The sequence below is a fragment of the Cryptomeria japonica genome, chromosome 2 (genome assembly GCF_030272615.1).
Source record: "Cryptomeria japonica chromosome 2, Sugi_1.0, whole genome shotgun sequence".
Lineage (NCBI taxonomy): Eukaryota > Viridiplantae > Streptophyta > Pinopsida > Cupressales > Cupressaceae > Cryptomeria > Cryptomeria japonica.
Window position 1 is genome coordinate 448424577 of NC_081406.1, and position 72089 is coordinate 448496665.

The following is a 72089-nucleotide window of genomic DNA, read 5'->3' on the forward strand; positions in this document are numbered from 1 at the left end:
TGTTTAGAACTTCTTGCAAGGTAAGTGGAAACGTATGTAGATTCATTGTGGACTCAGGGTCAACTAATAATCTTTCTTCAATAGAGATGGTTAGCAAACTTGGATTGAAGAAACTTCCTCACTCCTATCACTACAAAGTCTCTTGGTTAAACAAAGAGCAGCAAGCCTTGGTAAGTGAACAAATTTGGGTTGATTTTCAAATAGGTGAATATAGAGACAAGATTTTGTGTGATGTTGTAGATGTGGATGCTTGCCATTTACTCCTTGGGAGACCATGGCAATATGATGCAAACTCAAGGCATAATGGGAAGAAAAATGTCTACAAGTTGACAAAAGATGGTGTGCAATACACTATGACCCCACTACCGGATGATGGTAAGGACAATCATGTTGTGACTATTGTCATGTTAGTAGGTAGGGAGGAGTTTATGCAGACAATCAAAGAGAAGGATTCCCCATGCTTTGCCATAGTGGTGAAGCCAAGAGAAGAAATGAGAAAGAAAGAAGAAGACAAGGTGCAAGAAAGGACTGCAGGTCCTAGAGAAGTGAAAGAGTTGCTGGAAAGATACAAGGGTATAGTTGCAAGAAGCAAACAAGAGACCCTGCCACCTTTTAAAGATTTAAGTCATTGTATTGACCTCATACCAGGCTCTACATTGCCCAACAAAGAAGTATATAAATTGACCACTTATCAGAATGAAGGACTTGCAAGGCAAGTACATGAGTTACTAGACAAAGGATTCATAAGGATGAGTATTAGCCATGAACAAGATCACAATCAGGTATAGGTTCCCTATGCCTCGGACAGAATACTTGATGGACTGTCTAGCAGGAGCCAAGTACTATTCTAAGGTGGGTTTGAAAAGTGGCTACCATCAAATCATGATAAGAGAGGGAGATGAGTGGAAGACTGCCTTCAAAATAAATGAAGGACTTTATGAATGGTTGGTTATGCCATTTGGCCTCTCAAATGCTCCTAGTACATTCATGAGACTCATGAATGAAGTCGTGAAACCTTTTATCAGTCATTTTTTTGTTGTGTACTTAGATGATATCTTGATTTTTAGCAAGAATAGGGATGAGCATCTAATACATTTGGATTTGGTGTTGAAAAGGTTGAATGAAGAGCAGATAAAGATCAATTTAAGAAAATGTGTCTTCTTGCAGGAGAAGTTAGTATTTCTTGGTTTTGTGATCTCCAAGAGCAGCCTCAAGATGGATCCATCCAAGGTGGAAGCAATCCTCAATTGGCCTACACCTAGAATTGTAAGTGAGGTAAAGAGTTTTCATGGTCTTGCAAGATTCTATAGGAAGTTTATTAAGAATTTTAGTGGTGTATGTGCACCTATGATTGACACTATAAAGGGGGGTAGAAAATGTTAGTTTGCATGGACTAGTCAAGCAGATAAGTCCTTTGAGTATTTGAAAAGAAGGGTAGCAGAGCAACCTATATTGGTTCTACCTAATTTCCATAAGGTTTTCACCATAGAAAATGATGCTAGTAACAAGACAGTAGGAGGAGTCTTAAGTCAAGAAGATAGACCACTAGCCTTCTTTAGTGAAAAATTAAATGAAGCCAAACCAAAGTACTCAACCTATGATTTGGAGATGTTTGCAATAGTCCAGTCTCTGAAGAAATGAAGGCATTATTTGTTGCTAAAAGAGTTTGTAGTTTATACTGATAACCATGCTCTGAGTTTCTTGAATAGATAGGACAAGTTGAATCACCAGCATATGAAGTGGATGGAATACCTTCAAGCATTCACTTTCACCATCAAGCACAAGAAAGGAGTAGCAATTAAAGTAGTTGATGCCCTTAGCAGGAGGAACTTGACAGTGAAGGAGATTTAGTTGGAGAGCATGGGCTTCAGTTCCATGAAGGATGTGTACCAAGGAGATGAGGATTTCAAAGAAGCATACCAAGTGTGTAAGGAAATGGGTGACAAGTACCATAAGGAGTTCTCAGATTTCATTTTACAGGAAGGTCTAATTTTCAAGGGAATCCAGCTTTGCATCCCTAAAGGCTCCATGAGAGAAAACATTGTGAAAGAGAATCATTGTGGGGGATTGGCAAGTCATTTCGGGATTGACACGACCCTTGAGTTGGTTAGAAGATTCTACTTCTGGCCAAGGATGCAGACTGAAATCAAAAAGTATGTGGAAGGTTTTATGATTTGTCAAAAGGCCAAGGGTAGCAGTTCAAATGCAGGTTTGTATACTCCTTTGCCCATATCAAATAAGCCATGGGATTTGGTCAGTATGCACTATGTATTAGGACTCCCAAAGACCAAACAGGGTTATGACAACATCTATGTAGTTGTTGATAGGTTTTCAAAAATGGCTCACTTTCTACCTTGTAAAACCACACATGATGCATCTCACATAGCAGGTATTTTCTTCAAGAAGGTTGTAAGGTTGCATGGTTTGCCACTGTCAATCATCTTAGATAGAGATTCTAAGTTTATTGGGCATTTTTCGCGAACACTGTGGAGAAGGTTCAGTACCAATTTGTCATTTGCATCAGCCTATCATCCCCAATCTGATGGACAGACTAAGGTCATCAATAGGTCACTTGGAAAGCTATTAAGGTGTTTAACTAAGGATCAAGGAGCTACATGGGATTCAATACTTTTCCAAGAAGAATTTGCATATAATGACTCAGTGAATTGGAGCACTGGTCACATTCCCTTTGAAATGGTGTATGGGTCACACCATAGAGGTGTATTGGAGTTGAGAGATGTGAAGGAATTGGAAAGAAGAAATGCACAAGCAGAGGACTCTGCAGAAGTGATGAGAGACATACACCACCAAGTAAAGGATAGGTTGGAACAAACCCATATACAAGCATGCAGCAGATAGGAAAAGAAGAGATTTGCAGTGTAAGGTTTGAGATATGGTGATGATATATCTCAAGAAGGAGAGACTCCCTAAGGAGAGATACACCAAGTTGATGATGAAGAAGATAGGTCCTTTCAAAATCATTCAAAAGTGTGGTAGCAATGCCTACAAGATTGATCTTCCTTCGGATATTAGCCTTTCTAACACTTTCAATGTTTCAGATATATATATGCATATAAAGGCCCTGTTACTGATGTGTTTGATGCAGGTCAAGATGATTCCAGCAGGGAAGAGATGTTACAAGACCTACCTAAGCAGCCTAAGCTTGAAGTTGAGCATGTACTTAACAAGAGGGTGAGTAAGAAAACAAGGAGGCATACCTACTCTAAGTACCTAGTCCAATGGAACTACAAACCCTTAGAAGATGCAACCTGGATGACAGAGTAGGCTTTGGAGAAGATTGGATGCAAGGTTTCAGATTTGCCAACTCAAGAGACTTGAGTTTTTTCTAGCCTCGGGAGTATGGTGCAAGAAACACTCTTGGTCTTTGGAATTAATTTGTTGTTTGAGTGTTGGATAGGTGGTGTTAGACCCTAGGATGATGTGTTGGATCAGTTTGGATCCTTTGGATGTAAAAAAGAACCCACTTCTAAGGCCAATTGTCTCTAAGGTCATTTATAAACCTAGAGAACAAATTAGGCTATGGGGTTAATGTAGTGTAGGAGGCATGTTGATAGGTTGTCTTGAGTTTTTTTAGGCCTAGGATAGGTCTCCTAGGTCCATTGGGGACTTGTGCACTTCAAAAGTGTCAAAATTGCAAAATTGTCAAAAGTGGCTAAGCAACTTGTCAAAGTTGCTAAGCAACATTTTCCCATCGATTGGAGAAAAAGGTTCCAACGGCCATAACCACTTGATAACAATTGTAGCCGTTGGGAGAAGGCCTGTTTAGGCTTCTGAGATCATCCATGTTGATTTTGGATGAGGTGTGTAAAGATTTGGTGGTTTGAGTAACAATAAAACTTAGATTTTACCCAATTTTCATTGTTTTCTCTACTGTACGATCTGACAAGGGATTTACTTGCATGGAATTTTGAATTGGTTAGATTGTGGTGTGAGTGCAGGTTCGAATGCAAGTGGTCTGACTCTAATTGGTAGAGTTTGGAACGAGTTGTCCGCAGTTTACCAAAATCTCTCATTCCAAACCCCAGTTCATAGGATTTCACCAAATATGTGGCCCTAACTTGCAAATTCCTTTGTGTAATTCAACGGCCTCTTGTAAAATGCAAGTTAGGGGTGTGTACACTAAGATTTCAAAAGGGTGGAATCTGGGAGTGAGGTTTGGTTTGGTTACCACCAAAACCTAGGCTAAACAAGACAATGAGTTTACTCTAGCCTATAAGAGCCTACAAGAAGGAATATGTAGACAGCAACCAAGGGAGTGTTTGGTGACCAGTATAATGGTGGATTTTGTCTATTAGTGGCCAAGGGAACATGTCCAAGTGGTGATTTTGGTTCCGCAAACCCATCTTCAAGTAGGTGCTTTGGAAAACAGGCCTATTAGGTCTATAAACTCAGTAGGTGCTTAGGGGTGTTGGAGTAGAGTCAAACCTCAATCTCTTGGGATTTGATGTAAAGCCCAAAATGGTATTCAAATCTGTAATTTGTTCCTGGAGTGTTTTGGGATAATTTTGAATGATTTGGGAATACCGATCTGGCAGGGCTACTAGGATTAGGCCTAGATAGGGGTTCCTTGACCTAGGTGCAAAAAGGAGACTTCCAAACTTGGTTGGAAGGCTAGGGTGATTGATCTTAGTTGTTAAACACTCCTGACCCTCTTTAGAAAGTGCATTAGATGACTGGTTGCATTGGTGTGTGTTGAACCCTAGTTGTGGGGTTGTAATAGGCCTTAGACAAGGCATAGAGGGGTGGTTTTGGGTCTTCTTACCTTCTAGTTGCCCACTCTACATCAGGCCTTAGACAAGGCATAGAGGGGTGGTTTTGGGTCTTCTTACCTTCTAGTTTGCAACTAGAAGGTAAGAAGACCCAAAACCACCCCTCTATGCCTTGTTTAAGGCCTATTACAACCCCACAACTAGGGTTCTACACACACTAACGCAACCAGTCACCTACTGCACTTTCTAAGGAGTTTTTGGACTATTTATAAAACTAAGATCACTCACCCTATCCTTCCAACTAAGTTTGGAAGTCTCCTTTTTGCACCCGAGTCAAGGATCCCCTATCTAGGCCTAATCCTAGTAGCCCTGCCAGACCGGTATTTCCCAAATCATTCAAAATTTTCCTAGAACACTTCAGGAACAAATTACAGATTTGAATACCCATTTGGGCTTTACATCCAATCCCAAAAGATTGAGACTCAACTTTGCTCTAGCACCCCTAAGTACCTACTGAGTTTACAGACCTAATAGGCCTAATTAGGCATGTTTTCCAAAGAAACTACTTGAAGATGTGGTTGCGGAACCAAACTCACCACTTGGACATGTTCCCTTGGCCTCTAATAGACCAAATCCACCATTAGACCGGTCACCAAACACTCCCTAGGTGACTGTCTGCATATTCCTTCTTGTAGGCTAGACTAAACACATTGTCTTGTTTAGCCTAGGTTTTGGTGGTAACCACACCAACCCTCACTCCCAGATTCCACACTTTTGAAATCTCAGTGTACACACCCCTAACTTGCATTTTCCAAGAGGACGTTGAAGTCCACCAAGCAATTTGCAAGTTAGGGCCACATCTTTTGTGAAACCCTATGAACCGAGGTTTGGAATGACAATTTTTCGTAAACTCCCCACAACTCGCTCCAAACTCTACCAATTGGAGTCAAACCACTTGCATTCAAACCCATACTCCACAATCCAACCAATTCAAAATTACATGCATGTAAATCCTCTGTCAGACCGTATAGTACGGAAAACAATGGAAATTGGTTAAAATTTGAGTTTTGTTGTTACTCAAACCACCAAATCTTTACACACCTCATCCCACATCAACATGGATGATCTCAGAAGCCTAAATAGGCCTTCCCCAATGACTACAACTTTTTTCAAGTGGTTATGACCGTTGGAACCTTTTTCTCCAATCGGTGGGAAAATGTTGCTTAGCAACTTTTGACAATTTTGCAATGTTGACAGTTTTGAAGTGCACAAGTCCGCAATGGACCTAGTAGACCTATCCTAGGCCTAAAACAACTCAAGATAACCTATCAACATACCGCCTACACTACATGAACCCCATGGCCTAATTTGGTCTCCAGGTTTATAAATGACCTTAAAGCCAATTGGCCTTACAAGTGGGTTCTTTATTACATCCAAAGGATCCAAACTGATCCAAGACATCATCTTAGGGTCTAAGACCACCTATCCAACACTCAAACAACAAATGAAATCCAAAGACCAAGAGGGTTCCTTGCACCATAATTGGTAGAGTTTGGATCGAGTTGTGGGCAGCTTACCAAAAACTGTCATTCCAAACCCCAGTTCATACGGTTTCACACAAGATGTGGCCCTAACTTGCAAATTCCTTTGTGGAATTCAACGGCCTCTTGGTAAATGCAAGTTAGGGGTGTGTACACTAGATTTAAAAAGGGTGGAATCTGGGAGTGAGGGTTGGTGTGGTTACCACCAAAACCTAAGCTAAACAAGACAATGTGTTTAGTCTAGCCTACAAGGAGGAATGAACAAATAGTCACCTAGGGAGTGTTTGGTGACCGGTCTAATGGTGGATTTGGTCTATTAGTGGCCAACGGAACATGTCCAAGTGGTGATTTTGGTTCTGCAACCCCATCTTTAAGTCGTTGCTTTGGAAAACATGCCTAATTAAGCCTATTAGGTCTGTAAACATAGTAGGTGCTTAGAGGTGCTGGAGCAGATTCAAACATCAATCTCTTGGGATTAAATGTAAAGCCCAAAAGGGTATTCAAATCTGTAATTTGTTCCTGGAATGTTTTGGGAGAATTTTTAATTATTTGGGAAATACCAGTCTGGTAGGGCTACTACGATTAGGCCTAGATAGGGGTTCCTTGACCCGAGTCCAAAGAGGAGACTTCCAAACTTGGTTGGAAGGCTAGGGTGAGTGATCTTAGTTGTTAAATAGTCCAAACCCTCCTTAGAAAGTGCAGTAGGTGACTGGTTGCATTGGTGTGTGTTGAACCCTAGTTGTGGAGTTGTCATAGGCCTTAGACAAGGCATAGAGGGGTGATTTTGGGTCTTCTTACCTTCTAGTTGCCCACTCCGCATCAGGTAGTATCAGAGCCATAAAGGTTCTTGAGGGTGGAAGAAGAAGATTGACAAGATATTAGAAGGAGAAGACACTAGTGATGGGAGAAGGATGACCAACGTTGAATTGGCCAAGCTGTTAAGGGAGCAGGCAGCAACAAAAAAAGATGAGAAAAGAATTGGATAGGTTGAAGGGTAAGATGGACAAGCAGCAAGGAGACTCTAATGATGAAGAAGAAGCGAATGATGATGATTCCCTTTTCCAGGAAAGAGAGAGGATACCTACAGATCAAAGAATTTTCCTTGAAGCCCTTGAGAGAGTAGGTAGCCGAGATGACAAAGCAAGCCTACCTATTTTCACTGGGAAGATGAACCCAGGGAAGTCATGGATTGGTTCGAAGCCTTAGAGAACCACTTTGAGTGTGAAGATGTGCCTGAGAACCAAAAGATGAAGACTGCTAAGTCTAAGATGAAGGGATCCACCCTTAGTTGGTGGAACTTTTTGCAAAATGAGAGAGTAGAAGAAGGGAAGAACCCCATCTCATCTTGGAAGAGGATGGTTTCATAGGTGAAAAACCAATTTGTACCTGAGGATTATGAAGTGACAATGCACAAGAAGTTGCATAGCCTGAGACAAAAGGATTTGGATGCGAGTGGATACACAAAGGAGTTTCAAAAATTGTTCTTAAGAGCAAAGGTACCAGAGAATGAGAAGCAAAAGTTGGCAAGATACATGAATAGCCTCAAGTATGCCATTCAAGATGAACTAAGTCTCTTTAATCCTGAGAGAATTCATAAATGCTATCAAATGGCATTAAGAATTGAAGAAAAGTTGAGAAGAAAGGGAGATCAACAAGGTAGAGGAAGAGGAGGAAACTTTAGAAGAAGAGGCAGATTTGGTGGAAGAGGAGTGTCTCCTAAGCCAAAAGGAGAGTCAAGTAATCAGGAATAAGAAGGAGAATGAAATCACAGGGGTAGTTTTAGAGGAAGAAGACCAAATGGTCGAGGTAGATTTGGAGGTAGAGGAACCAATGTTTTCACCAAAAGATGCTCCACATCTAATCAAGTTGGCCACCAATCTTTAAGATGTCCGGAAAAGCAAGGTTCTAATAGTCAAGGTGGAGAAAGAAGAATTCATTTTGCACAAGAGGACACCCAAAGTGTGAACTCACCTTCAAGACATGCACATCCGGAGCAAGGGGAGTGTCTAATTTTCAAAAGGACCCTCTTGAAGGTACTAACCGTCAAGGAGCCACCATAGAGGAAGGCACTGTTAAGAACTACTTGCAAGGTAGGTGGAAAGGTATGTAGAGTCATTGTGGATTCAGGGTCAACTGATAATCTTGCTTCAACAGAGATGGTTAGCAAACTTGGATTGAAGAAAATTCCTCACCCATGCCCGTACAAAGTCTCCTGGTTGAGCAAAGAGCAGCAAGCTTTGGTAAGTGAACAAGTTTGGGTTGACTTTCAAATAGGTGAATATAGAGACAAGATTTTGTGTGATGTTGGAGAGATGGATGTTTGTCATTTACTCCTTGCCAAACAATGGCAATATGATGTAGACTCAAGGCATAATGGGAAGAAAAATGTCTACAAGTTGACCAAAGATGGTGTGCAATACATTATGACCCCACTACCGGATGATGGTAAGGACAACCATGTTGTGACTAGTGTCATGTTAGTAGGTAAGGAGGAGTTTATGCAGGCAATCAAAGAGAAGGATACCCCATGCTTTTCCATAGTGGTGAAGTGAAGAGAATAAGTAAGAAAGAAAGCAGAAGACAAGGTGCAAGAAAGGATTGCAGGTCCTAAAGAGGTGAAAGAGCTATTGGAAAGATACAAGGATATAGTTCCAGGAAAGCAAACCAGAGACGCTGCCACCTTTCAGAGATGTGCATCACTGCATTGACCTCACACCAGGCTCTACATTTCCCAACAAAGAAGCATATAAATTGACCCCTGATCAGAATAAAGAACTTGTAAGGCAAGTACATGAGTTGTTAGAGAAAGGATTCATAAGGAAGAGTATTAGCCCTTGTGTTGTCCCTGCAGTATTGGCCCCAAAGAAGGAAGGTACATGGAGATTATGTACAGATTCAAGAGCCATCAACAAGATCACAATCAGGTATACGTTCCCTATGCCTCTGATAGAAGACTTGATGGACTGTCTAGCAAGAGCCAAGTACTATTCTAAGGTGGATATGAAGAGCCACTACCATCAAATCAGGATAAGAGAGGGAGATGAGTGGAAGACAACCTTCAAAACAAATGAAGGGCTTTATGAATGGTTGGTTATGCCATTTGGCCTCTCAAATGCTCCTAGTACATTCATGAGACTCATTAATGAAGTCTTGAAACCCTTTATCAATCAGTTTGTTGTTGTGTACTTAGATTATATGTTTATTTTTAGCAAGAATAGGGATGAGCATATAATACATTTGGATTTGGTGTTGAAAAGGTTGAATGAAGAGCAGTTGAAGATCAATTTACAAAAATGTGTAATCTTGCAGGAGGAGTTCGTATTTCTTAGTTTTGTGATCTCCAAGAGAAGCCTCAAGATGGATCCATCCAAGGTGGAAGCAATCCTCAATTGGCCTACACCTAAAAATGCAAGTGAGGTAAAGAGTTTTCATGGTCTTGAAAGCTTCTATAGAAAGTTTATTAAGAATTTTAGTGGTGTTTGTGCACCTATGACTGACACTATAAAGAGGGGTAAAATGTTAGTTTGAATGGACTAGTGAAGCAGATAAGTCCTTTGAGTATTTGAAAAGAAGGGTAGCAGAGCAACCTATATTGGTTCTACCTGATTTCCATAAGGTTTTCACCACAGAATGTGATGCTACTAACAAGGTAGTAGGAGGAGTCTTGAGTCAAGAAGGTAGACCAGTAGCCTTCTTTACTGAAAAATTGAATGAAGCCAAACAAAAGTACTCAACCTATGATTTGGAGATGTATGCAATAGTCCAGTCTCTGAGGAAATGGAGGCATTATTTGTTGCCAAAAGCGTTTGTAGTCTATACTGATAACCATGCTCTGAGTTTCTTGAATAGACAGGACAAGTTGAATCACTCGCATATGAAGTGGATGGAATACCTTCAAGCATTCACTTTCACCATCAAGCACAAGAAAGGAGTGGCAAATAAGGTAGTTGATGCCCTTAGCGGGAGGAACTTGACAATGAAGGAGATTTAGTTGGAGAGCATAGGCATGAATTCCATGAAGGATATGTACCAAGGAGATGAGGATTTCAAAGAAGCATACCAAGTATGTAAGGAAATGGGTGACAAGTACCATAAGGAGTTCTGAGACTTCATTTTGCATGAAGGTCTACTTTTCAAAGGAAGTCGGCTTTGCATTCCTAAAGGCTCCATGAGAGAAAACATTGTGAAAGAGAAGCATTGTGGGCGATTGGCAAGTCATTTTAGGATTGACACGATCCTTGAGTTGGTTAGAAGATTCTACTTTTGGCCTAGGATGAAGAATGAGACCAGAAAGTATGTGGAAGGTTGTATGATTTGTCATAAGGCCAAGGGTAGCAGTTCAAATGCAGCTTTGTATACTCCTTTCCCCATACCAAACAAGCCATGGGCTTCGATCAACATGGACTTTGTATTAGGACTCCCAAAGACTTTGCAGAAGTGATGAGAGACATACACCAACAAGTAAAGGGTAGGATGGAACAAACCTCAGACAGATACAAGCATGCAACAGATAGGAAAAGGAGAGATTTGCAGTTTAAGGTTGGAGATATGGTGATGATTCATCTCAAGAAGGAGAGACTCCCTAAGGAGAGATACACCAAGTTGATGATGAAGAAGATAGGTCCTTTCAAAATCATTCAAAAGTGTGGCAGCAATGCCTACAAGATTTAGCTTCCTCCGGATATTGGCCTTTCTAACACTTTCAATGTTTCAAATATATATGCATATAAAGGTCCTATTACTGATGTGTGTGATGTAGGTCAAGATGATTCCAGCAGGGAAGAGATGTTACAAGACCTACCTAAGCAGCCTAAGCTTGAAGTTGAGCATGTACATGACAAGAGGGTGACTAAGAAAACAAGGAGGCATACCTACTATGAGTACCTAGTCCAATGGAAGGACAAACCCTTAGAAGATGCAACCTGGATGATAGAGCAGGCTTTGGAGAAGATTGGATGCAAGGTTCCAGATTTGCCAACTCAAGAGACTAGAGTTTTTTCTAGCCCCGAGAGTATGGTGCAGGGCACCCTCTTGGTCTTTGGATTTCATTTGTTGTTTGAGTATTCGACAGGTAGTCTTAGATCCTAGGATGATGTGTTGGATCAGTTTGGATCCTTTGGATGTAATAAAGAACCCACTTGTAAGACCAATTGGCTCTAAGGTCATTTATAAACCTAGAGACCAAATTAGGCCATGGGGTCCATGTAGTGTAGGAGGCATGTTGATAGGTTGTCTTGATTTGTTTTAGGCCTAGGATAGGTCTACTAGGTCCATTGGGGACTTGTGCACTTCAAAAGTGTCAAAATTGTAAAATTGTCAAAAGTTGCTAAGCAACATTTTCCCACCAATTGGAGAAAAAGGTTCCAACAGCCATAACCACTTGAAAACAGTTGTAGTCATTGGGGGAATGCCTATTTAGGCTTCTAAGATCATCCATGTTGATGTTGGATGAGGTGTGTAAAGATTTGGTCGTTTGAGTTAGAATAAAACTCAGGTTTTACCCAATTTTCATTGCTTTCCATACTGCAAGATTTGATAGAGGATTTCATCGCATGGAATTTTGAATTGGTTGGATTGTGGTGTGAGTTCACATTCAAATGCAAGTGGTGTGACTCCAATTGTTAGAGTTTGGAGCAAGTTGTGGGCGGTTTACCAAAAACTGTCATTCCAAACCCCAGTTCATAGGGTTTCACCAAAGATGTGGCCCTAACTTGCAAATTCATATGTGGAATTCAATGGCCTCTTGGAAAATGCAATTTAGGGGTGTGTACACTGAAATTTCAAAATGGTGGAATATGGGAGTGAGGGTTGGTGTGGTTACCATCAAAACCTAGGCTAAACAAGACAATGTGTATAGTCTAGCCTACAAGGAGGAATGAACAAACAGTCACCTAGGGAGTGTTTGGTGACCGGTCTAATGGTGGATTTAGTCTATAAGTGGCCAAGGGAACATGTCCAAGTGGTGAGTTTGGTTCTCCAACCCCATCTTCAAGTAGTTGTGTTGGAAAACAGGCCTAATTAGGCCTATTAGGTCTGTAAACTCAGTAGGTGCTTAGGGGTGCTGGAGAAGAGTCAATTCTCAATCTCTTGGGATTGGATGTAAAGCCCAGAAGGGTATTCAAATCTGTAATTTGTTCCTAGAGTATTTTGGGAGAATTTTGAATGATTTGAGAAATACCGGTCTGGCACAACTACTAGGATTAGGCCTAGATAGGGGTTTGACCCGAGTGCAATAAGGAGACTTCCAAACTTGGTTGGAAGGCTAGGGTGAGTGATCTTAGTTGTTAAACATTCCAAACCCTCCTTAGAGAGTGCAGCAGGTGGTTGCTTGCATTGGTGTGTGTAGAACCCTAGTTGTGGGGTTGTTATAGGCCTTAGACAAGGCATAGAGGGGTGGTTTTGGGTCTTCTTACCTTCTAGTTGCCCACTCTGCATCAATGAACCATTAGAACATCGTATGGTCCTAATGGTTCATATAGTATCCTAAGGACTCCTATGGTGTCATTGGGGGTCATATTGGGTCCTAAGAAGTCACACATGGTTTAGAACCTCGTATGACCCCTTAGAACACCATATGAACCATCAAGACATCGTATGGCCCTAATGGTTTATATAATGTCCTGAGGGGTCATGTGGTGTCGTTAGGGGTCATATTGGGTCCTAAGGGGTCAGACATGGTGTTAGAACATTATAGGACTGGTTAGGACACCATATGAACCATTACAACATCCAATGGTCCTAATGGTTCATATAGTGTTCTAAGGGGTCATATGGTGTCATTAGGGGTCACATGTGGTGTTAGAACATTGTATGACCCCTTAGGACACCATATGAACCATTACAACATCATATGGTCCTTACGGTTCATATAATGTCCTAAGGGGTCATATGGTGTTGTTAGGGGTCATATGGGGTCCTAAGGGGTCACACATGGTGTTAGAATACTGTATGACCCCTTATGACATCATATTGTCCTAAGGGTTCATATGGTAGCTTCAGGGGTCATGTTGTGTACTAGGATGTTAAAAGGGGTCATAGAAGTTTTAATTTTTCTAATGTTTTAATTTATTATCTAAGTTTTCTAATGTTTTTTAAGTTTTAATTCATTATTTATTTTTTCTAACTATTTAATTTATTATCTAAGTTTTCTAACATTTTTCTAAGTTTTAATTTTGTTAACGTTTTTCTAAGTCTTAATTTAGTACCTAAGTTTTCCAAAAAAATTCTAACGTTTTTTCTGAAATGCTGAGAAAAATAATAAATATACAATTTTTTTATTTTTTTATTTTTTTGATCGGTAATACGTTGAAGCCGCAGTATTTTGAATTATTATTATTATGTTTGATTAGATTGGCCTTAGACCTTCCCCGTTTTTATGGAAGGCCAAGAGTCACAGCTTAGAATTCATTTTAGATGTCCTTATTGGGAATTGAACTTGGGTCTCCACAGTGAGAACCCAATGTTTTAACCAGTTAAGCTAAACCCTTTGGACAATAATAAATATACAATTATTTAATTAAAAAAAACAAATTAACAAACGAAAACTATTTTATTTATTATTTTTTTAAATAAATTTAGTTAAAAAAAATTATATTATTAAACAACAAAAAAGGGTAATTTTGTGCACCAGGAACAACGTAGGTCGAATGACGACTACTGAGGAGCATTGACTGGTGTTGACGGGACTCGTTGACGAAATATCCATGTAGAGTTTGCTCAAACTGCCTCAATGGAGCCCAAATGACAAGTTGAAAATGACAATTCAACTGTCATTTTTTGTTTATATCGATAGTTAAAAAAAATCGGTTGCCAAGGGTTCGCTCGAAGGGGGGTTCGGGCGAACCCTTTTTTGAATTAGGGTTCGCTCGAACTGTACCCCTATCAGTAGGTTTGCTCGAAGCCATAGGGGTAGTTCGAACGAACATAAGTAGTTCGTACGAACCTGTGTAAAAAAAAATTCCCACACCAGCGAATTTCCTTTGCAAGTAAAAATGGGAACCATTAATGTGGTTTCACCCTGAAGATATTAAGAAAGTGAAGAATCTTAGGAAATAGAACTGATTGATTGATTGATTGAATTGTTGATGTGAGGAAATGATGGAATTATAGATGAGATAAAGAGATTGGAAAAGATATAACCATGACTTCTAGTGCCTTTATTTTTAGCGCAACAAAGTTCATCATTGAGCCTTATTATGTATCAATGGAGCTTTGTACACCAAGGTATAAGGAACTAAGGTGTGAATGATAGCCCATTGCAGTAACAAACACATTGCAGACAATGAGTGAACCCCTCCATTTTGAGTGTAGCGCCAAGGGTCGAGGTATGTGCGATAGTCACAAGCATAGCTATCCTTGACTTTATTGTTGCATAGGATACTTGTCGAATGAACATACCAACACAGACACCCACTAGAAGTATTGCCCCAAAACTTCATCGGTTCACACCACAAACAGCAAACAAAGAAAAAATCCATACCCATTACAGCTCCTCTAGTCACTTGTGGACATCCTTGAGTAGCATAGTAACATGATTTGTCACTAAACAATAAAAGATAAAGACTAACTTGGACAAAATTCATTAGCCATACTGAATCGTGCCTTTTTTTGATTGCTTGATGTGATCGCTGATAATCTCTGGTTTCAGAAAGTTTGGACCTCGTTTAAGATTGACATGTCTGGTTTCGAGTGTATTATTTTATGTTTAAGAAAAGATAATGATCACTTGATAAGGATAGTTGATACAATTGATAAGAAATTTTGATCAGTTGATTGCAGATTTTAATAACATACTTTTATACTTTGTGAACTTCGTGCGAAGTGTTTGTTGGATATCTGCTAGGGTGTTTGATTTTTGCGAGACATTTTATTGCAAATTTTGGATTATTTTTCAATATTTTAGTTTGTTTTCGAAAGAGCTTTTTCGATATTTAGGGTTTTTTTTTTTTCAGGATAACTTTTGAATGTTTTTGCTAGATTTTTTAGGATCATTTTTTAATGTTTTTGGTATTTGTTTCTTTAAGACTATTTTCTAATTTTTATGATTTTTCAAGACTTTTTATGCTTTTTAGGATTTTTTTCAAGACTTTTTATGCTTTTTATGAATTTTTTTCAAGTTTTTTCTGCATTTTAGGATTTTTCAGGACTTTTTCTACTTTTTAGGTTTTTTGGGGGACTTATTATGTTTTTTAGGATTTTTTCAAAAAAAATTAATTTTTAGGATTTTTTCAACTATGCCCCCAATATGCAAATCTGTTATGACATGATGATCTAATGTATGTGGAGACAATGAAATTTTGACATGCAATTATTGCTAATGCAAGATGTAAGATGAAGATGCATTTCCTATTTGAACAAAGATAATTGTATGTGTCTTTCATTCTGAAATGCACTATTTGAATTAAAGGTATGAAACGTTTCAGAGATAGGAGTTCAATATGTTCTCAGAACACCTTGGATCACCCAACTTAACACGATAGGTGAGTAAAATTTATAAATGGAGGCATGGAAAACTTCCCCACCGATTCTCGAGACTTTTATCTTCTCTTGCTCATGTGTGTGCAATTGAATTTATGCTGACTCTTATAACCATTACAAACCCTTAGAATGCTATGTGACTAGCTACATGAGTCATTCTGACGTCGAAAGCATCCTGGATAAAGTCTCTCTATCAGTCAGACGTTTAGAGCCTCGACGAGGTTATACAATGGAATTTCTCGAATATTGCTCCATTGCCAATAGGCATCCATAGCCCTGATGGAGTTACTCACATATTCTCATAGTCGAGCTTTTATTGTGCGTGTATGCATGATATTTTAGTTATAATCTTTTCTCTTTTGCCTTGATATTTTGATATGAAATTCTAGCATAGCACTTTTTTTCTTTTATTTTCTTGCCTTGTAAGTAATGAAACCTACTTGGATATGACGATTACAACGGCGTTGAAGTAGAATCTTAGATTTTTCACTAGCCACATGACCAACTGGGTATTTGTAATGACTTAGAGCAAACGATTAATGTGTGAGATATAGCAGTTGGTAGATTTTGGGTAACAAGACTCAACGGTGAAACTTTTACCCAACCATGAATAAAGCTCAATCACACGGTAACATTGAAGATGAATGACCTGAGACCTCCTAGAAACTTCATGTACCAGTATCTAAGAAATGGGACAACCTTCGTTCCTTTCAATGCAGATAGGTAAATGACTCAAACAATCGCCTTGCTTTATTGATGTAACTATATGCGCAAGCAAAGATTATATGCTATAAAGAGTGTGAATGTGATGCAATTAAGAAAGAAACTATATGAGATGCAATGCTTTAAAGAAAATGATATGCAAGTGTAGAAAGAAAAGTCTAAATTAACCCAACCCTTAGATGTAATACCGTTTAAGGTGCATGTTGCTCATAGGATCGAGGAGTGGATCTCCCTCCATTGTAGATAAAAAAGAGGCGTCATGTCCGACGACTCTTGTTATTACAAATGGACTTAGCCAGTTAGGTTAAAGTTTCCCTGGTTTTTCTTGTTCTACTAGGTTCTTTTGATTCTCCTTAAGGACAATATCCCCCACTTCAAAGCAACATGGTCTTACTCTTTTGTTATAGCTTTGTCTCAATCTATTTTGGTAACCTTGTAAATGATTCGGAACGCTTTATCATTTTTCATCCAATAGTTCTAGTTCTTGCAAACGTGCACCTCTATAGTCTTCCTCTGATATGATGTGTTTTAGGGAGACTCTCAACGATGGCAATTCTACCTCAATGGGCAAAATGTCTTTTCAACCATATACCAAAGAGTATGGTGTAGCACCAGAAGTTGTGCATACACCTGTTCGATAAGCCCAAAGTGTTGGATTTAGTTGAAGGTGTTAGTCTCGTCCGACTTTGTTGACAACTTTCTTTAGGATTTTCAATATCGTTTTGTTTGTTGCCTCAGCTTGACCATTGCTTTGGAGATAGTAAGGAGTTACAAAACATTGTTGGATGTGGAAATGGTCGCAAAGTTCACTCACTTCATGGTTCTTGAAAGGTTGCCCATTGTCTGTAATGATGCATGTGGTTACTCGATATCTACAGATGATATAGTTCAAAATGAATTTAGCTATCTATTTGCCTTTGTGTTAGTCATAGGGATTGCCTCAACCCATTTAGTAAAGTATTAAGTAGCTGTGAGTATGAACTTGTGTTCATTGGAGGAGGTAGGGTTTATCTTCCCAACAAAATCCAATTCCCACTATGAGAATGGCCATGGTGATGTAATCAGTTGAAGATCTTGGGCAGGTGCATGGATCAGGTCTCTATGTATCTGATATTGTCTCCATTTTTGGACATACTTGTAAGTGTCTTTCTCCATCGTTGGCCAATAGTATCATGTTCTCAATAGTTTCTTGGCTAATGCAGGACCAGAAGAGTGAGCACCGCAGATCCCATCATGAACTTCCTTTAAAGTTGTTTGTGATTCTTCAGAACTGAGACAGTGAAGCAAAGTGTCATCTAAACCTTTTATGTATAGAGTATCAACAATGATTGTGTGCTTTGATGCCTGACGTATACGAGATTTGCGTTGATTGTGGGAGAGATAAGGAGACATATATTTAGATCATGTAGCATATACGTTTCTATACCAGGGTGATTCAGGTCCTACTATCGTACAGACATATTCAGAAGAGGGAATTTCATAGGTTGGTATCATGATGTAAAGATGTATAACGTTCTAATTTCGATAATAAAATGAAATACTCTTTATTCTTAAATAAACTCATAAATCCTCTAATAAGTCTATTTACTTCAACTATACTATCCTTAGCTCTACATGATCAATGCATTGATATCACAAAAACACAAATTTCTACAAACCGAGATAATGATTCTTTATTCAATAAGGAAATATAAATAGTATTTCTACATATGGTCATTCATAGTATTCCATTCATTCTATGCATCATTCAAATCTACATTCAATACTTAGGTCTTCCAAATACCTTAAGTTCAAATAACAAGTTTAATACAAAGTAAAGGATGAGACGTGTCCATTTATCTTCAATCCAAAGCTATCTTCAATGCAATCTTTTAGAAATGAAGATGACAACAAGATTCAGGTGCTTTTTCCACCCAACCTTGAAGCTTACACTTCCTCAGAATTCTTAATCTATTGAGAATACCCGACCTTGCACGAATTGCTTAGCAAGAGAAATTCGATAGACAAGATGGAATCTGGTGCGTGCCTAGAATGATACATGCATTTTCTATTATTCTATTTAAGAAATAAGCAAGATCATAACAAGGATATGGTAGAAAACATAAATAAATAAATCCATCTTTTTCAATGGTCAAAAAGTTACTCGACCGAGTATAATGCCATGCATAGCAATAAAATATAGTTTGGAAAAGCAAACTATTCTCTCTATAATTGAACATTCGACACCTGTCCCGGAAGGTAATTTTCCCTGAAAACACATGCAAACATATTCTAACTTTTCTAGCTTCCTATCTTTTTCCCTCATGATACCAGAAATATAATAAAAGACAATCTTTTGTTTCACACATAATTTTGAAAATAATTTTTAAACAAAAAGGTATAACAGATGTATGCATATTTAGCATTTAACCGAATATAAATGCAAGGATATAATCTGAGTACACATTCTTTTATTTCTCATAAAATTTCAAATAGAATAATTATCAATAACTAACACTTCGTTTTCTAGGGTTTATGTCATTGATTATCTAGTTTCTATGTTTTCTATAATGAATAATACAATAAAAATTTCATAATGCACCTACATCTATATGACTTTCCAAAATGATATTTGATATAACTAACATTATTTTTATAAACAAAAATCTAATCCATATCTCTAATTCTTCTCTACATTATCGTTCTAAAACAAACTATTCTCAAAATAAATCGAACTCTACTCTTCCAGATGGATCTTAATACATTGCTCGAATAAGAGCCTACCTGTGGATTTCGAAGCAAAATCGAATTTGATATAACTAAGATGATCGATGCTAATTCTCCTTCCAAAATCTACTAGTTGTGTTACTTTCTTTGTGTTCTTTCTAAATTTTCTAATATTCTTTTTTCCTCTATATTTCCAATTATGTTGTTGTGTGTTTCACCAAAACTATAGTCTTATTTACATTGTTTTTCTAGCTACAATTTCTCCTAGTTTCGGGCTCATATTAACCATATTGACTATGTCATGTGCTAAATACTTAGCACATCATAGTTAATTCAGCAAGTGGCAACCAATATTTACCACATATGCATGGCAATTCTAACAACTTTGAACTCTATGAGTTCGGCTAGCAATACTCAATCAATCATAAACATCGACTATAACTTGCAATAAAGCATGCATAGTTACATAGGTTATCGACCCTACCAACATGGTTTACATGCTATGTGGGTAGTCGATGACTCCCACTAATATAAATGCACTTGTTATGTTATAATAACATGCTTATTGATAAGTCTACCACCATTAACATACATACATATACATTATTTCATCCATTCACTCATATCTGCACAAGAAAAACAGATAAATCTACAAACAATAGTCATATTGACTCTAATACTTTAAAAGAACATAATTCTTGTCATATCATTTTGCAAATCAGTCATAAAATTTCTAATTCAATTCAATCATGAGATCTAGTTATGCAACAGATACACATTTATTCTAAAGTGATGTGTGAGATTCCATCTATTCTACCGAGGTCCATGAGCTAAGACAACTCTACCTGAACCAAGTTCTCGCCTTCATCCACGTTCACCTGTCTTGTATTCACTTGCACTCGATTGTTTATTAGCAATGACAATCCAAAATTTCATAATAAAGATAATTTAAATCATTCATTTGCATTTAAATTTCCATCATAATCCATATCAAATCTCAATTTAAATTCCATTTTCATTTCTATTTCATCCATCTATTCATAAAATATAAATCATTTCCATAATTTAATAATTGCAAGTAATTATAGATAAAACGGTTCATGACACATGAGTTGTTCCACTATAAACTCAAACTGAGTTCCATTGTTAGGCATATCCAATAGAGATCCTACCATTGCCATTGCATCAACAACCTTGTTTTGCATTCTTGGGATTTGCTCAAATGTTCCATTGGTGAAATGTTGCTTGTATTCTTCCACCAATTGTTTATAAGGTGTCAGCTTGTCATCCTTTATATTATAATCATCATTCACCTGATTGATGATAAGTTGTTAGTCTCCATAGACTTGTAACTCCATTATCTTTCATTGCACGGCGGTACCAAGTCCTTTTATTAGAGCTTCATATTCAGCTATATTGTTGGTACATGGAAAGCTAATTCTAAATGATTTTGGGATGGAGTCTCATTGAGGAGTAATGAAGAGGATTCCTGCTCTTGCCCCATAATTTGTACATGATCCATCAAAATATAATTTCCAGCTTGTGGATGTCGAGAGTGAAAACACTGATTCATCAAGAAAGTCTACTACCAATGGATGGTTATATTGTATAGGTGGCTCTGCCAATTGGTCTTCTATGATCTAACCTTTGATTGCTTTTCTATCAACATACTCTATGTCGAATTCACTCAAGATCATGACCCACTTTGCCAATCTTCCAATTAATGTTGCTCTGCCCAACAGGTATTTGAGAGGATCAAAATGTACAATGAGTTGGACTTTATGACTCAACATGTAGTGCCTAAGCTTCTGGGATGTGAAGTCCACTGCTAAACATGCTTGTTTTATAGGTGTATAGTTGAGTTCATATCCTATGAGTGTCCCAATGATGTAGTAGATAGCTCTATCTTTACCTTGTTCATAATGTTGTGCTAAGAGGGCACCCAAAGAGGAATTTGTTGCAAATATGTACAATAGCAAAGGTTTACCTCGTGTTGGTGGAACCAAAATTGGTGTTGACAAAAGATATTCTTTTAATTCTTCAAATGTCTCCTAACATTGTTTTGTCTATTTGAAGGTTACACCTTTCTTTAGAAGGTGTTGAAATGGTTGGCACTTGTCTACCAATTGTGCAGTGAAGTGCCTTATGGACTGTAATCTCCCTTGCAAACTTCTCAATTGTTTAAGTGTGGAGGGTGAAGGCATTTCGAGGATAGCCTTCACCTTTTCGGGATCTATTTGAATGCCTCTATTAGATACAATGAATCCCAAGAGTTTACCAAATGTTACGCCGAACACACACTTCTTTGGGTTGAGCCGAACTTTATATTGTTCAAGTCTGTCAAAGAGTTTGGCTAAGACATTCAGATGATCATCTTTGGTTTTTGATTTGGCCAACAGGTTGTCCACATAATCTTCCATGATATCATGTATCATGTCATGAAACAAGGTGGTCATTGCTCTCTGATAAGTGGCGTCGGTGTTCTTGAGACCGAATGACGTCACATTCCAACAGTATGTTCCCCAAGTTTAAGTGAAAGTTGTTTTATGTTGGTCTTCTAGTGCAACCTTGATTTGGTTATAAACAAAAAAATCGTCCATGAGTGATAGCATTTCATGTCCAGCTGTTAGATCTATAATCATATCTATATTAGGAAGTGGAGAATCATCTTTGGGATAAGCTTTGTTTAGATCCCTAAAGTCGGTGCAGATTCTTATGCCTCTAATGGGTTTGGTCACTAGTACTAAGTTTGAAATCCATTCTGGATAGCCTATGGGTCTGATAAAACCCAAATCTAAAAACTTTTGCAGTTCAACTTTGACTAACAAGGCTATTTGAGGATGCATCTTCCTGAGCTTCTACTTGTATGGTTTAACACTTGGTAGCAATGGCAAATGATGTAATAAGGTAATAAGGATAATCACAAAATCCTTAACTAATCAAGATAATCCTAAACCTAAAGCAATGAAATGAATACATAAATGAAGAAATTAAACAATTAAATAATTGAAAAACCTCCCTCAATTGCATTGTAGCTTCCATTGTTCTTCTCAACTTTGTGGTACAATGGCTCTCAGATATCACGCTAGTAACCTACAAATGGCACAAAGATTTTGAAGTTCGTGATTGTTGAGAGAAGAAAAATGATCTTATATTTATAGATTTTTGGAACAGATTGGGTGGGAAATAGAATTGAAGTGTTGATTGATAGTTGAACTGATTTGATTGATCAGAAATTTTGATTGATTTGTTAAGTGGATTGATTGAAGAGTTAACTGAATTGACTGACTAGATGACTCAATTGATTAACCAATTGATTGGATTGATTGATTAGAATATTGAATTGATTGAGGAGAAGACTGAAATGATGGGTTGGTCAGAAAAGTTGATTGGGAGTGAAAAGGGGAGATTGAAGAGTTGATTGAATTAACTGACTATTTAACTGATTTGATGAATTAGTTAACAATTACTTAATTAATTAGACAACTAATTAGTGTGCGATTGATGGGACATTTTTAGGTGTCTACAGTTGGTTTCTAACAGGGTTAGCCTATCATCAAGGTTCTATTTGTGAGGAGTTTCAGAAGCTTAGAGCTAGTTTGCTATTTTTTTAGAAAGAGCTCCTTTTTTAAGGAGGAGATTGACAATTCACCTGTTGACCTGCCTTGCAAAAGGCATTATGATCCTTTAAAAATGATCAGAGACGATTTCCTATTTTTTCTTTTTTTAAGGAGAATCTGTATTATTTAGGGAGGAGACTGGCAGTGGCCTACTTCTTTCAGACATTACCTTAGGACCAGTTGCAACACCAGTTTCCAGTGGCGAGGATGGATGATGGTTTCACAAAACAAAATGGAATATTAAAGTAATAACTTTAATATTTTAATTGAATTAAATAAAGTGCTTATTTAATAATGGTGCTTTATAATATTTTAATGAATTAACATAATAAAGGGGCCACCATGAGGGTACGACACCTAGGGGACATAAAAAGTTGTTTTTAAAAACAACTTAATAAAATAAAGAGGACTTCATGAGGGGGTTTGACCAGCCTGAGGAGAAAGGAGATGGAATAATAAATTAAGAATGTTCCATATAAAGTTTAAGATGCCAACCTAAAAAGTTTGATGAGTGTTTGGAGGAAATAAAGCAACATTGGAGGCTTCATTTTGACATTTTTTTGGCATCATTTTCGTAGGAGGAGACTTGGTTTTCAGAGCTCTGACATCCAGGGCAGAAATTGCAAGTTGTAAGGACAAAAACCCTTACATTTCAGAGGCCTACAGTAGTGAAAGATCTCCCAAGGGTCTGATTTATTATTTCATTCAAGAAATCAGCAGAAGGAACTCACATTCAGGTTGAAGCAGCTGATAGAGCAGGGATTCATTGTTAATTTTCAAATCAAGGAGCAAATCTGAGCTACGAAACCCGGGGACGCGTCCCCTACCTGAAAACCCCCGTCCCAGTCTCGGGGACGTTTCGGGGACTTGGGGACGGCCAGGGGACGTCCCCCCCCGTCCCCAAATTGTCAAAATTTTGAGGGGACGTCCCCGAAACGGGGGGACGGCTTCCCTAGCTGTGGGGGACGTCCGTACGTCCCGGGGACGGCTGGGGACGGATTGGGGACGTCCCAACCGTCCCGGGGACGGCCAGATGTCCCCCACATCTAGGGCTAGGGAAAAATATTAAAATAAAAAAAGTCGTATTTTCAAATTTTTTTTAATGATGTTTTTTGCGTAATTGAGGGAGTGAAATATCTCATGAAGGGTTTTTTGCCAATAGAAAAATAACACCCGATGCCTATATAAAATAATAAAAGTATTTTTGGCCTCGCGGGGCGCTGCCCCTCGACCCCGCCCTGTATCGCGACAGGGAGCGCGCAAGGGGCGCTACCCCTTGACCCCGCAAGGGGCGATGCCCCTTGACCCCAAGTTGGGGGCGCTGCCCCCAAACCCCCGTCAAAAAATATAGGGGGGAACTGCGCTGATGGAAGTAGTGAAAATTTAACCTCTGAGTCTGATTAGGCTCCATTATGTATTTTATTTCTTTAATATCTATTATTATATGCATATTGACAATGTGAATGAATTGAAATTCTGAATTATGAGTGCATATTGAGTATTGAGTCTATTGATAATGTTGTATGTTCGATGTTTGCATTCTAAAATGTTTTTATAGTATCATACACATGCTATATCCATGTTTTCATATGAATATAATGTATAGATGCATGCTTTATCCATGTTTTCATATGAACATTTAGAATTTTCCTATATATTTTAAATTTTCCCTATATTTTATACAGCCGTCCCCTTTGCCGTCCCCCCCCGTCCCCAAATTTGGCAAAAAAATTTGCTGTCCCGGAAACTCGTCCCCCCGTCCCCCCGTCCCGGAAACTTGGGGTAACGTAGGATCTGAGCTATTTGTCTTCATTCATCACCCCTCCTTCACACCTACAGCTAGCCGTACCTGTCCAACTGCTTTATGCAGCCTTTTTTCAGCTGGGACATGAGGTTTCAGGCCTTTCAAGCAGCCGATCAGACTTCGAAATTAATCTGATAATGCAGATCAGACATAGGGGAGTCCACTTTGGAGTAATCAACCTCAATCGTTGCAAATTGGTTGTCCCAGATTGATAATCAGACCTATACTTGATTATTGGAATATGTAACTAGCAAAATTTTCTCAATAAAGTTCATAAATTCCTTCATTAGTTGTATGTACTTGCTGCTCTGTAACTTTCCAGCATTTATTTATTGTTGTATTTACTCCAATTGCAAAACTCAAGCAAAAACTCAAAAAAAAATGAGAAAATTGCAAAACGACAAAAAAATCAGAAAACTCCACAAAACACCAAAAAAACAGAAAATCAGAAAAAACAATGCAAAAATAGTCGCTAAAAAAAATCAGAAACGGGGTGGTTCATTACACAATATAAGGCTCTGCCTTACCATAATATCAAAGCAGGCATATAAAATGAGAGCTGCAGCCCTGGTAGGCAAGTTTTGCTTTAAAAAAAGCAAAATGCCTGCGATATGCTAGGCAATATGCTAAGCTGATCAAAGTTCCAGCTAATTAAAATGAAAGAGGATCAGACTACTTCAAAATTCTACCTGCACGGTAAGGATCTAACTAAGTTACCGAAATTTTATGGTATCTGTGGGAAAAACAAATCAGCATTCAATTGGATAAAATAACAGCCTGGAAGCTATTTTAGATGAGCAGCAACCATTACAATAGAGCAGTCAAATTTCAACAGTGATCAAATGCAAACGTATGATTTTACAACCACAAGTTCAGCCTGAAAAATAAAAATCATTTATACTTCCAAGGGTGTAACTAATTCGTTAGTGTTGGTAAATTCATTTGATAATTCTCAACAAACAACTTATTTTCTGATAATGAAACATCTAATCATGGGGCAATACTTTGTCTACTCAAGGTTCCAAATTCCAGATGGATTCCAAGAAATGCTTGTTCCTCAATCTCACCTTCTCAAAATGCACATCTCTTAAGATTGCAATACAAGAAAATATATGAGAATTATGATGCCTGCTTTTAACAAGAATGCAACTCTTCTAATATTCCTTAGTTGACTTCAATCTGCGCAGTTTCTGGATTATCTTTCATTGAAAGTGTCAACCTACAAATTCCGATTACTTAACTGGTCCATTAAATAATCAGTTGCTGCCATTGCCTCAGATGCTGCACCAATGGAACCTTCGTAACTGCAGGAAAATGCAGACAAAAATGGACCATCAAATAAATTCAATATATAATGAAGATAACAAATATTACGAGCTCTTTAAGAGTAGCCATACATACTTCACAGGATCTTTATTACAAATACACAATCATTTTCAAGCAAGATATCAATTTTTTTTTAAATACAAGGAACCTTTTTCAAAATCCCCAATTTTAGTTACCCATATAGATTATAAAAACAGCAAAACATTCATATCTACTGATGAACACTTCCCAGAAATAAATTGAGTCAAGAACTACAGTTAACTAACTCATTACTGTCATTAAACAGAAGATAAATCTTCAATCAAGCTGCAGTCATACATTGTTACCAAAATGAAAGCTGCAGTCTGCACAATAATTGCACCTTCACCTGCAGGATTTGTTGTATTTATACATCTTGCACAGTACCAGTGATCATGAACCGATGTTACCATATCTGGAAGCCTCACAATGACATAAATATCATCAGGAAAAATTCATATCCATGACTACTCATGACACATAATCAGGTAAAAACACCTACATCTAACATATTGAAACATGCCTTGTGTTTGTTAGCACTTTATCTCCTTCCTTACAGAAATGGTTATGCAATGCATGCTTTACACGGACAAATGAGCCATTCTATACTCTGACTGAGATCTAGGGAACATAACAAAATTCACCTCTTCACAGGAATAAGGAAAATAGTGCATACTCTATCAAGTGTCAATTCCTTGTGACTGAAATATAGAAAATATGACCAAGTTCAGTGAGGTACATAATAACTACCCAAAAATGGGAAATTTGATAGAGAGATACTCACATTTACTTACGCCAATAAAGAAAAAATCAGCTTGCAAGTTGTTCTGCTTAACACTATCAATAAGAGGTCGTACATCTATGGGTGTCAGCTTTATCCCCTTTTGTCGTACTCTGCCAAAAACACACCTTTCTTTTTCAGATGTACAGAATGCACTGAACATGTGTTTGAAATTCTTAGCATTCTATAAATTATCTTGAATAGAGCCTTTAACTTATTTAGATTTCATGTACAAAAATTTATTTAGGATGAATAAAATATTGTTTGTCCATCACATTTTTAGGAATAAAGGAAGCTTCTTTGAAAGTTTACATCCAAGCTTTTTAGCAGAAGATGTTGAAAAACAGCTATATCAAATTCACTGCTCAGGTTGAGATTATTAACCAGCACAGTCCACCACTGATACTGTTGCAAGTGCTAACATAAAACAAAGAAAAGACCATCACAAAACCTTTGCAATGCATTAGAAGTTGTCACTTATTCATCTAACCTTAGTTAAATTAATAACAACAATTGTGGCAAGAAAGGATCCACAACTAGGTTTGAGCAATATCTCAAAAGGAATTACAAAAACAACCTCATCAGAGCTATGGACACTTGACTGGCAACAAGGCAATGTCCAAGTAGTTCATAAGGTCAGACTAATCCACATAGTAAGCCACAAAAAAAGAGCAAGGTGATTGATTCCAATCTGCAAGAGGTAGCTCGAAATATGTTATTTTGTTCAACATTTACTATTTACTAACTTTGGCATCCATTTACTTGAAAATGAATGCAATTTATTATGTGAAAAGGCCCTTCCTAATTTTTTCTTTCCCTACAGCTTCATCGGCCTTGGTTTCAAGAAAATTCCAGAAGAAATTTTACAATGGAAGGCACCTTGCTTAATCCTCAGATAGTCCAGTCAAGCTTTCTTAATTGTGAACACGATCCCACGAACATTACCAGATCCTGTATCAATTGGCCCTCTTAGTGGTGGGCAGTGATAACATTAGTTTTTCTGGCCCAAGCCTTCCTATAAACCTGTGAGAGCACCAGTTTCTAGTCTTAGTCTCTAGCATTGATCTTCTTCAGCTCTTCGTTCCATTCCATTGAAGAGTCCTCTCAAATGACTTAGAGGTACAGGTAAAGGTAAAGGTTATTTTTTTAACCACAGCCACATTAGATACCAATTTGGCATAACTGCTTTAGAATACACGAAATTATATAGTTTGGGATTTAATCACTTTAGCTTTATCTGTAATGTCCCTTTCCTAGCCAACTTCAGATAACAGGGTTAGTCTATCACCGGGTCCTCATAGACTAACAGAATAGACAAGTTGGGTTGATTCTCTCATGGTTCATCTTCAAACAGCTTGCTAGAGTGGATTGGGAATAATATCTCAAGTTGCCAAGTTAAACCAATATATAAACTTAAGAAACACTCCTCCAAAGTGTATTTTATTACTTTATTTAAAATAAGTCTAGAGAGAGAGTGAGTGGGCGCCCTTTAGGAGAGAAAAAAAAGGTTTGTTAGTGAGAGATTAAAAGTGAATAAATTTAATATAATCAAAAGTGCAGACTTGGAAAGAAAAAACCATAATTAGGGCATAGGGATAGGAGGCCATAGAAGGCATCTTGAAGTCATTTTTAAGGTCATGTTGAATATTATCTCTTTTGCCTCCTAAGGAGTTAGCTGAACCTAAAGGTTTAGAGCAGCTTGTGAAGATGAAATCCTTCATAAGGCTTACATCTACAGAAGTGAAAGATCTTCCCAGGGTGTGTGAGGAGATCCTACTTCAAGGGTTTGATTTGAGCATCACAAAATCAGTTTGGAGAAGTTTGCTGGTTATTTTGTGAGTGAGGAACTTGTTTGCCTGGCCACACGCCTTTCTAGCTATTTTGGAGTTGGGAAAAGCCACTCAAATGTTGTTTGGTATTGGGCTACATCAGTCCATTATCAGCGGGTTTGGAGCAGATTTCCAACAGTTTCAGAGGATTAAAGGGTTATTAAAATCAAAAACCAGATTCTAACAAAGACCGTACAGTTCCCTCAAAACGTGGTGATTCTAGGGCAAGTTGCCTAGGTTTTGGTGATCTCTTTTTGTTCTTCTTGAGCGACCAAATCAGACTATTCCATCGAGAGGTATTTTGGGTTGGAGAGGACAGATTTGAAATTGCTGCAATCAGATTTCTGAGTGACCTACGTGGCTGCTAGCTCGGTGTTTCAGACCCATAAGTCTGCTGTTTAGAAGACTGCCTTCATCAAGATTCAGAGTACATCTATTGGGTATGCTTAAATATGATTTGTAAGACCTATTCCTGAACTAGGTCATTCTCTTAGTCTGCAAATTTTGTAATACTGATACCCTAAGTTGCCGGTACGGGTACGGGTACGGGTACGGGTACGTGGGTACGGTACGCTGGTACGGCATTTTTTTTAGGGGGGGCCTGGGTACGTATGGGTACGTCCGTACAAAAAAAAGTAAAAATCATAAATATATACATATATACACTCTAATAAGTAGAAACAAAAATTAAATTTAGAATCCCACATATCATCCATATGCTAAACAAAACTTGGAACTATCATATATGATTCATATTGATATAACTATAAGTCTATAACAAAATTACAAACTTTGAATGTTATGATAGATATCGAATTCATTGTTCACTGGCTCAACCGTTCAACAATAAAATGACACAACTAATAATCAGCAATAGCATCATATGGGTCACTAGGAAGATCAAGATCAACATCATCATTGACATTAGATGATGTAGGTAGACTACTGGAACCACATGCAGCCTCACTGCCACTTGCACTAGCAGCACATTGGCTATCAGACTCCCCAGAAAGTAAAGATTGTGTGGCAGCTGAAAAATCCAAATCAGTTCGCTCTGGATCTACATCCCAAAACTTTGTGCTCCCATCCTTATACTCATTTTGTTTATGAGTAAGAAGGCGCAAGTTTGAATGCACATAAACGAGCTCTTCTGCCTTACTTGCTGCCAGTCGGTTGCGTTTCACTGAGTGGATAAAGGAGTATGTGCTCCAATTTCGCTCAGATGAAGAGGAACTAGCAACCTATTGAATAATTGACACAAAGTGAGAGGGTGACAATTATAAAATAGTAAAAAATCTAAATTTAGAGAGCAATAAAAATTAAGAAACTTACTTGCGATAAAACTTTGATTGCAAGAGTTTGAAGGTTTGGTGATGTATGGCCATTGAGGTACCACCAAGCATGAGAATCCTTTTTATACTTGTCACGGAGAGCGGAAACACTTTGACCATTGGAGGCTACAAAATCAGCAAACTCACTTGTCATTAAATCCTCCATTTCAGAATCTGGGAAGAGTTTAGTAAGTGTTGTCCTACACCCTTCACTGACTTCTGAATCTCTATATGGTGGTACCCTTGATGGCTTAGCAAGCATTTCATCACTATAAAATTTGGGAGTCAATGCAAATGCAAGAAGATGTAGTGGGGTGGTCATTTTGTTCCACCGCTCAACACAAATTGATTGAACCTCTTTGAAGAAAGTTTCTTCGGGATCTTGCTCTTTTGCATTGATGATGGCTTTCATTTTCTCAATCATCGAGTCAATGCCATCATATACCTCTCCCAAACATGGGTGATCCATGTCAGTATAACGGATCATACTCATGATGGGCTCAGTGAAACTCAAAAGATATTCCACTCGATCCCACCAAGTGTCATCTAGGATCATGCGCTTTACATTTGCTGCCCTTTCAGTATTGGATTGCCTCCATAGGGACCAACTTTGACTAATTACCATGCTAGCAAGTGGCTGTCGCACCTTCACAAGTCGCCTCAAGACGATTGTGTTGGATGCAAATCGGGTCTCGGCAACCTATTCAAAAATTAAAAATAAAAATTAGAATACAAAGAAGACATGATAAAAAAAAAAAAATTAAGTAACCATCAAAGTGAAATGTAGATTTTAAAAATTGAAGTGTTTCAATTACCTTTAGCAACTCCAACTGTGAAAATGATCTGAAAATGGCCTGTGACATGTTATGGTTTGTGATGAATATTTGGATCTCTTCAGCCTCAACATAAATTTGTTTGATCCAATCTATTTTCCTGCCTATCTTTTGTAGCATGAGGTTGAGAGAGTGGACAGCACAAGGTGTCCAAAATATGTGTTCAAACCGTGTCTCAATCAACATACCTGCAGCTCTACAATTCTTTGCATTATCCGTTATTACTTGGACAACATTTTGAGGTCCCACATCTTGAATGCATTGTATAAGGATGTTAGCAATAAATTGTGCATCCTTCACCTGTCCTTCACAATCCACAGCTTTCAGAAACATTGCCCCTTTAGGGCACACTGCAATTACATTAATTAATGGCCGATTTTTGGTATCCTTCCATCCATCTGAAATGATGGACACCCCTGTTTGTTTCCATGAATTTCTAATGGGAGCCAATGCATTGTCTATGTTTTTTACCTCCTTTGCTAGTAAGGTGCTACGCACCTTCTCATAACCTGGCCCTATGTACCCTTGTGGAGCCTCATTTACCTTTTTCAACATATCCTGCCAATATGGTGATCGTACCACATTAAATGACAAACCGTTTGCATATAGACATCTTCCAACGGATTGATCTGCAATCTCTCTAGCATCATTCTTAAATGCTCTCTCTAATGGTCCCTTGCTTCTCTTCACAATAACAGGTTCTTCACTAATTGGGTCCAAGAATGGGTGGCTCTCTACCACGATATCAGGAAAATCGCTATAAGATGGAGAAGTAGGGGGCCTCTTTGATTTACTTCCTCTTCTTGTCAACAAAGGATGGTTTGAGGCACGACCAACTCTTGCATCTGCTTCCTCTTGCTCTCTAATATATCCTGCTATTTCTTGAGGTGACATCCCATTTCCATTCTTTCCTAGACATGGTTTGATTCCTTGTTGGGGAATGGCACAAAAATGGGCTTTGACACGACTGTAGGAGCTAGTTTTTTTCGTACTACAGAAGTTGCATATCCATAAAAATGTTCCACCACCTTTTACTTGGTCTATTATTTTGACATATTTCCATAAAGGTGAATTTGGGTCAGTTTTGAAAGTCCGTTGAGGAGTAGAGCTTTGAGGAGTAGAGCTAGTAGTCGTTGCCATTATGATTTCTACAACAAATTAAAAAAAAAATATTAATATTTAATATTAAACAATAGATTATAAATGTTAAATATATAAATAATAAAATTAAATTTAATAATTTATTTAAAATAAAAGTGAAATTATTATAATTATGAAAGTTATTAGGTTTTTAAAAAATATACCTATTATTAAATTATTATTATTTTTAATATTTTAAAAATGAGTAGTTTTTAAAAAAAATTAATTATAAATATTAAAATTTAACAAATTAATAAATTTTAATTATTAAATTAAAATATTTAAAAATATAACAAACTAATATAGTTTTTAAAAAATATACCTATTATTAAATTATTATTATTTTTAATATTTTAAAAATGAGTAGTTTTTAAAAAAAATTATTATAAATATTAAAATTTAACAAACTAATAAATTTTAATTAGCAAACTATTAAAAAAAAAAAAAACTATAATAAATATTAAAATTTAACAAACTAATAAATTTTAATTATTTTTTTAACTATAATAAAATTTAATAAAATATAGCACACTATAATAAAAAAATTAATATCATACCTGATCCCGAAGCCCTCCCGCCGTGGCGCCTCCCGCCGTCGTCGCGCGCCTGCTCTGTGCCTTCGCCCTCCTGCCGTGGCGCCTCCCGCCGTCGTCGCGGGCGTCCTCTGTGTCGTTGCCTCCTGCCGTGGCCCGTGGCGCTTCCTCTGTGTCTGCGTGCCTTCTTTCACCACTGTGCCATCGCGCGTCCTCAAACCCCTGTGCCGTCGCGCGATATGGTTTCAAAATTTCGCGTTTTTTCGGTTTTCACGAGTTTTTATTTTTGCCTTTGCTTTAGGGTTTTAAATGTTAAACGACATATTCGACCCGTGGAAAAACCCCTCGAAATTTGCGAATGATGCGGATTCGTCAAAAAAACCGTATGGAATCGCCACGTCTACACCGGATGCGTCGGGATTCGTGAGTCAAATATCGGATACGTTTCAGGGGGAAAAAATCGGTACCCTGTCCGAATCCACAGGGATTCCGGGGCGAATCCGAATCCGATACGCACCGCATCCGGATTCGTGGGCAAAATGGGAAGTACCGGTAACTTAGCTGATACCATAATGCAATATGGAAATTAAATGCTCTCTAGTTGCATAATACTTGATGTTGTTCAATACTTTTTTATACTTGTGTTTGCTATTGCAAAATATAGTTATTCAATATTATCAACTCAAACATTGCAAAACAAAAACACCAAAACCCCTCCTGCAACTCTTGTCTAGTTCTGAAAGATAAAATCAACCAAACAAAAATAATACAAGGAACAAGCAAGTCTATTTCAGTTCTACAGTTTGTTTAGTGTCCAGACTAGGGTGGAACATTACATTATCCGCTCTAGTCATGTTTTTAAGTATTTAATTGTTTACCAGAACTGTTGTGATTGAACATACATTCTAATAACCATCAACCAACTTTGGTCATTTTGGACATTTATATGATTTCTTTGTTCTCCTAGCTAAATGACACCTTTTATAAGTGAAATGAATCTTCTACAAAGGAGTTGCATGACTCAAATTGCACCTACACTGTAACAATTACAAATGAGACTAGACACCAAGAATCATACTAACATTCAATGCCATATTATACTGATATAAAACACAAAATAATAAGCACATACTCACAATATTGATTTAAATACTCAACTCCTCCCTGCTAACAAGAATATAATAATGTTTTCAATTCCTTCCATAGATATAGAAAGTGTTGGACAGATGTTGATTGGAAGAACCACTTCATTTGCAAAGCCAAGCTACCACCAGAATATCTTACAAAAATACCTAGGAATCACAAGAATAATTTTGCAGTTCTGTATGCAAGAATTGTCTTGCTAAAAGGAATGAAGAAAGTCATCTTCAAAAAATAACACACTGCAATGGAGAAGTGATTGTGTAAGAGTAATGTCCAAGCTCGGTATGAGATCACTCAATGCATTCCCAAGGTCAAGAAGGGACGTGCAAGAAACAGTGCAAACAAAGCTTCCACCAAGAAGGCTTGGATTCAGATTATACTAGAACAGATTAAAACTAAGTTACTGGTACTTCACAGTTTTCCCCCAAATCCGGATATGATACGTATCGGATTCTGATTCGACCCGGAATCCCTGTGTATTCAGACAGGGTACTGTTTTTTTGCACTTGAAACGTATCCTCATTTTTAGACACAAATCCCGACGCATCCGGTGTAGACGTGGCGATTCCGTAGGGTTTCTTTGACAAATCTGCATCGTGCACAAAACTCAAAGGTTTTTTTCACGCGATTTTAAACCCTAAAGTTAAAAAAAAGAAAACATTCCTTTGCAAACTGAAAACGAAGGAGGAGGCGATGGGAGGCACAAAAGCACAGGGACGAAGGCATGAAGGCACGGCGATGGGAGGCGCGATAGGAGGCACGACAGGAGGTACGACGGAAGGCGCGAAGGAGCCACGGCAGAGGAGGCGACGGGAGACACAACGGGAGGCACGGCGGGAGGCACAGAGGTGTCACGCCATCCCCTATTCCTGCCTGCTTCCGCCATTCCCCATTCCTTCGAGGTTGCAGGTAGGAGTCTGTTAAATTTTAAATTTTTATAATAGTTTGTTAAATTTTTAATTTTTATTATAGTTTGTTAAATTTTTTATTTTTATTATAGTTTGAACTTTGTTTATTTTAATTCACTTAATAGTTTGTTAAATTAAAAGTTAAAACAAACAAACTAATAAAAATTAAAAAAATACAATTTTCCATTTTTAATTTTAAATAATAAAAGTTATAAAACTATTTTGCTAGGTTAATAATTTATTAATTATTATTATTTTAAATATGAATATTTTAAACTTATTAATATTAATAAGTGTAAAATATTCATATTTAAAATAATAATAATTAATAAATTATTAACCTAGCAAAATAGTTTTATAACTTTTATTATTTAAAATTAAAAATGGAAAATTGTAATTTAAACTCAACCGGTAAAAGACGTCTTGCAAATGATCAGTTAAAATCCTAAAAAAAGTGCGAAATGAATGTGAAAAGCAGAATCTCTTTTGCAAAACCTCCGAAACATCCCCGCGGGTAGGGGAGGTTTCACAGGAAATGGCGGACTAGTTTTTCTCCTCTGGAGGTCCATAAAAATGCTATAAGCACCGCGAACAGTTTCGATGCCCTAAATTCAAATGCTACAAGGGCAAATGCAACGACCTTAAAGCTTAATGCAATTAGCAAAATGGCTTTGGGGGCTCCGAATGGTCCACTCCTTGACCTAGAACAAACAAATGGTCCCTCCTCTTCTTCGGCAAAGACGGTCTGGAAGCAAACTCTGCGGGTGGCAAGGATTCCCTGTAATATTCAAGCAAATACTTCTTCTCAAAAGAAGGAGGCTTTCCACAATAACTCACGAGTTATATTGAAATATGGGTACCCTAACAAAAGAAGGTCTTCTAGATCTCCTCTCTCCCAGGCAGAGACTTTTTATCGAGACCATGGTGATGTGGCCTCTGGAGCAAATAGAACTACACGAGGGGTAAGAAAACCCTACTCAATTGTTTCAAATTCTTCCACCAGAAGAAGGGAGGGTTTTTCCCCTAGGCAATGTCCTATAAACATCCAAAAGCCGTCATGCTTCAACACAGATAACATTATGATAATAAGTGGCAAATATACTGATGAATTGTGGGAATGTTACAATGCTCGAGGGCTCTTTGGCAAATGGTTTGGTTTTGGAGCTTCTTCCTCTGAGGTCCTACAATGGTTGAAGTCCATCACAGGAAATTAGATAAGTATCACGAGCCTAGATAATGATTTTTTATTTATCAAATGCAATACTGGTGATCTCAAAAACAATTTACTTAAAAACAATCACAAATTCTTTATGGGTTATTGTTTCAAATTTTTTAATTGGAAACCCAATGGTTTGGTTTTGGAGCCTCTTCCTCTGAGGTCCTGCAATGGTTGAAGTCCATCACAAGAAATCAGATAAGTATCACGAGCCTAGATAATGATTTTTTATTTATCAAATGCAATACTGGTGATCTCAAAAACAATTTACTTAAAAACAATCACAGATTCTTTATGGGTTATTGTTTCAAATTTTTTAATTGGAAACCCAATTTCTCCCCCACAAACTTTGAGAAACTTAGGGTTCCAAAGTGGTTTCGATTTCCTCATATGCCGGTAGAATTAATCCATAGCATGTCCTAAAAAATTAGGGGATTTTTTAGGAGGATTTGAGGGTTTGGAGGATAATTATTTGGAATCCTCTGATATTAGAATTCTAGCCAACGTCGAGATAGGAAAATCAACATTTGAACCCATCAAAATTATCACAAACCACTCAAAATATGAAATTAAACCAGAGATCCTCGCGGAAGGCTTCATCCCAGGACTGTAATCCCCCCTTTTCAGAAGACAAAGAAAATATGCCATAAGGCAAAGAGGGATGTGGAGTTAAACATAAAATTCAACCCTATGGGCGGTTTTATGTTTAACAAACAAAATCTCTGGGCTAAGGAATCAAAAAACATTCATAAAAAAGTAGAAGGTGAAAGAGAAAACGTTAACAATGAAATCACACTTAATGAACCAGTAAAGGAACAACGAAGGATAGATATTGTGAATAAACTGAGTGATTTGCAAAATACTACACCATTAGCAGACATGGCATCCACAAAATTAAGCGATGAAGGTATAGTTAATAGCCCCCTAAAATCTGAGACCGATCCTATTAACCAGGAGGCTTTATTAGTTCACAATGAGATTCAGAAGGAGAAGGATGTAGCACTAAGCAACCTTGCATTGAATACGGAAGACAGGGTTAAAGGTCTAAAAGAAAAGAAAAAGAACAAGAACAAAAAAGGCAAAGGAAAAAATAAAAAAAGAAAGAACAAAAAGGAAAAAAATCACAACACAAATAACAGTATTAAGGAAGTGGATGTGGATGCTAGGAGAGAAATAGAAGATAAATGCATACTTGAGTATGTGGGTAACTCAGTCACAAATGACCTCATTGAATTATTTATTGATGAGATAGCTGATGAGGAAGAACTAGCATTACAAAAAACACTGCTAACTAGAGAGTTATGCAAACCTGACATAACCAAGGACTTGGTACATAACCCCTTTGTTGATGTCACATCTGAAAAATTGGAAAGCCTGGGGATTGCTAACACCATGGAGAACTGCTCCCCCCCCGGACTATGCCGCTGACCTAAAAAAGTGGGGGAGGAAATCAATTTCTGAATTACTTACCAGAGTCGGAAGCGCTATGGGTCAGACTAAAATCACAAACCTTTTTGAGGCAGGGAAGGGGAAGAACCTTCCCACAAGATTATGAAACTCCTTACGTGGAATGTTAGGGGCATGAACGCCCCTAACAAGCAATGCATCTTTAAGCGATGCATTGCTAAATACAACCCGGAATTATTCTTAATATAGGAAACCAAACTAAATAATAGCGAACTAACAAACCTAAAGAGAAAATTAGGTATCAGAGAACTTGAGGGTCAAATGCCTATGGAGCATCTGGTGGATTGGCCATCATATGGGACCCTAGGCAAATTTCCTTCAAACTTATAAGTAGAAACCCAAATTGGATGTGTGGCAGGGTTACAAGCATCAAGAGTAACTTAAACTTTATTATAATTAATGTTTATGGCCCTATCCAAACACAAGCAAAAAGACAAGTCTGGGATGAAATTGAGAATTTCCTTCCAAGTGACACTGAACAAACATACTTAATTGGTGGGGATTTCAATGCAATTTTGGATCCCAACGAAAAATGGGGCGGCAATAATAAAATGACTCGATCATGTTTAGATTTCAAGAACTGGACTCATAAATGTAACTTGTTGGAATTAAAAGCCAGAAATGAAGCCTTCACTTGGAATAATAGAAGACAAGGCTTCTGCAACATTGCAGAAAACTTGATAGATTCTTCCTTTGTGGAAATCTGACACAGTCTTTTGAATCCTCTGTCCTCCCGTTCTCAGGATCGGACCATTTCCCGGTCCAATTAATTAGATCAGAAGAACTAAAACCAACAAAAACTCCCTTTCGCTTTGAAAAGATGTGGCTCAAAGATGAAAATTTATTACAACTTATTGAAAAGTGGTGGAATGAAATTAAAGTCATAGGTTCCAAGACTTTCAAAGTAGAAACCAAACTTAAAAAGATTAAGCAGCAATTAACAATTTAGAATAAAGAACACTTTGGCAATATCTTCACACAAAAAACAGAAATTGAGAAAGAGATGGAGATTATTAATGAGGAGGTGATCAAGTATGGGATGAATAACATTCTATATCAAAAGGAAAAAATCAATTTGGCTCGGTATGAAGAAATCTTAGCTCGTGAAGAAATTTATTGGAAACAGAAATCTAGGGATCATTGGCTTGAGGCTGGTGATAGAAACACAAGCTTCTTTCATAATAGCACAAAACATCGCAGAACTATAAATAGAATCAACAAGATTAAATTGGTATCAGGGGACTTCAGTGAAAATCCTGAGTTAATAGCCAAGGCAGCAGTTGAGTATTTTGAGACTATCCTTAACAACAGTGAGGGCTCCAAATGGACTAAGGAGAGTGATTTTTTTAAAAACATCCCGAAATTAATATCTAAAGAACACAACCTAATGCTTAATAAAAAACTAACTTTGGAAGAAGTAGAATTAGCTTTATTCCAAATGGGTCCAGATAAGGCCCCTGGTCCTGACGGGTTCCCAGCACACTTTTTTCAAAAATGTTGGAGCTTCATGGGCAAGGAAATCACTAAGGCCTTAGAAGGGATGAGAAACTCAGGGAAAATTCTCAAAGAACTAAACAATACATTCATAGCTTTAATCCCAAAGAAGGAGATAGTGGATAGTTTTGAGGATTATCGTCCAATAGCCTTATGTAACACCCTTTATAAATTACTCACAAAAACAATGGCAAACAGACTACACGCCCTTCTCCCCATAATAATTAGTGAGGAACAAACAGGTTTTGTGCCTAACAGATCCATTTATGATGGTATAATCATTGCTCAGGAAGCTATCCATTCAATACAAAACAATAAAGCACCAAGTATGTTGATTAAACTGGATATTAAAAAAGCATATGATAAAGTAGATTGGCACTTTCTTTGCAAATGTTTGGAATCTTTCGGGTTTAATAAGCAATGGATTAATCTGGTCTTTGAATGTATTGCTACACCTAGGGTTTCAATCCTAGTCAATGGGGCCTCAGAAGGCTTTTTTGAAATCTCTAGAGGTCTCAGACAAGGAGACCCCCTCTCCCCCTTTCTTTTCATTATAATGGCAGAATCACTGGGAAGAGTGTTTAATTGGGCCAGAGAAACGGAACAGCTAACCGGTATTAAAATTACCTCTAACATGGAACCTATTACCCATCAACAATTTGTTGATGATACCATGTTGTTTGGATCGAGCAATTCTATAGAAGCAAAAATAATTAAAAAAATCCTGAATAGCTACACCAGCATCTCTAGACAAGAAATCAACACTTTGAAGTCTAACATAACCTTTTTTAACACAAATAAAGAACTACAAAAGAAAATTCTTAATATCCTTCAATACAAAGTAGGAGAATTACCGTGCAAATACCTGGGGCTCCCCATAGATAAGGGTATCAGATCTTCCAATCTATGGAATCAGATTGTCTCCAAAATCACAAACAGAATATCTTCATGGAAAGGAAAATGGTTATCCTCTGCTGGTAAGGCCACTATGATCAAGGCGGTTCTCTCAGCTATGCCAATTTACCAACTCTCATGTATGGACCTCCCCGCATCTAAGAGAAAGGAGATTACAAAACACATAAGGACTTTTTTTTGGTAAGGCTCTGAAGACAAATTCAGACTTCCACTGATCACTTGGGATAAGATATGCTTGCCTAAGGAGATGGGAGGCTTGGGCATCAAAGATCTAAAAGTCCAAAGCAAAGCGTTGGGGGCTGAGCTAGTTTGGCGTATGTATACTAACCTCAATGTTAAATGGGCACGCACCCTTTATAATAAATATCTGCATAACCAAGATCCTATAAGTATCTTCAGGATAGACCACCCTCCTAAGGGCTCTAGAATCTGGAACTTTATGCTGGAATGTAGAAGCATCTTAATAGACAAGCTAACATGGAGCATTGGCAATGGGCAGGATGCCCTTTTTTGGAGAGACTCCTGGGGAGCTCATCCTCCCCTCAATACTCTTCATGATTTCAATAAGATCATACCCACCCTTGAAGAACTCTGGGGTGTTCATGTAAAAGATTATGTGGAAGAATTTAGCATTGGGCATCTTAAATCATGGAGATGGAAATCAACGGATCATCTAAACATTCCGGCCCAGGAGAGATCCCTCCTATCTCAGATCCTAGCCTCAAGAAATGTTACCCTAAACTCTGAAGCAGATAAATTGACATGGGTTGGATCCAATAAGGGGAGATATGAAACAAAGGATGGTTATAAACATCTGTTGAATAAAGATCATAATCCACGCTCCAACCTACCCCTAACTCTGTGTTGGGATAAAAGGTGCCTTCCGAAAGCAGGCCTGTTTGCATGGATGGCTATTCAGAACCGAATCCTCACCAATGAAACCTTTAAGAAACTTGGATATGAAGGCCCGAGCAGGTGCCTATTATGTGAAAAGGAAGAAGAAAATTCTAACCATCTCCTGGTAACCTGCGATTATGCTCATAATTGTTGGGGATGGTTAAGAAATCAGCTGATTTGGTATACCCCTATTCCTAATAGTATCTTTGATCTATTCCACGCTTGGCCAATCCGGAACATTGGCTGCATGTTTGAAAATTTATGGATCATTACCCCCTCCATTATGATCTGGGAAATCTGGAAGGAAAGAAATAGGACGATTTTCAAAGATAGTAAAATGCAATGGTATCAATTGACCAATGAAATTGAAGCCACCATAGTTGAAATAATAAATAACCAAACCTCAAATTACCAGAAAGATGTCAATATGTCCTACTGGGATGAAAAAATGAAACTAAGATGGAAAGGTCTAAAGATACCCCCCTTCATTGGTAAAGGCCCCCCATCAAACTGGATGTTACGTAAGGAATGTAAGTGGCTTCCTCCTATTGGCGGATGGTTTAAACTAAACTTTGATGGCACCTCGAGGGGTAACCCGGGGAGAGCGGGTCTTGGATGCAGCCTTCATAATTCAAATGGGGATGAGGTAGCCTATATGGCCCTCCCCTACGGCAAATGTACAAATAATGTAGCAGAAATGCAAGCACTTGTTGTAGGAATAAATCTAGGTATTATACTCAATATTAAAAGGATCGTCATTGAAGGAGACTCGGCCATTATCATCAATGCCCTTAGAAAAGGGGCAATGCTTGATTGGAAGCTAAATGCCTCCTTGGCTAAGATATTGACAAACATTAAAACATTTGATAGGGTCATCTTTAATCACATCTACAAGGAAGGCAACAAAAGAGCTGATTCCCTCGCTAACATGGGAGCTGATGGTAAGACAATAATCCATGTAGCTCCTAACATTAGTCCTTAAAACAATATTTTACAACTAAACACAAAAAATATAAATAGTTTTCATACCACATGACAGCTGTCACATAAGAGGCTCATATACATAAAATCAGCAGGAGCCAAGCCCTACAATGAAAATACCTATCCTCAAAATCCTCTGATTGAAATCATCTAAGGCTCCATAGTAATTAACTAACATACTTGACAATTTTATCAAAACCTTCTCATACACAGAAGACTACAAATATTTATACCATAATCAGATAAATAAACATACACACTTGTATATATATATATATATATATATCAGAGGATGTATATACATATATACTATTCATATATATATAGATATAAATTATATATACACAGAGGATATATATATATATATATATATATTTTATTTATAAGATATATATATATATAGATATATATACACATTTATAAATAGAGATATATATATATACAAATATATATATATATACTTATATATATATACATATATATATATATTTATCTGTGTATATATACACATATATATACAAAGATATAGATATATATAGATATATAAACACATATATTGACTCTCATAGAAATTTATTATATTAATTATCCGAAACTAACAATTATAATATTTATATAACAAACATATCAAAATCAATACATATATATACTTTAGATACATACATATATATATATATATATATATATATATATATATATTAATTCATATTTATAACCCGAAACCAATAATAATAATTAGTAAACATTATCATATTTAAAATTTACACAAACAAAATCAAAACATACCTATAGAACATTTTATCTTAAACTTGAATTAATTAAATATACAAATTCATCAAGATTTAAGGATTAGATATCAATCATAAACACTATGCCCAGAGGCTTATAAGTCTCTCATCTCACGCAACACAGGTCAATTATTAACTTAGTAGGCGGGGGCACTCATATCTAAACATAGCAATTATATAATAATAAACCCCCAGATAGGAGTGCTTGATCATCAAAGCATGTATGATCCCCAAGAAATCCTGACCATTATGATAAGTCAGGGCTACGGTGTGAGGCGTACTCGTTTGATCATCCGCCAAAATTAATCACGGCTCCTCAACACGATTTTCCCACAAACGGCGCATCATTTAAGGATATGCACTATTTCTTAACCAATAAGATTCACCCAAAGTGGGCTACGGCTCGCATGTATTTAGAATGAATGAGTAAACTCAGAACTTTCACATCAATAACCCATTCGGCTATTAAACCAAGCTTCAGGTTAAAATTAAGAAGCTCTGTAATCCAACAAAGACCTAGAATTAAGGAATAACAGGTGATGGATACCCCGATCAAATTATGCAGTTCGAAGAGGCAATGGCTTTTGAAGGGGCTATTACCAGAGACCGTCTCAAGCGCATCATGCGACTTCCCCATACCTTAGTGATTGACGGTTGAGAACATCCTAGGCCCGGACTTTCTCACAAATTCAGACAGAACCAGAGCTAACACGGATGTGGCCGCCATGTTTCTTGCTGTGACGGTTACATCCTCCAAAAATCACGAGGATACAGGTGCTCTGTGTAAAGAGGTCTTCATTGCCTCTATCTTAGGTGATCTGGAGCGGGTTTTAGTCAACATTGACAACGAATGGACTATCCCAAGGCCGCGAGACTATGATATTCTCATTCGAAACAACAGGCCGGTTCCTAGACTCCCTATCATCTCCACGGATGGTGAGTCCTTCACCAGGGAGAGGATTGAGGCAATCAATAGGAATGTCAACTTTTTGCTCTATTTATTTCATGTGCGACACCCTCCAAAATCCACTTGGTTTGAGGACTTCCTCAAGGCTGAGGGCCTGGTTCTGGACGATGAGAATGCTTCTACCACGCCTTCTGGGTCGGAGTGAGTAGGCTCGGCCCTCGGTGAGTGCATGGGACCATTTTTTATAGTAAAACAGAGTTAATTTTGTATGGGATAATATTGTCACTAAATGTTTGGATTATATTGGTGATCCAAGTAGATTACTATTTCTAGAAAAACAGGGTTAATTCTTTAGCTAACAGAGACCGTGGCGAAGATATTAACTAGTATCGAATCTTAAAAACAAACTTAAGCGACCTACAGGACATTAAATTAGTTTGATTTAACTGTTAATTCTAAAAGTTACTAAGACTAAATAGGCATGCTGGAATATTTGTTTATATAGACATACAGAGGGGAAAATATATTAGCATTTTGTTTTGGATACCTAGCAATTTGAATATATACTCTAGATATTTACAAGCATCTGGATGCATGCATTTATTGGTATTTATTCACATTGGTGGAAATCATATCAGGGTGGGTAATATTGGCTTATTTTAAAACATTAAACACTGGCTGTAGTACTCAAGTGCCATTTGCTGCAGAATTCTATATTTTGATGTCCTTCTGTCATATCTTAAGACTATGGCTTATATGTGGCAAACATGCAAAATTCGGGGTCTGGACAAAGGTTATATCCAGCCTTGAATAATCATATACTCCGTCATCCTCCCTGCTATAAATTTACAGGGAAGGGGAGGTAGGAATGACCGAATCTCATTTACCTACTCTTGTTGTTGTAGCCTAGATCTTATCCTTTACTAGGGATAGCATCCAGGAGCAAAAACAAGAGTTGGTAAACTGGAGATACATTGTTTGGATGGGTCAAAGGTCGATCATGATTGGTGCCCTAAGATATATGAAACTGGAAACCCAATTCCGTATAAGATTTTATATCTCTTTATTTATGATCTGTGAGGATAGGTCTCACAGGATATTTTATTGTGGAAATTTTCTAGCTTGACAGATAAAATTTCATTTGAGATAATTGACTGAACGATACTAACAAATCTGCCAAGTGTTTGAGAAACTAACCATGCAGGACAAACAGGTATATCTTTGGGCAATTAAGGGATACTATATACAATCAAAGAACAACTTCAGAGCCAAGCCGCAGGAAGTTGAGGGATAAATGATTACTGAAACTTGTAATTTAGGGCTTGTAAGGGAGGGAAAAATAGAAACACCCTCCCACCTGCTCACCCTGGCCCAGGGTGATGATGTGTTATTAAAATCTGAAACTATTGTATATTAAGATAAAATTAGTTGGACTATGGTCCCGAGCAAGGCCGGAGGTTTTCTCGCCTCCACTCTTTCCTACCGGCGCCCGCATGAGTGGAGTAATGTAAAATTTTGAAATGATTAATAAAATTCTTTGGCCATGGCCTCTTATCGATCAAAAAAAATAACAATGGAAACTTGTATTTTTTAATTTTTATTAGTTTGTTTGTTTTAACTTTTAATTTTAGAAACTATTAAGTGAATTAAAATAAAAGAAGTTCAAACTATAATAATAAAACTATTTTGCTAAATGTTAAATATATAAAATTAAATTTTATAATTTATTTAAAATGAAAGTGAAATTATTATAATTATGAAAGTAATAACAACATTTAAATTTTTACAAACTTCTAAATTACACAATAAGTAATTAAAATATACCTATTTAAAATTTTAAAATAAATTAAATAATAAAACTATTTTGCTAGTTAATAATTTATTAATTATTATTAAATTTATTATTTAATTTATTTTAAAATTTTAAATAGGTATATTTTAATTACTTATTGTGTAATTTAGAAGTTTGTAAAAATTTAAATGTTGTTATTCCTTTCATAATTATAATAATTTCACTTTCATTTTAAATAAATTATTAAATTTAATTTTATATATTTAACATTTATAATCTATTGTTTAATATTAAATGTTAATAATTATTTTTTAATTTGTTGTAGAAATCATAATGGCAACGACTACTAGCTCTACTCCTCAAAGCTCTACTCCTCAACGGACTTTCAAAACTGACCCAAATTCACCTTTATGGAAATATGTCAAAATAATAGACCAAGTAAAAGGTGGTGGAACATTTAATTGGATATGCAACTTTTGTAGTGTGAAAAAAACTAGCTCCTACAATCGTGTCAAAGCCCATTTTTGTGCCATTCCCCAACAAGGAATCAAACCATGTCTAGGAAAGGATGGAAATGGGATGTCACCTCAAGAAATAGCGGGATATATTAGAGAGCAAGAGGAAGCAGATGCAAGAGTTGGTCATGCCTCAAACCATCCTTTGTTGACAGGAAGAGGAAGTAGATCAAAGAGGCCCCCTACTTCTCCATCTTATAGTGATTTTCTTGATATCGTGGTAGAGAGCCACCCATTCTTGGACCCAATTAGTGAAGAACCTGTTATTGTGAAGAGAAGCAGGGGACCATTAGAGAGAGCATTTAAGAATGATGCTAGAGAGATTGCAGATCAATCCATTGGAAGATGTCTATATGCAAACGGTTTGTCATTTAATGTGGTACGATCACCATATTGGCAGGATATGTTGAGAAAGGTAAATGAGGCTCCACAAGGGTACATAGGGCCAGGTTATGAGAAGGTGTGTAGCACCTTACTAGCAAAGGAGGTAAAAAACGTAGACAATGCATTGGCTCCCATTAGAAATTCATGGAAACAAACAGGGGTGTCCATCATTTCAGATGGATGGAAGGATACCAAAAATCGGCCATTAATTAATGTAATTGCAGTGTGACCTAAAGGGGCAATGTTTCTGAAAGCTATGGATTGTGAGGGACAGGTGAAGGATGCACAATTTATTGCTAACATCCTTACACAATGCATTCAGGATGTGGGACCTCAAAATGTTGTCCAAGTAATAACGGACAATGCAAAGAATTGTAGAGCTGCAGGTATGTTGATTGAGACATGGTTTGAACACATATTTTGGACACCTTGTGCTGTCCACTCTCTCAACCTCATGCTACAAAAGATAGGTAGGAAAATACATTGGATCAAACAAATTTATGTTGAGGCTGAAGAGATCCAAATGTTCATCACAAACCATAACATGTCACAAGCCATTTTCAGATCATTTTCACAGTTGGAGTTGCTAAAGGTAATTGAAACACTTCAATTTTTAAAATCTACATTTCACTTTGATGATTACTTAATTTTATTTTTTTATCATGTCTTCTTTGTATTCTAATTTTTATTTTTAATTTTTGAATAGGTTGCAGAGACTCGATTTGCATCCAACACAATCGTCTTGAGGCGACTTGTGAAGGTGCGACAGCCACTTGCTAGCATGGTAATCAGTCAAAGCTGGTCCCTATGGAGGCAATCCAATACTGAAAGGGCAACAAATGTAAAGCACATGATCCTAGATGACACTTGGTGGGATCGAGTGGAATATCTTTTGAGTTTCACTGAGCCCATCATGAGTATGATCCATTATACTGACATGACACCCATGTTTGCGAGAGGTATATGATGGCATTGACTCGATGATTGAGAAAATGAAAGCCATCATCAATGCAAAAGAGCAAGATCCCAAAGAAACTTTCTTCAAAGAGGTTCAATCAATTTTTGTTGAGCGGTGGAACAAAATGACCACCCCACTACATCTTCTTGCATTTGCATTGACTCCCAAATTTTATAGTGATGAAATGCTTGCTAAGGCATCAAGGGTACCACCATATAGAGGTTCAGAAGTCAATGAAGGGTGTAGGACAGCACTTACTAAACTCTTCCCTAATTCTGAAATGGAGGATTTAATGACAAGTGAGTTTGCTGATTTTGTAGCCCCCAATGGTCAAAGTGTTTCCGCTCTCCGTGACAAGTATAAAAAGGATTCTCATGCTTGGTGGTACCTCAATGGCCATACATCACCAAACCTTCAAACTCTTGCAATCAAAGTTTTATCGCAAGTAAGTTTCTTAATTTTTATTGCTCTCTAAATTTAGATTTTTTACTATTTTATAATTGTCACCCTCTCACTTTGTGTCAATTATTCAATAGGTTGCTAGTTCCTCTTCATCTGAGCGAAATTGGAGCACATACTCCTTTATCCACTTAGTGAAACGCAACCGACTGGCAGCAAGTAAGGCGGAAGAGCTCGTTTATGTGCATTCAAACTTGCGCCTTCTTACTCATAAACAAAATGAGTATAAGGATGGGAGCACAAAGTTTTGGGATGTAGATCCAGAGCGAACTGATTTGGATTTTTCAGCTGCCACACAATCTTTACTTTCCGGGGAGTCTGATAGCCAATTTGCTGCTAGTGCAAGTGGCAGTGAGGCTGCATGTGGTTCCAGTAGTCTACCTACATCATCTAATGTCAATGATGATGTTGATCTTGATCTTCCTAGTGACCCATATGATGCTATTGCTGATTATTAGTTGTGTTATTTTATTGTTGAACGGTTGAACCAATGAACAATGAATTCAATATCTATCATAACATTCAAAGTTTGACAAATGGATATTTCATATTAGATTAGACTTATAGTAAATTTGTAATTTTGTTATAGTTATATCAATATGAATCATATATGATAGTTCCAAGTTTTGTTTAGCATATGGATGATATGTGGGATTCTAAATTTAATTTTTGTTTCTACTTAATAGACTGTATATATGTATATATTTATGATTTTTACATTTTTTTGTACGGACGTACCCATACGTACCCAGCCCCCCCCCTAAAAAAATTGTCGTACCAGCGTACCGTACCCACGTACCCGTACCGGCAACTGAGGATTAAACCCTTAATAATTGAATTACCATTGTACTTTTTGGTTCACCGAGGCAACCCCAATCCCAAGTAATGCTACAATGGCTACAGTAGCATAGCATTGTGTAAGATCCCATGCCAGGTATGTACCAAAGATTTTCACTTTCCCCCAAACTCAGTCTTTAGACAGTATGTCAAACAGTTTGTATGCTGGTTATAGATTTCAGATTGCAGATATAATAGTGGATGTTGCTGGTTTGATGTTTACGGGTAATTGTATGCATAGAGATATATCAACATTTAACTAAATATTCATGAGATAGAATTTAAAGAGTATTTTCATTCATTGATACAGCTGAATGTAACAGATTACAAAGCCATACAAAGCAAACTTCTGACCTGCCATTTAATGGCTTTGCAACTCTCCACCTTTGAAGTGAATAAGTCAATGAAAACTGTAGAAATAGTTCCTTGAACTGACAGCAAGAACTGGACAGGGTTGCGTTGACTGTGGGAGCCTCTTATCCTCATGCCATAACCTTTCCTTGGATGCCAATGACCATATACTTGCAGCTATAGCCTTCAAGATTAATCGCTCAGCTGTTCTGGAAGTCTGCACCCAGCAAATGTCCTCACACTTAATTCAGACCTGCCATTACACTTCTTCCCACGTCTTGCTATAGGTGTCTGTAGTGCCCAGCAAAGGCAAAATAGAATGTCAAATCAACCAAGGGTTTGTGTCCTATTTCTATCACATGATTTCCCTTGCAATGGCATCCCAGAATTGTTAAGACTACTTTGGCATTCTGTCATTGATGTCACATTCAAAGACTCATACCTGTACACATCTGTATGTTGGTTCCAGTCACAAATTAAGTCATATGCAAACACAGAAAGATCAGGATTATCAGTTATGTCCTGTCACCCGAAACCTATGAAATGACATGAGTCATTGATATCATGTATGAGACAGACAAAACTAAAATAAGAAGGAAAGAAATAAGATAAGTTTAATCATCACTATGCGTTGATGCTATCACTTTGTATCTCAGAATGAACAGATTGTATTGCTGCAGAACTAATGATCTCTGTGTTTGATCAGGGAAGTATGAAGATCTTGTTTTGATCTGTTTTTGCACATATAGATGCCATGGACTCGCTTTTATTCATTTGTGTAGACTCTTTTATCGATGACAAGTAACTTTCTTATTGTTATAATTGATAAAACTAATATACAGATTTCTTCTTGTTATGAGGTGGTCGGATGGAAGTTTTGAAACTTCCTAACCAAATCTAACTTCCAGGTAAGTTATAGGCTACTTACAGTTGTGGTTGAGAGCTTTGAAACAAGTTATTATCCCGTATTATTGATAGAGAGAGAGGTCTATATATTTGTCTTGTACTAACGCTAAGGTTTTATTTAAGGTGGTGTGTTAGATATCTTGTTTTAGACAAGACCTCAATGTATATATGCTATTGAAAAGAAGTGCAGCAGTGTTATAAATTGTGAAGTAAGAGTTCAATGAAGGACACTTGTAAATGAGAGATGCTGTCATGACAGAGGGTTCTGTAAGTGCCGTAGCTGAGTATACACAGTCAATAATTATCCTTGCAGTGGTGAAAATAAGGTATAACAGATTTGTCATGTCTTTTTGAGTTGTTTTAAAGTTGAATAATAGTTTGCAAATCAGTTCAGTGAGATGTATGGTTCAGATCAGTGAAAGAAGGTGCTGATAAGAATTTGTGTTTCAGGTCATACTTGCAGTATTATATTCACTTTGTTGGCACTTAGTTTGCAGATATAGTTAAGGTAAAGATCAGAGATAAGTTTCAGATCAAATACAACTTTGTCTGCAGTCTAACATATCATTGTTTGACACCATAGTCTTTTAAGACTCATATATATGTTTCTACTTCAACATCATCACAGTTTCCCAATCAGTTTCATATCATTTCAGTTTCACAGGTTGATGTTATTGTGAAGGTTAACAGTGTTCTCGAGAAATTTTGCAGGTCTTTGTGTTTAAGAAGTGCAACATTACACAGTTCATCTGAAGGGTGCAGATAATCAGATTGTAAAAGCCTATTTTATGTAGTGATAACTGAAGTTGAGATCAATAATATTTTGTAATTGTTTTGTTCATAAAGTTGGTACTTTAGGAGGATTGAGTTGGTGCTCTTAGAATAACGGTTTGGTGCCCTTAAACATTGTAATTGAATTATTCGTGAGGCTGAATTAAGACAGTAGATCCTAGCAGCGTTTTTCACCATGTTTTTTCCCATCTTGGCTTCCCACGTAAATCTTTTACATTGTCTTTATTGTGTGGCTGCATCTCTTTTTGGTTTCAGTTTCAATTCCTTTCAGTTTTCAGATTGAAGTTTCATAAAGCTCATTAAAGGTTTAAATTGTTAAGGACCAAAAGTTTATATCTACTACTGATTCACCCCCCCCCACCTCTCAATAGTAGAATCTTGTTCTACAATTGGTATCAAAGCCAGCACTTGAAGAACCTAATCAATCTAAGTGGATCTTGGCTATAGAACACATGGCTAGTTTGGAAGGATCTTCTTCTAATAAGGCACCTTTATTTGATGGTACCAACTATGCTTTTTGGAGTATCAAATTAAAAAAGTTATCTGTCTTCTCTGGGGTTTGATATTTGGATGTCAATAGTAAATGGTTATATTGTTAGTGTTGGAAATAAGCCACACCCGGACCGACGATGGACTGGTCCAAGAGGGGCCAGTAGCTCAGTGGTAGAGCACTCTAGTAACATATGGAAGGTCCTAGGTTCGAGTACTAGCTGGTCCATGTCTCAACATGGTATCAGAGCCAGGTCCAGGCTAGGAGCCCCAAGCACACGAGAGGTGTGACTTAAGGGGGGGTGTTAGTGTTAGAAATAAGCCACACCCAGACCGACGATGGACCAGTCCAAGAGGGGCCAATAGCTCAGTGGTAGAGCACTCCATTAGCATATGGAAGGTCCTAGGTTCGAGTCCTAGCTGGTCTATGTCTCAACATATACTAAGCCTAATACACCTCCAACTGATCCTACTGATAAGAAAGAATATGAAAACAATGCTAAGGCCAAAAATGCTATTCTTTTTGGAATATCTAACACTAAATTCGTTAAAGTGATCCAATGTCAGTCAACTAAGGCTATATGGGACAAGTTGAAGAGCATCTACGAAGGAGATGATAAAGTGAAGCAAGCAAAGTTACATACTTACAAGGCTAAGTTTGAAGGATTGAAGATGAAGGAAGAAGAATAAATTGCAGAACACCATAGAAGAAGCAAGAGACCTCAGCAAGATTACTGTCGATGACTTACATGGCATCCTAACAACATATGAAATGAGGATGGTTGGAGAAGAAGTTACTAAGAGAGAAGTTGTTTTTAAAGCAACAAAGGTAGAAAGTTCAAGGTCGGACAATGATATGGATGAAGATCTTGCAAAACTTGTAAAGAAACTCAAAAAGGGTTTTGGAAAGTACAAAGGGAAGCTACCTGTTGTGACCTTTTTCACACATCGCCCCATTGCAAATGGGGACCCTCTCTTTTCCTGCTTTCTAGGGTTTTTGTTAGTGTCTCGTGGCCTTCCGCTTCAATTTTGCCTAGCCTTGCTCAGTTTTGAATGGTTTGAGTCCTAGAGATTGAAAGTTAGTTTTTGCAAGCCAAGTGATAACAGAGTCCGGATACCGTCAAAGTGCCTAGAGAGGCCAAAGGACGAAGATCGCAATTGATTTGGATGAATTTGAACAACTTTCTATTTTTAGAAAGTTTGCTTTTTTGCTTTTTCCTATTTTTAGGAACTTTCCTTTTTGCCATTTTTTGCCCAATCCCCGGTATGGCTATTTTTAAAAAGTTTTCCCTATTTTTTAGGGATGCCTTCTTTTTGCTTTTTCGGAGTGGGGACCTAGGGTTTGCACTAATACCACTGACCTGCTTCGATCATGATCAAGAATTTCCAAGTTTTGAGCTAAAAAACTAGTTTCCTACATTTTAGGGGTCATGATGCTTCAGATGGTTTGCCGAGTGTGGATTTCAAATTTCAAGTCAATCTGGTTTAAAATTGGTAAAATTGGTAAAATTGTGAAATTTTGAAATTTGAATTTTTCCAAGTCTGGCTAATGAATGATGTTGAGTGTTATGGCAGGTGATGAAAACTCCGCCCAAGGTGCTACTGATGGAGGTGTCTTCAAAAGTCCGCCATGGAGAGATGCTCAAAGTCCAACCATGGTGAAGTGGAGAAAGTCCGCCTTGAAGAGGGTCATCAAACTCCGCCTTGCCTAAAGGTCATCAAAGTCCCCCTTGAGGAGGTAGACTAAAACTCTGCCCTGCCTAGAGCCTCCAAAAGTCCACCCTCCTTGATGTCTTTCCAAAGTCCGCCTTCGTTGAGGTCTCTCCAAACTCCGCCTTGGAGGAGGTAGACTAAAACTCCGCCTTGCTTGAGGTCTCTCCAAAGTCCACCTTGAAGAGGGAGCACAAAACTCCGCCCTCCCTGATGCCTCATGAAAGTCACCCTTGGAGATGTCTATCCAAAGTCCGCCTTGGTAGTCATGCCTCCAAAACTCCGCCCTAAGATGGAGAGGCTCAAAAGTCTGCCTAGCCAAGGTATGATGATGCCATGCTTGAAGAGGGAGCTCAAAAGTCCGCCATGCTTGAAGTGGACAACCTTCCAAAGTCCGCCTTGAAGAGGTGTCTTCAAAGTCCGCCTTGAAGAGGTCATCCAAAACTCCGCCTTGGTAGTCATGCTTCAAAAGTCCACCTCGGTGAGAGCCTAAAGGAAGTAAACATGAGTAAAGTCCGCCTTGGTGAGAGCCTAAAAGAGTGAGCATGAGAAAGTCCGCCATGAAATGGGAAGCCTTCAAAAGTCCGCCCTAGGGATGGAATGGAAGAAGTTTAAGGTGTTAAGATATAGCCCTCATGAATCTAACTAATGGTAAATCGGTTATTATCTGGAGACTGATATATTAACAGAGCATACAGTTTGGAAATTAAACATAAACAAACTAATTGTTATGAACGGTTGCCTCCGTAGGGACATGTCCATACATGGCAACTGCCACGTATGGACATGTCCCTACGTAGGCAACCATTCCTCTTGTATTTAAACCGGATTCAATGATGGAGATGATCAATAATTCACGGCAATCAGTCTTCCAGAATCGCTGTCATTTTTCTTCGATCCATATTTCACAACATGGTATCAGAGCCAGGTTATTAAGAGAATAAATTAGACAGACATATTACTCATAAGCATTTATCGGAAGTAAATAACAAATCAACGCAGAGGATATATCCGACTAAGAAAATATTCAAAATGTCAAGTAATATGAGAGTGGAAGATAGACTCGAAGGAGCCTCCAACTTCGTTTCCTGGAAGATACGAATCATTGTCATTCTTGAAGAACTAGAATTAGAGTCTTACATAGAAGAAAATCTAGACATGCCAAATGATGAACCAGAGAAATCTACCTGGAAAAGGCGTAATGATAAAGCAAAGAAAATAATTATTGACTCAGTCAAAGATCATATTCTTCCTTCTATAGCCAAACTGCCTAAAGCATATGAAGTATTTAAAACCATTAAAAATACATATGAAGTTAACAATGCGAGTAGAATGTTAACCTTGAAACAACTACTTTTAAACATAAAGATGAATAAAGATGATACAATATCTACGTACTTTTCAAGGATATCTGAAGTAAAAGACCAATTACAAACTATTGGAAATGAGGTAGATGATCAGGAAATCTCTCTCATAGCCCTAAGAGGATTACCAATTTCATGGGAATCCTACATTCAATGTATTAGCAGAACACCCCCCTTACCCAAATTTGAACAACTTAAGAATGAGTGCATTCAAGAGGAATCTCGACTAATCTCAAGAGGATTAGGGACAAATAAAGAAGGAGAAATCCAAGCACTTAATACAAATACCTTCAACAAAAAGAAAAAGTTCTCCAAACGGAAGAGAGGAAATAAAAACCATCAGAAAAGAGATATGTCTAAAATTCAATGTTACAAATGCGACAAATATGGGCACACTCACAGGAATTGTCCAGAAAGGAAGAAAACACAAGCTACTCTAGCCGAAGTCAAAGGAAAAAACTCACTTTTCTTCTTAGCCCTATCAAGCGAAATAAATACAAATAAAAACACTTGGATCGTAGACAATGGAGCATCAAGGCATATAACTGGATTCAGAAATCAGTTTGAAACACTTAACAGGCACTCAAGTGAAGAGGTTACTATTGGAGATAACTCCACATATCCTGTGAAAGGAATTGGGACCTGTACTATCAAACTAAGAAATGGAGTATCTCTACAATTAAAGGATGTTCTGTTTGTACCTGGAATAAAAAGAAATCTAGTCTCAATCTCAGGCCTAGCTGATCAAGGATATCGGGTTACCTTCAATGAAGATAAAGTTCTACTCTGGCCTAAAAATACAAATATCAAAAATGCCATAACAGTAGGTTCAAGAGATGGTAGCCTATACAAACTATGCAGTGATCAAAAGGAAGCACTAAATCTTGAAGTTTCAAATAATAATGAATTATGGCACAAAAGATTAGGACACCTAAGATATAGTGCTCTATCCAACATAAAGAAGATTACTTCAGGACTGCCCCAACTAAAATCTGAACACACAGGCATTTGCAAAGGATGTGCCTTGGGAAAGAATGTGAAAGTTTCTTTTCCCTCAAGCAAGCACAAATCAAAAGTTATTTTAGAACTAATTCACTCAGACCTATGTGGTCCCATGTCAACACCATCCCTAACTAGATCCTTATACTACATAATCTTTGTTGACGACTACTCTCGAAAAACATGCATATATTTTCTAAAGTGCAAAGACTCAAATGAAGTACTATCTAAGTTCAAAGAATTCAAGGCACTAGTAGAAAACCAGTCAGGGAAGAAAATTAAGGTGTTAAGATCCGACAATGGGGGAGAATATACATCTGACAACTTCAAAGACTTTTGTAATTCTGTTGGGATTAAGAGGGAGTATACTGTACCATATAATCCACAACAGAATGGAGTAGCAAAAAGAAAGAATAGAACCATAATTGAAGCAGCAAAAGCCATGATGCATGACCAAAACTTACACACTTCATTCTGGGCAGAAGCTTCAAATACAGCAGTCTACATTCAAAACAAGATGTCCGCACTCAGTTCTAGAAAACATAACTCCTGAAGAAGCTTTTACAGGGAACAAACCAGACTTAAGTCATTTAAGGATATTTGGCTGTCCTATATATATACATGTTCCTAAAGAAAAGAGGACAAAACTAGAACCATCCGGAAAAAGAGGTATCTTCATTGGCTATAGTGAAAATACTAAAGGATATCGCATTTACATTCCAGGAAAAAAATCTGTTGAGATAAGTAGAGATGTAAAGTTTGAAGAAAACACTACACTCAAAAAACCTGAGGATGATAACACTACTAAAGAAGAAGAAGATCACATAACTAAGATTGAGAGGGAGAATATCATAGAAAATTCCAAACCTTCAGACACTAAGAGGGAGGATATCATAAGAGCTTTTGAACCTCTTGTTGATGAAAATATTGAAACACTCAATAACAAGAAAAGACCTCTATGGGCAAGGAAAATGATTGAAGAGAATAATGTAGAACCAAATGAAATTTCCAAAGAAAATAAGAGAACAAGAACTCTAAAATGTTATGCTGCACTTCTAATCGAACTCACAAATTCTAAACCAACAAATGTCAAAGAAGCCTTATCAAAACAGGCTTGGAAAGATGCTATGGTTGAAGAATATCAATCTATACTAAAGAATGATGTTTGGGATATAGTGCCTAGACCAAAAGACAAATCAGTTGTCTCATCCAAGTGGTTATTCAAGATCAAACATACATCTGATGGCAGCATTGAAAAACATAAAGCTTGCTTTGTGGCCAGGGGATTCTCTCAGAAAGCAGGAATTGATTATGAAGAGACATTTGCCCCAGTTGCCCGGTATACGTTAGTAAGAACAATCATTGCAATTGTAGCATCCAAAGGATGGAAAATTCACCAAATGGACGTAAAGACTGCCTTCCTAAATGGTTCAATTGAAGAAGAAGTATATATAGAACAACCAGAAGGATTCACCATACATGATAAAAATTGCTATGTTTGTAAACTAAAGAAAGCTCTCTATGGGTTAAAACAAGAACCTAGGGCCTAGTATGCAAGGATAGACAACTATCTCTCCAAACTAGGGTACTCCAAGAACCTAGCAGATCCCAACATCTACTTCAAGGCTTCAAATGGCAATATGATTATATTGGTCCTTTACGTGGATGATCTTTTGATAACAGGAGAGGATAATCTCATTGAGAAATGTAAGCAAGATCTGGCAGCAGAATTTGATATGAAGGATCTAGGGCTTCTACATTATTTTCTGGGATTAGAAGTATGGCAGAAGAAAAACTACATCTTCCTAAATCAAGGAAAGTACACCACAGATATTCTAACTAAATTTGGGATGATGGAGTGTAAGCCATTAGCTACACCAATGGAAACTAATTTGCACAAGCTGAAAATTGAGGTAGAAGATTCAGAGCCTACAGATCCCACACTCTACAGACAAATCGTCGGTTCACTCATATATTTGGTAAATACTCGTCCTGATATCTGCTACGCTACAAATGTATTAAGTCACTTCATGTGTGAACCTAACAAGATACATCTAATTGTAAAGTTATTTCAATTTTAATTAAAGAACAAGTTATGAACTATGAATGCTATATATGGATATGAGGAATTATGTCAATGTCTAATAATTCTGATTTTTATCTGCAGGTCTAAAGGAGAGAGATCATTTAATATTTTCTATGTCTTCTCCAAATGAATTCAATTGGCATATATATCATTTAGGCAACTGGTCAATTGGTGTATTGACCGGTCATGCCTTTTAGGCATGACCGATCAATGCACCCATTGATCGGTGCCTTTACAATTATACCATTAACACAATGCTGATTATCGGTTCAAAAACCCCCGATAGCATATTGTAATATCATAATATAATGACTGATCAACTTAATGAATCGGTTCATATAAACACCGATGATTCAAAGTGCACGATGTATATAATCCAACCGGTGCATTTGTTAACCAATGTTAATGCCAAATGAAGCGGTGTATTCATTAAACCCGATAACAAATATGCCCAATATAATTAAGCCCGATAACAGATGTGAATCGGTGCCAATGTTTATGCACCCGATAGCAAGTATATATCGGCGAATTTAACCCGATAACTTATAGCATTTAATACGCTATCGGGTTAATACCCTGATAGCATATTAATGCCAATTAACAATTGACATTAATATGCTATCGGGTTGTTAGCCCGATAGCATAATGATAAGCAATGTTTGTACAATCCGATAATCATATGCAATATAAATCAGACATGAAGCATGTAGATAAATAACAGAACAAGGAAGGTTAGGAAGATCTTATCTTGCATAAGCTACCATGCATTAACACTCCCTCTTAGCTTTGGAAGATAGATAAGGCAACCTGCATCACATTTCCTTTTCATAACTAAGATAATGTCAGTCAGCAAAAATCATTTATACAAGACATATGATACAAAATAGAAGAACATCACCTGAGCATGTGACATAAAGTATTATTTTAACATGTGATAAAAGTAAGAGAATCATCACCTGATCATGTGAGAAATCACCAAAACATGTGATCTGTAAGATTCATCAAGATATCACCTAACACGTGATATCAGTATTGCCTAACACGCAATACTTAAGGATAAGTCTATGAGAAAGGTTAGTTTCTCATCATATCCAAGTTGTGATAAGTGCAATAACATTTATAAATGTTTATCACAACATAGTCATGGCACATCCATGACTTACCAGAGATCCAACATGATCAATGGTTGAGATATCACCTACACGTGATATCAGTATTGCCTAACACGCAATACAAGGATAACCATATGAGAAGTGCTTAAGTTCTCATCATATCCAGGTTGTGATAATGCAATAACATTTGTACAAATGCTGTATCACAACATAGTTGTGGCACATCCATGACTTACCAGTGATCCAACATGATTACTGGTTTGACTATCATAAGATCGTCACCTTATGATGTCTACATACAAGTGTTCAGTATCTGAGAGATCGTCACCTCTTAGATATGAACACAGGTGGCAAGAAGCCAAGAGATAGTCCAAACATGACAAAGAAGTTTACACCTTAAACATCTTAAATATATGTAAGTATAGATTACAAAGCAGATTACCTTTCTATCATACCTAAACCCTTTCTGAAGTGATCAACCTTCACTCTGGAAAGTGGTTTGGTCAGAATATCTGCAGTCTGATCTCCTGTACACACATATTCTAACTTTATCACATTCCTGTCAACCATATCTCGTACATAGTGATATGGAATCTCAATATGTTTGGACCTGTCATGAAATACTGGATTTACAGAGAGTTTTATACAGCTTTGATTATCACACTGAATGACTGTAGGTTTCATAGGTTCTCCAAATAATCCCACGAGCAATTTCCTTAGCCATACTGCTTCTCGGGCAGCCATTGAAGCTGCAATATATTCAGCCTCTGTGGAACTCTGAGCTACTGAAGATTGTTTTCTGCTGATCTAGGATATCATGGCTAACCCTAAACTGAAGCAGCACCCTGAAGTGCTCTTTCTGTCAGTCACACTGCCAACCCAATCTGAATCTGTAAATCCATGTAGATCTATGTCAACCTTTTCATATTTAAGACCAAGCTTTAGGGTACCTTGTAGATATCTCATTATATGCTTTACTGCAACCAGGTGTATCCCCTTAGGTTCACACATGAACTGACTTAAGGCATTAACAGCATAGCAGATATCTGGCATTGCATTTACTAGATACATCAGGGACCCAATCATCTACCTGTATTGAGTGGGGTCGGTAGGTCTTGATTCTGCTGCTGCTTCTTTAAGTTTATGGAAGTTGGTTTCCATAGGAGAGGTCATGGGTCTGCAGTTTAGCATTCCAAATCTTGTCAATATGTCCAAGGTGTACTTCCCTTGGTTCAGTACAATATTATCAAAATTCTGCCATACTTCCAATCCTAGGAAGTAATGAAGAAGCCCCAAGTCTTTCATATCAAATTCTGTGGATAGATCTTTCTTGCATTGATCTATTAGGTGATCATCTCCTGTGATTAATAAGTCATCAACATATAAAATTAATATTAACATATCACCTTTATTTCATTTGAGGTAGAGATTAGGATCTGCATCATTCTTAGAGAAACCCAGCTTTGAGAGATAGGTGTCAATTCTTTCATACCAGGCTCTGGGAGCCTATTTGAGCCCATAAAGAGCTTTCTTGAGTCTACACACATGAGACTTTGCATCATGAATTTCAAACCCTTCAGGTTGCTCTAAGTAGACTTCTTCCACGATCTCGCCATTTAGGAATGCTGTCTTAACATCCATCTGATGTACCTTCCACCCCTTTGCTGCTGCAATGGCTAGGACAGCTCTTACTGATGTGTACCTGGCAACAGGTGCAAATGTTTCTTCGTAATCTATTCCTTCCTTCTGTGAGAACCCTCTAGCTACAAATCTGGCCTTGTGTTTTTCAATACTGCCATCTGCAGCATGCTTGATTTTAAACAACCATTGAGAAGACAAAACAGACTTCTTGGTTGGCGTAGGAACAATCTCCGGAACGTCATTCTTCATAATGGACTGATATTCTTCAGTCATGGCATCTATCCATACTTGATGTTTGAATGCATCTGAAACATTGTTAGGTTCAGCTTTAGAGAGATCATTCATAAGTGCAACATAGTTGATGAATTTATTAGGCCTCTTGCTTTCCCTGAAGGTTCCTGAAGGAGCAACGAACTTCTGAGCTTCCGCTATAGTTTTGGTGGCCCATAGTGGTCTTTTCTTGCGATTATCTATAGGTGGGTCTTGTGTTTCACTTATAGTTTCCTCAAGATACTCCCTCTGAAGCTCAGGAGTAGGATTATGAATTTCAGGTTCTATTGTATTTTGGGCCCTTTTGAAGGCTAAATCTTCTTCGAAGATTACATCCCTACTGAGTTCAATATTTCTCTGCCCTTGTACATAGATTTTGTAGGCTTTAGAAGTTTCACTGTATCCTACAAGTATTCCCCTTTTTCCAGAGGGTTCTAGTTTTAGTCTTTTCTCTTTAGGTACATGAATATAGACCGGACACCCAAATATCCTAAGATGGCTGATATCTGGTTTTGTCTTGGTAAAGACTTCCTCAGGAGTTTTATCTTCAAGGTGTGAATGAGGACATCTATTTTGTATGTACACAGCAGTGTTAGTTGCTTCTGCCCAAAGGTTCAAGTTTAGATTTTGATCTAGTATCATGGCTTTGGCAGCTTCTACTATGGTCCTATTTTTCTTTTCAGCTACTCCATTTTGTTGTGGATTATAAGGTATTGTCAACTCCCTCTTAATCCCAGAATTTTTACAAAAGTCTTTAAATAGTCCTGATGTGTATTCCCCCCCATTGTCAGTTCTTAAGGTTTTAATTTTGTTTTCAGAGAGATTTTCTGTTAATGTTTTAAACTCTTTAAACCTACTTAGGATCTCTTCTGATTCTTTACATTTCAAAAAGTAGATCCACGTCTTCCTAGAGTAGTCATCAACAAAAATTACATAGTACAAAAATTCCCCTAGCGAGGGTACAAACATAGGTCCACATACATCAGAATGAATTAACTCCAAAACTTTGCTAGTTTTCCTAATACTATTCTGAAATGCATTTTTGGTATTTTTACCTAAGGCACACCCTTTGCATGCCTCTAAATGATATTGCTTCAACTTAGGTAGACCTGTGACAAGGTTTCCCATGGTTGACAAAGCTCTAAAATTCAGATGGCCTAATCTCCTGTGCCATACTTCATTTGCATTAGTTGCTTCATGGATCAATGCTAGATTGGGCTCTATACATAGCTCATACAAATAGCCTTGTCTTTGACCAATGACGGCAGTCCTCTTATATCCCATTCATAGATATTGATTCTAATAAGATTAATACTTAAATTATGTTTCTTCAAATGAATAGATCATATATATATTCTGTCCCATGATCAATTATATGTGATGTTGGAGGAAATAAGCTAGGGAAATGCAGTTTACTGGTTCCCTCAAACTAAGTAGACCACCCCAAGGGATGGAACTTGTCATAGTGGGACATTCCCAGCGCTTGTGGGCCAAGGGGTGAGTTGTCATAGTTGAATGCTACGCGCTCTCGGGCTTAGTTGGGCTGAGTAGTTTATTGGCGCCCTATCGATTTTTCCTACCAAACTAAACTATGATTGGTTATGGGGTAGTAGCTAGTACTGATGTTTATCATTACATATGATGTAATTGTTAACTAACCCGTATATTTGTTCATTGATTCTTACGTTTATTAATGATTAGATGAAGTTACTTTAAATATATTATTGTTAAAAGATAAATTATATTGTTGGAATTGTCAACTTGGGCACAACAGATTAATCTCAATTTGGGGATATTACATTTAATATGGCAAAATACTTTCCCACAGCCACAATCTTGCAGCATGGTGTAACATTGCTTGTCTTCATGATAGAAATAAACACTTGGCCTATTTATTTAATGACATAGTGCAAGAATGCAAATCAAATCCATATTTATTACTTCAAGGTTTGATCTGGCTAAATAATTAAGCCTATGGACATTTATTCCTTGTTCAAGCTATTATTTATATAAATCAATTACTGGAATCAATACCTCATAATTGGACTGATCTGCTCCATACCTGAGTAGCCATACCCAGTTCATACTGAATTCATTTTTGGTACAGATCCACATAGAAAAGACAGATTCAAATTACATCAATTTTAATTGTTCCGAGCCACATTTGTGCCTTGGTAGCGTTACTGGAAAACAACTATGTTACTTCTCAAAAATCTTCATCAACAATCTTGCAGTATGATGTAGCAATGTTCAATTTAAATAGGTGGAATCAATAATTGCCAATTGGCCAATTTAAACATGCCATAATGCTTCTTTTCTACTTCAGGAATGTCTAATGAATATTTCATAACCAGTGCAATTCTAGTCAGTATCATGCGAATGCATCATTTGTCTTGGGCTTCATGAAATATATGTAGGCTATAGATTTATCCATAATCGGCAAATACCTCCTTATCAATTAAAAATTAGTCATAACTAAATTGGTAAGTTAAAATATCAAAATTAAAAAATAATAGGTTCAAGATAGTTTTATGTAATGTCCCCTACTAGATTTAAGCCTGTTTTAACCAGAATCAATCCATCTCAACATGCTTATGACTTAAACTACATTGACTAGGAGACAAAACCATCTTAACTGGAATTCAATCAGTGATAACATAATCTTCTTCCTGATATTGAATTGATAATTCAATCAAATTTATAATCTCACATTTATTTGTTCATTCAAATTATTGTTTCTATATATAAATATATATATTCAAGTTCATATAGTATTACACTCTATGGTTTTACTGTAGAGTAGTTTCTAAAGATACTGTATTAATTATAATTATTTTATTAATATCTATTATTGTATCAATATCCATATTGATAACCCTTCCTTAATTCTTATTCAGATTTGAGTGCATATATAGAGAGAGAGAATTAATTATACCAATAATTTATGTATTTGCTAATTACTTATTCTATAGATTATTAATATTACTACTGCTTTAAAATATTAATTATTAATAATATATATTTAATGGTTGGTAAAGACAGACAGATCTGACATATGTATATAAATTGAAACGTAACTCATACGTATTGCAGTCTATAATAATATTACTATTAAATTCTGCATACAGACATTGTATCAGGTTTCATATATTAGGCATACGTATCAAGCACATCCCCTATGCATACCACCTAGAACCAAGATGTAATTGGCTGGAACTTCATAACAGTTCTGAACTCATCTGATCAGATTAACTACACTAATGCCCAGTCGTCTGTATATCCTGCATATTTGTGCCCCCCCCTTGACGGAGTGGATTGATGGCCTTCTTGTATCTTTCAATTAGAAAGGGGCACACTTCTTCACATGCGATGAGACACCTCTTTTACTAACAACCTTCTTCATAACAGATCATGCCTTTTGGTTTATCGATTTAGTTAGTTGTGCAATCGCTGCCACTTATCATTAATAACTCTTGTTTGATTGTAACCCTTGTGACATTTTGAATTATTGATTTATTTAAATCGATGCCTCAATAATATCAATCCTTTCTTATTGATAATTGAATAATTATTCAACTGCTGCCATCTAATCATAGTCGTTGACTTATATTAGGCTTGATAAATTATTATAGATAACTAATTGTCTTTATGTTGTCAAAGGCATAGAAATTGATAGATGGGGTTGACTAGTCTTCATCGTCTTATTTCCCAAACAATTGCTGATTGTATGTAGTCACAGCTTCCCATACTTTATGAACTGATCGGACTATGTAATGTTTCCCTTGTATGTTGTTTGTCACAGTTTATCAAATTCCTGAATAGAGGTGTGCGTCATTGTTCCTTGCTCTGTTGCACTATGCTTTGGATCATGCCCTATTAATATTTTTCATAACCACTTGAAAGAGTAAAGATCCGTTCCAAGCCTCCTATTGCTTTCTTAGGCTTATTGTTACTTGTTAGCCTTTGTTCTATAATCATCCTTATGCATATCGGGTTAATACCCCGATAGCATATTAATGCCAATTAACAATTGACATTAATATGCTATCGGGTTGTTAGCCCGATAGCATAATGATAAGCAATGTTTGTACAATCCGATAATCATATGCAATATAAATCAGACATGAAGCATGTAGATAAATAACAGAACAAGGAAGGTTAGGAAGATCTTATCTTGCATAAGCTACCATGCATTAACACTCCCTCTTAGCTTTGGAAGATAGATAAGGGAACCTGCATCACATTTCCTTTTCATAACTAAGATAATGTCAGTCAGCAAAAATCATTTATACAAGACATATGATACAAAATAGAAGAACATCACCTGAGCATGTGACATAAAGTATTATTTTAACATGTGATAAAAGTAAGAGAATCATCACCTGATCATGTGAGAAATCACCAAAACATGTGATCTGTAAGATTCATCAAGATATCACCTAACACGTGATATCAGTATTGCCTAACACGCAATACTTAAGGATAAGTCTATGAGAAAGGTTAGTTTCTCATCATATCCAAGTTGTGATAAGTGCAATAACATTTATAAATGTTTATCACAACATAGTCATGGCACATCCATGACTTACCAGAGATCCAACATGATCAATGGTTGAGATATCACCTACACGTGATATCAGTATTGCCTAACACGCAATACAAGGATAACCATATGAGAAGTGCTTAAGTTCTCATCATATCCAAGTTGTGATAATGCAATAACATTTGTACAAATGCTGTATCACAACATAGTCATGGCACATCCATGACTTACCAGTGATCCAACATGATTACTGGTTTGACTATCATAAGATCGTCACCTTATGATGTCTACATACAAGTGTTCAGTATCTGAGAAATCGTCACCTCTTAGATATGAACACAGGTGGCAAGAAGCCAAGAGATAGTCCAAACATGACAAAGAAGATAGATAGTGAAAGATCCCTGATAGATCTTTGCTGTTAACCTGCTGTAATTTTTTTTATTTTTAATTTTGTTTTCCTGTTTATTTAAGTTTTTCTTACAGAACTAGACAGAAGTGCAGAAAGGGTTGTTTGTTTTTGTGTTTTTGATTGTTTAATAGCATAGGAAGGAATAGATAACAGCAAATATGAAGCAATACTGAAATAAATGAGGTATACAGCAAAAGTCAGAATTATTGCAAATCGTACCAGGCAGATTTGTCTGAATTACAAAGCCAAACAATGAATCAAATGTATTTCCCAAGCTCTCATACAAATTCAAAGTCAAACTGGAAGATGAAGAATGTTCTCCAACCCCACATACACTGGAAGTGAATACAAGCAATACCCTATACACCACGTGGTGTATTTGCTGCAAATGGCATTCCTCCAGCTGCAATGAACCACGTCTCCACTGGAAAGATGGTAGGCCACGCTGAAACCCTACTGAGAATTGATGCCTCTGTCCTTAATCACCACACACAATGCCTTATAAGTCCGGTGCCAAAGATTGCTGAGGGCTACGTCCCAGCCAATCCTAATCCTGGGGTTTGCGTCCCAGTCTAGAAATCGCTCTCCAGAGCAAATTCATACAAGTTGTCAAATATGCAAAAGATGATGATAGAATGAAGCTCCTATCCCCTTATAACCCCTCTCAATTGCAAATCGAACCCTAATTGTCTCCAAGTGGCATGGTCTAGTGGAAATGTTATAATTTCTTATTTTAAAGTGGTCATGTTACTAGAAAATGACCTTTTTCCTCATAGACAGAAATCCGCTCACTGAATTGCCCTGAGACCAAAGAGAAAGATTTAAAGAATTTCAAGATCTTTCCAACGAGCTATCACACAATAGGGTGCGCATCCAGATGAGGCCAAAAATCCCCTTATTACTCCAAAATGGCTAACAACTTAGCCTTATTTAATTATTAAACGCTAACTTAGGAAATATTAAAAATATAACCCAAATAGCCATAAAATGCCCAACTGACATTACAAACCCTAAAATCATCCTGTCACCTGTCTGTGACTGAAGTTGGAAATCAAGGATTCACTGGTAGTCTCATCCCTAAAATCTAGGGATGCTCCTAAAATTTAGGAAACAAGCCCAATCTCTCTGAAACTGAACCCAAAGAGGCATCTCATGGAGACCCAACCTTGGGCATGATCAAACCTCCTAAAAAGTAGGAACTGCCTCCTAAAAACAAGGAATGTCTCCCAACTGATCAATAACTGCTAGAATACCAAGTCTCCAACACTGAATAACCATACCGGGTCTCTGTCCAACCCTGTCAGCCTACAAGACCCCATAATGAGCTGACTCACATGTCTCTGCTAGACTGAGCTAGAGTGGGGACATGACAGTCCTCCCCTCTCGGAGATGCTTGCCCACAAGCAACTGTAATGCTGGATGCTGTAAAATGCTCTCACCTTCCCAAGTGGCATCCTCTATGGGAAGATCTCTCCATCGAACCAAATACTCTCGAATCACCCGGCTTCTCAGCCGTCGTTCCCTCACCTCAAGAATCTCATCAGGAACCAAAATCAATTTACCCTCCTCATCCATAGGAGGTAACTCGGGTGAAACTGTAATATGCTGTCCAAGGGCCTTTTTCAGGCAAGATACATGAAATACATTATGAATCCTGCTGCCAGGTGGTAACTCAACCTCATATGCAACCGCTCCCACTCGCCTGAGTACCCTGTATGGACCATAAAAATGTGGTTTGAGCTTCTCAGCTCCCCCCCTTTTTAGGGTGCTCTGCCGATATGGTTGTAAGCGCAGAAAGACCATATCATCCACCTCAAATGCTCTCTCAATCCTGTGCCTGTCTGCGTACATCTTTTGCTGATTTTGGGCCTGCTGTAAATTCTCCTTGAGAGATCTCATGACATCCTGGTTCTCCTGTAACCAACCCTGAGCCAAAGGAACTCTACTATCACTAATTGCCAAATCAGTGAAAGATAATGCCTCATATCCATAGAGAGCTCTGAAAGGCGTCATGCCAATGGACATATGGTGAGTGGTATTATAACAATACTCGCCCAAATACAACCAGCGTACCCATGCTTTTTGTTGCCCTGACACATAGTTACGCAAATATCCCTCAACCCACTTGTTGACTATCTCGGACTGTCCATCAGTTTGAGGGTGGTAACTAGTACTAGGTGTCAACTCAGTGCCTGTAAGCCTGAAAAGTTCCTGCCAAAAGGAACTCATGAACCTACTGTCCCTGTCACTCACAATGGTCTTGGGAAGACCATGGAGTCTAAATACCTCCCTGAAAAATAACTCAGCCACCTGTGATGCTGTGAAATCCAGTGCAATGGGAAAGAAGTGGGCATACTTTGTTAGCCTATCCACAACAACATAAATACAATCTTTCCCCTGAACCCGAGGAAGACCTGTAATGAAATCCATTGAGATCCCTGTCCACTTCTGTTCCGGTATAGGTAAGGGTTGCAACAACCCCGCTGGGTAGGTATGCTCCGACTTGTTCTGCTGACAAGTCATACACTCACGGACATGGCGTAAAACATCATCTTTGAGACCCTTCCAAGAGAATCTCTCACGAACCGCCCTGTAAGTCTTACCATATCCTGGATGTCCTGCTGTAGGAGTATCATGGAGAGCATGCAAAATTTGTTCCTTCAACTGAGAACTCGGAACAAGATAAACCCTACCCTTGTAGTAGATAATATCATCTACCACACTATATCTGTCATCCACTATCAAACCATCCATGATCTCACAAGCATGCTGATCCTTGGAATACTCAACTAAGAGTTGAGCCTTCCAATCTGCTGAAATCTCGCTCAATGAGCAAAGGGCAGCCAATGAAGGTTTCCTAGAGAGTGCATCAGCCACAGTATTATTCTTCCCCTTTATGAATTCGATATCGAAGTCATAAGCCTGAATTTTGCTAATCCATTTTTGTTGTCTATCATTAAGCTCTGTTTGATTTAGGAAGTATTTCAGACTGTTGTGATCAGTTCTTACCACAAATTTGCTGCCAACAAGATACTGTCTGAATTTGGCTAACGCATGCATGATAGCCAACATTTCCTTGTCGTAGGTAGAGTACAACCTCTCATTATTTTGCAACTTTCTGCTCTCATAGGCAATGGGATGTTTGTTCTGCATCAACACGGCTCCTATACCAAATCCTGAGGCATCACACTCTAGAACAAAGGGCTGCGAGAAATCAGGTAGTGCCAAGACAGGACAAGTGCTCATCACCTCCTTGAGTCTATCAAAGACCCCCTGCGCTTGTTCTGTCCATCTAAAGGCCCCCTTTTTTGTAAGATCTGTCAAAGGTGCCGCCAACTGAGAGAACCCCTTCACAAATCTCTTATAATAAGCACACAATCCAAGGAATCCACGTAACTCCGTAATGTTCTGAGGGACGGGCCAATTCTGAATTGCCTGAATCTTCTCCTCATGCACCTTCACTCCATCAGCACTGATCACATGTCCCAAATATAACACCTCCCTCAATCCAAACTCACATTTTGAAAGCTTAGCAAATAGAGACTGATCCTCCATTATGCCAAGTACCTCCTCAAGATGTCTGAGATGATCCTCCCAAGTACAACTGTAAATCAATATATCATCAAAGAACACTAGAACCGACTTCCTCAACTGCTTGTTGAAGATATGGTTCATACAGGACTGGAAAGTAGCTGGTGCATTGGTAAGGCCAAAAGGCATTACCAGGAACTCATAATGCCCATAGTGACAACGGAAAGCAGTCTTGTGTACATCCTCAGCGCGTACACGAATCTGATGGTAGCCTGAACGAAGATCAATCTTAGAGAAATAGACAGCCCCATGTAACTCATCCAACAACTCATCTATGCGCGGAATAGGATATCTGTTTTTTATTGTCTTCTTGTTCAAGGCTCTATAATCAATACACATTCGTAGAGTCCCATCCTTCTTCTTAACCAACACTACGGAAGAAGCAAACGGGCTAGAACTCGGTCGAATGAAACCCATATCTAATAGTTCATGAATTGTCTTCTCAATTTCATCCTTATAAGCTCTAGGATGACGATATGGGGTAGTAATCACTGGCTTTGCTCCCTCCTCCAACTCTATACCATGCTCAAAACCTCTATCTGGTGGCACTCCAGGAGGTATATCACCAAATACTCTACCATGGCGATCCATCACTGACTGAATGTCCACATGAAACACACGGCCATCCTGGGGTGTGGGTGTTTTGGACTTAACCAAACAATGCGTAGCCCAGAGTACATCATTATGCCTGAGGATAGTCTCCATCCTGCGAGAAGTCACTTCCCTAGGTCCACCATCTGAAGCTGCCCTCAAAATCACTTTCTTCCCTCCAGACAGAAACTCCAACTGCATACGTTGGTGATCAATAATGTAACGCCCAATACCCTGTAACCACTGCATGCCCAAAACCACATCATAATCCTCTATAGGAAGCACATAAAAATCATCAGTCAAAGTATAATTCCCCATCTGAATACTAAGCTGTGGAATCCGTTTGGTGCAACCCAAAACTGCACCATCTGCCACCTTCACTCCAAAACCACCAAACTCCTCATACTGCAAGCCACGCCTCTCAACTAATTTCTGATCAATAAAGTTATGCGTAGCACCTGTGTCTACCAAGCTGGTGACCCGCTTACCCTTAAGTGTACCTTTCAACCGGAAGGCATGAAACTTAGGATAACTGGAGAGAGTAGCCATAGCTACTTTGGCTGACGCCAACGGCTCAGGGATGTCTAGCTCCAACTGTGTCTGAACCTGCTCAACATCCTCTGTATCCTCCTCAATATCAGTATCAAGAACCTCCTCATCTCCTAACTCAGAAGTCACCTCAATCAAATGAACCTTTCCTTTACCCATGCAACGGTGTCCTGGTTCCCAAGGTTCCTTGCAGGAAAAACATAACTTTTTCCTCCTCAATTCATTCCTCGTTTCCTGATTCATCCAAGGGGTTTTCGCTGAAGTCCCTTCTTTGTTCTGGGACGTATTGGCCTTCTGTGCAGGCCGTGAATCTCTAAATGGTTTCTTATCTGCCTGATAAGAAGTGGGAACAGTATCTAGTCTCAATGTCACCTCAATAGCCTCCTTAAGAGTTGCTGGTTGGAAAGCACGCACTAGTCCCTTTAGCCTATCCTGCAAGCCCTCAGTGAACAACATCACACTACGTCTCTGGGGCATATCCGGTACCATCACTGCAATACGTTGGAACTCATTAATATAGGCTTCTACATGACCGGTTTGTCTAAGGTGAGCCAACTCCCTGTAATAAAGTTTTGTATCCTTACGGTCAAACCGTGCAATGAGACGCTCAGTGAACTCAGTATAGGAGTGAACTAAGGTGTGATCCTGGGTGACCGATCCATGGTGCCACCAATCATAGGCAATCCCCTCTAAATGCAATACAGCAAACTGAATAGCCTCACGCTCAGGCATGGGCCTCAATGAAAGATATATGTCCAGCTTGTGGACCCACGCTCGTGCGCTAGTGTCTCCTGTGCCATTATATGGGGCCAATGTAATCTTCCCAGTAGCTCTATTCAAATCATAATTCTGCTGCTGCTGGTGTGATCTATTACCACGATCTCCCCTGAACCTAGTTGTATCTCTACGTTGTGCAGAATACTGGGGAAGAGGGAAAACGTCCCTAACCTCAGGGGGTAGAGCTCTCCACTCAGCTGTGGCTGCTAAAACTGACTCCTGGAACCCAACCTCCGGTGGTTCCACTTGTGCTGGTTGTTCACCTGGTATGAACTGAGGAAGCAATGGCCTATTCGTAGTAGGTGTACGATGGCGGTGCCTCCTGCTGGAATGATGGGAACTCCCAACTGAAGATTGGGACTGATGGCTGCGGTGACTACCAGCCATTGAAGGTGACCTACCACGCCTACCTCTGTGTCCATCCATATCCAAACGATCCAAGGTATCTTGTAACCTATCTAATGCCTGGACGATCCTGGGCTGAGTAGTGATAAGAGTCCTCATCATCTCTCTCTCTTCCTCATCCTGATTTCTTCTGTCGCCCACCTGTTCCTCAGCCATGACTGGATTCTGTTCTATGCCAAACTCACGCTCGTACTGAGCTCTTCTGCGTGTGTAATACCTATTTATATCCGTTCTACCCGAATGCATAGAAATAAAGTCTGATTAACCCCACAGGCTGGCAGAATACATGGCTCTGATACCACTGAAAGATCCCTGATAGATCTTTGCTGTTAACCTGCTGTAATTTTTTTTATTTTTAATTTTGTTTTCCTGTTTATTTAAGTTTTTCTTACAGAACTAGACAGAAGTGCAGAAAGGGTTGTTTGTTTTTGTGTTTTTGATTGTTTAATAGCATAGGAAGGAATAGATAACAGCAAATATGAAGCAATACTGAAATAAATGAGGTATACAGCAAAAGTCAGAATTATTGCAAATCGTACCAGGCAGATTTGTCTGAATTACAAAGCCAAACAATGAATCAAATGTATTTCCCAAGCTCTCATACAAATTCAAAGTCAAACTGGAAGATGAAGAATGTTCTCCAACCCCACATACACTGGAAGTGAATACAAGCAATACCCTATACACCACGTGGTGTATTTGCTGCAAATGGCATTCCTCCAGCTGCAATGAACCACGTCTCCACTGGAAAGATGGTAGGCCACGCTGAAACCCTACTGAGAATTGATGCCTCTGTCCTTAATCACCACACACAATGCCTTATAAGTCCGGTGCCAAAGATTGCTGAGGGCTACGTCCCAGCCAATCCTAATCCTGGGGTTTGCGTCCCAGTCTAGAAATCGCTCTCCAGAGCAAATTCATACAAGTTGTCAAATATGCAAAAGATGATGATAGAATGAAGCTCCTATCCCCTTATAACCCCTCTCAATTGCAAATCGAACCCTAATTGTCTCCAAGTGGCATGGTCTAGTGGAAATGTTATAATTTCTTATTTTAAAGTGGTCATGTTACTAGAAAATGACCTTTTTCCTCATAGACAGAAATCCGCTCACTGAATTGCCCTGAGACCAAAGAGAAAGATTTAAAGAATTTCAAGATCTTTCCAACGAGCTATCACACAATAGGGTGCGCATCCAGATGAGGCCAAAAATCCCCTTATTACTCCAAAATGGCTAACAACTTAGCCTTATTTAATTATTAAACGCTAACTTAGGAAATATTAAAAATATAACCCAAATAGCCATAAAATGCCCAACTGACATTACAAACCCTAAAATCATCCTGTCACCTGTCTGTGACTGAAGTCGGAAATCAAGGATTCACTGGTAGTCTCATCCCTAAAATCTAGGGATGCTCCTAAAATTTAGGAAACAAGCCCAATCTCTCTGAAA

General features: G+C 37.8%; 2 protein-coding genes across 3 annotated transcripts; both read right to left on the reverse strand.

Moving 5' to 3' along the window:
- Positions 1–25472: 25472 nt before the first annotated feature.
- LOC131862439 (uncharacterized) lies at positions 25473–48664 on the reverse strand. The gene is made up of 5 exons (XM_059214994.1): positions 48658–48664; positions 48408–48528; positions 26730–26839; positions 26246–26360; positions 25473–25905 (listed from the first exon to the last, which is right to left on the reverse strand). Exons 1-5 carry the CDS (start codon positions 48662–48664, stop codon positions 25821–25823), a joined length of 438 nt encoding a protein of 145 aa, XP_059070977.1. The 3' UTR covers positions 25473–25820.
- LOC131873642 (uncharacterized) lies at positions 26846–32022 on the reverse strand. Of its 2 annotated transcripts, none has more exons than XM_059216663.1 (2): positions 29888–32022; positions 26846–29796 (listed from the first exon to the last, which is right to left on the reverse strand). In XM_059216663.1, the coding sequence occupies exons 1-2, from the start codon at positions 30509–30511 to the stop codon at positions 29416–29418; spliced, it is 1005 nt and encodes a 334-aa protein (XP_059072646.1). In that variant the 5' UTR covers positions 30512–32022; the 3' UTR covers positions 26846–29415. Both variants share the same exon structure in this region; 1 of them encodes a protein (XP_059072646.1).
- Positions 48665–72089: the final 23425 nt, after the last annotated feature.

Bases quoted from the DNA above. Each gene is read 5' to 3' on its own strand.
- LOC131873642 (XM_059216663.1), bottom strand. From the start codon at position 30,511: ATGGTAATTAGTCAAAGTTGGTCCCTATGGAGGCAATCCAATACTGAA. The intron at 29,797-29,887 runs GTAAGTTTCTTA...ATTATTCAATAG, and splicing joins CAATCAAAGTTTTATCGCAA to GTTGCTAGTTCCTCTTCATC.
- LOC131862439 (XM_059214994.1), bottom strand. The intron at 26,840-48,407 runs GTCAGAAGTTTG...TGTTTTTGGCAG, and splicing joins GCAAAGCCATTAAATGGCAG to AGTACGACAAAAGGGGATAA. The intron at 25,906-26,245 runs GTATGACTGCAG...ATTTTCCTGCAG, and splicing joins GCTTTCATTTTGGTAACAAT to TTACGAAGGTTCCATTGGTG.